The sequence below is a fragment of the Patella vulgata genome, chromosome 7, assembly GCF_932274485.2.
Source record: "Patella vulgata chromosome 7, xgPatVulg1.2, whole genome shotgun sequence".
Taxonomy (NCBI): domain Eukaryota; kingdom Metazoa; phylum Mollusca; class Gastropoda; family Patellidae; genus Patella; species Patella vulgata.
The window spans coordinates 30,960,821-31,028,343 of NC_065885.2; the positions used below are offsets into that span (position 1 = coordinate 30,960,821).

General features: G+C 33.7%; 3 protein-coding genes across 5 annotated transcripts; all 3 read right to left on the reverse strand.

Moving 5' to 3' along the window:
- Window positions 1-5,380: 5,380 nt before the first annotated feature.
- LOC130010428 (sialin-like) lies at window positions 5,381-14,830 on the reverse strand. Its single transcript, XM_050556641.2, has 10 exons — window positions 14,705-14,830; window positions 14,175-14,405; window positions 13,818-13,905; window positions 12,436-12,531; window positions 11,070-11,200; window positions 10,364-10,513; window positions 8,368-8,500; window positions 7,888-8,038; window positions 6,277-6,367; window positions 5,381-5,993 (listed from the first exon to the last, which is right to left on the reverse strand). Exons 1-10 carry the CDS (start codon window positions 14,804-14,806, stop codon window positions 5,778-5,780), a joined length of 1,389 nt encoding a protein of 462 aa, XP_050412598.2. The 5' UTR covers window positions 14,807-14,830; the 3' UTR covers window positions 5,381-5,777.
- A 1,474-nt stretch (window positions 14,831-16,304) lies between these two features.
- Window positions 16,305-26,113, reverse strand: LOC126827348 (sialin). The gene is made up of 11 exons (XM_050556629.2): window positions 26,012-26,113; window positions 25,623-25,828; window positions 25,093-25,323; window positions 24,737-24,824; window positions 23,351-23,446; window positions 22,123-22,253; window positions 21,420-21,569; window positions 19,448-19,580; window positions 18,982-19,132; window positions 17,302-17,392; window positions 16,305-17,018 (listed from the first exon to the last, which is right to left on the reverse strand). Exons 1-11 carry the CDS (start codon window positions 26,034-26,036, stop codon window positions 16,803-16,805), a joined length of 1,518 nt encoding a protein of 505 aa, XP_050412586.1. The 5' UTR covers window positions 26,037-26,113; the 3' UTR covers window positions 16,305-16,802.
- A 7,519-nt stretch (window positions 26,114-33,632) lies between these two features.
- LOC126827219 (lysine-specific demethylase 5A) lies at window positions 33,633-55,486 on the reverse strand. 3 transcript variants are annotated; one of them, XM_056102364.1, is made up of 31 exons: window positions 55,207-55,486; window positions 54,068-54,145; window positions 53,588-53,647; window positions 53,055-53,117; window positions 52,441-52,617; window positions 51,757-51,870; window positions 51,332-51,425; window positions 50,214-50,308; window positions 49,564-49,722; window positions 49,190-49,309; window positions 48,581-48,736; window positions 48,353-48,445; window positions 47,930-48,018; window positions 47,495-47,657; window positions 47,042-47,161; window positions 46,692-46,886; window positions 46,313-46,427; window positions 45,920-46,111; window positions 45,404-45,554; window positions 45,155-45,272; window positions 44,475-44,621; window positions 43,996-44,204; window positions 43,674-43,812; window positions 43,326-43,505; window positions 42,352-42,495; window positions 42,078-42,249; window positions 41,047-41,682; window positions 40,336-40,550; window positions 38,617-38,860; window positions 37,875-38,072; window positions 33,633-36,206 (listed from the first exon to the last, which is right to left on the reverse strand). In XM_056102364.1, exons 1-31 carry the CDS (start codon window positions 55,354-55,356, stop codon window positions 35,623-35,625), a joined length of 5,370 nt encoding a protein of 1,789 aa, XP_055958339.1. In that variant the 5' UTR covers window positions 55,357-55,486; the 3' UTR covers window positions 33,633-35,622. The 3 variants fall into 3 exon arrangements, with proteins under 3 accessions (XP_055958339.1, XP_050412417.1, XP_050412416.1); XM_050556460.2 differs by having other exon boundaries at window positions 51,341-51,425; window positions 51,757-51,873; XM_050556459.2 differs by having other exon boundaries at window positions 51,757-51,873.
- Between the last annotated feature and the right edge of the window lie 12,037 nt (window positions 55,487-67,523).

Sequence of the window (67,523 nt, forward strand, 5' to 3'; positions counted from 1 at the left end):
GGGTCATCAAGTAGTAAAGATAATGCTCAAATTCACCCATCAAATGAGTTACCTCCCATTGATATGCCTGAGGTAAATTAAGCTTGCAGTTATACAGTTTTAAACTATGTTAGAGTATCCCATGATTCCAACTTTCTGATATAGTGAGCTGAAGCTTGAGATTATGTACAACCAATGTAAAGTCTGTCGATGTGTATAACTCAAAATTATGCCACAGAGGAGATTACTCTGGTTGATTCTTAATTTTTAGTAATGACATATCAAGGTCTTTTATGGACTGAATGATCAAGACTAGTAACATGTAAGTCTGTTAAGTAGTTTTGAACTGTCATTCATGTTAAATTCAGATTTCTGTCCTGATTTTTGATAGAAGGCTTTCACATTGGTCTAGTCATTCATTGTAAAGGAATATCTTCAGCTTAAATAAGCTGCCCCAAGTTATATCATTTAAGACAGATTTTAAAACTATGTCAAATCTCAATAAATGGTACTAGAAAGGACTTAAGTGACTTGTTAATACATCCATAAAATTATTGAATGTCATTTATTTTAGTTTGGTTTATTTTGTGTACTTAGATTAGATTATAGACTGTCAGATACTGTTATATATTTTGTGTACTTATTAGGTTAGATTCGATGAGAATGATAGACGTTAAAAAATTATGCAAATTATTTATTCAAATTTTTAAAACAAGAATTACATGTAATTGTAGCATTTTATTCTGTGACAGCCGTTCATATAGTTAATATGACCTAACAGAAATTGAAGCATACATGACCCTAAACTGCAAACTAATGTTGTTAGTATTATTAGCATTAATTATGAAATGAACCATTAATTATTAAGAATTAAATTGGAATTCGTATTAATTTTTTTTGATTTTGTTAAAATATATTTAGTGCTTAATTTATATTACACAATAGATATTGGGATAATAACAATGAAATTATACCCAAGTTAAACTTGATTGCCGTCAGTAATATCTGTAATAAGAGTCTGAGTTAATGTACTATAGTATATTATATTTTGTATGTTATGAATTAATTTGATTAATTTTGTTTGTACATACACAAGATAAACTGTTATTTATTTGTATATTTAAACTACTGAGTTGTTTATGTTAAATAATGAAAAGTTACATTACACATTACACACTCTCACAAAATTCTTTGTTAACTGAACTGCAGTACATGCTATAGAAACTTAAAATAATTATACACTTTACTTACATGTGAAGAATATATTTGTATCATTTCAAATTTATGGTGAAACTAAGATTTTTAAATCAGCAAATGGTCCCTAAGTCTACTCACCTTGTTCTTGAGGGTGACGCTCTTCGAATAAAGCCCAAGACATTACCCATCAAGCATGATCCATATGAAACTTGGCATGTTTGTTCCTTTGACAATTGTGTATTGATATGATGTCACAATTCCAAGTCATGCTTTGTTCCTGGTCCATATACAACTATAATTAAGACAGTAAGGTGTGTAATACATCGCAAATGGAATGGTTAATAATGATGGATTCTTTCACCTGGTGTTAGAACTACAGAATAAGTAAATAGCTCAATGTATTTAAAAAAATTATAAAAGCTTCATTCAGGTGAAACAGGTTAGGGGTAATAAAATCTTATATATTTTAAATTCACCATAAAACTTACAATATGACTATAATGTAATATTATAATAAGCTACATATAGTCAGTCTCAAAATTTTAAAAACAAGCCCCCAAAAGACTTGTAAATAAGGATTACTAAAAGACTTAGATGTATTTGTTCATTAGTATTAATGCAGAAAGTAGATATTGTCTCCTAGGTTTTGACATAAAAGTTAATATGTCAAAAAGTGCTCGCGAGTAAAAATTTATGTAACAAATTTGTATTTATGAAAGATTTCTTAAATATATTAATTGTATGAGAATATGAGTGTTGATGAAAAGTGGTGTATCATCTTTGTGTGCTACCAAATTTCTATATTGAAGAGATATTAAATACTCACTACAAATGGGGTTTATTATGAGATGTAAGGAAGTAGCTTGTTATAATACTAGCTATGCATGTACATGTGGTTTATACACCAGATTGTCACAATGATATAGAATACAATTACTGTTTAATACTGAGAGAAGTTTCAACTAGACTTCTCTATTATTAATTGTATTCCATAGAATTCCAGTTCAATGACTAAATAACATTGAAACAATTTGATATGCTCTCAGTTTATTTGGATGTATAAAGTCATTATTATCATTCAACTGACCGGTTCCTATCTGATTGTCTTCATTTTTCCAGTTCAATTCATTGGATTATAAAGAAGAATATAGAAATTCATAATCTTTCCACACTAAATCGCTGAGTAACTCCCAATTTACCACTTATCTCATAAAATTGTGTGATCTGACTGTCATGCTAGCTAGTAGATGTACAAGGTAGGTTATAACAAGCCCCTGTATATATGTTTTGCAATTCAATTCCTTCAGTCCCAAAAATACTGCTCAAAATCCTTATAATATTTATAAGATTCAACTTAAATTACAATTTATTTCCAAGGACAAGGAACTGTTTTATGTTTTATTTAGAAGTTAATTATGTATTTAACTTTAATTCCTCTACACATGTGGGAGATATTAATTTGTCTAGTCCTATGATTGTTAAGTTATCTAGTTTGACATTCGGACAGAATCACTGTTCGCAATCTTAATATCCGGTAAAATATAAAAATTTGATTTATTTTACAAATAGATTAATCAATTGTAATAGTTCTATTTTAGTCATCTACTAAACTCTACTATTTGCCATTCTTGTTTACATTGGTTCCCTGTTATCCTGTGAAACACAGAATAGTTAGACATCAGACTTTGTGGATATGACTGTTGACATACAGTACTTAAATTAACAATATTTTTAGAGTTGAAGAAAAATAAATTTAATTATTCAGTCAGTCTACCTGATGGACAAGTTATTCTTTTGTATATGAAGATTCTATGATTAAAATTTAATTTATTTTCCTACTTTTGGCTTTAACTTAATATAAGAAAACCTGAGTTATAATAATTGTTCCATTTTTAGATAAATTTTGTAACTTGAAAACTTATATAACATATAAATATGACAGAAATATTCCATACTTAGATTCAAAGTGAAATGCCTAAAAGTTCTGTAAAGGCTCATCATTGAAGACTATGCATCATATAATGAATTGTACTATAATAATTGAATCATCATCGAATTAAGTCTGAGCAAATGTATTTATTAGGATAGATTTGAAACTATAAGTTACTTTGAAAGGTAGAGTTAAAGGGATTTGGTATGGTAAACTGCTGTATCATATGATATATGATTATGCTTACTTATTTTTAATTTCAATTAAATTCTTTGTGACATGTTTTATTAAAAACCTTTCCTTAGTTTTGATTTGGCCTCTACTTTGAATGCAGATAATGTTAAGTGCTGGTCCTATCCCCCAATAAGCTAGAATAAGTGGGGTTTTTTTTTATAAATTGAATTCCATGCGACCAGGTACAACAACAAAACTTTAAATCAGTATAAAGTTTCTTGGGATGGAATGGCCAAATACTGAACCAGAATTTAGTTCAGTAGATAATTAGATGTTATACTCTATTAATATACAATTCAAGAAAACAACAGAAATAGTTGCAAACCTAAATCACGGTTATTTATTTACGTATACATTTTTTAGTTTTAATTAAAAAATATGGTTAAAGTAGCACTGAATCTGTGTGGTTATTCATCAACCTTTTTACCATGCTTATACTGGAATATACATATTAATATAAAAATTCTAACTAAGTCCTAGTACTTGCTATATTCTACATTAATGCTCATTGTTTATATCTGGAGAACATTGCTTACAAAAGTTATTTTGGTTGCTAACTAATTTATAAATTGAGTTTTTAAGCGTTGTATTTGAGAAATGTGGAGGTTTGTAACATTCAGTATGTTTCATGACTGGCCATACTCTACCAGGTTGTAACTCAATGCAAAGACAGGAACTGCTTTATATAAATTAATAACAAATTGTTACTTTAATTGGCAAACTGAATGCATTATTGTTAAAAGTTTGATTAGGCTTCAAAGTTGACAGGATGATATATCTTATAATTTTGTGCATTGAATTTTGGAAATTTGCTACATTTCATTAAACAATTATTTTGGCAACCTATAGAATATGTAAGTGGTGGCTGTGAAGATCTAGTTATGTGTGTTTGTATAGTATTGAATATAAAGAGTTGTGTTTGAGAACCACTCTTAATGTTTGGTGATATTTTGTTTGTTCTTTCTCTCCTATTTTGTGTTTAATATCAGGGAATTTATTGTAAATATAGAAGTAAGATATGCATTATCTCCATATCCTGTTGAAGATATCAGTTTGTTTATTATAATATATAATTATAAAGAATGTGCTTTTTCTACTTGGAACCATTTTGTACATAATAAGCTGTAATATATTATTATAATTATTATTATACATAAGTGAAGATTCCTCAAGTATATATATAAAATAACTAATGTAATAAAAGAATTACATGAATAGAATTTATTGATTTGATTTGATTTTTATATGACTAAATTAAAAAGTGGGCATATATGCTGTCACTCCTGTTTGTCAGATCATGCATTATTCCTGGAGTTATTGCCCTTAGTGTAGAATTAGCCTGTCTTGGTTTTTGATTATTACCACATTCAATTTCTGATAATTCTATGAAGTAGAATCTTGTCTCTCCTCCAATGATGTATGTCATGTTAAAGATTCTTTTTTTAACAAAATAATCACAATGCCTAATCTGTATGGTCTGCTTGGAATATACTGTGGTAGTATTTTCATTAATATAATTGTCAACCTATATTATTTTCTGTTGTAAGACATTAGCTTGCTAAACGGGAGGTCCTGTGTTCGATCCCGGTGTTGGCCGAGAAAATTCATCAGGATTTTTCCATGTGGTTCTCCCTTGTCAGTGGTGTAGGAAAAAGGACCTGGTAAGGGACAACATACAGTCGTTCAGATGACACGAAAAACCCAGGTTCATTCATTTTACACGCTAGCATGCAGGTAAAATAACCCTTGACAGTTGGAATTTAAAATAAGGGTAGGCCATACCACATTGTTCAGGCAAAATGTTCTTCATAACACCTACAGAACTTTCAATGACATTTTTTTTTCCAAAAATGGACGTAATTTGTATTGATGTTGGGTCTTTGGATCTTTTGTTTGCAGATTTTGCTCTTCCAAAACAGTCTATTTATTTTAGTAAAGTAAGTGTATTCAAAAATTTGGTTACTGAGAATGCACTTTGGCTGGAAACAAGGTTTATTTTTTTAACACTATCTACAATCTGAACAAAATCCGATTTAAATTGTGTTTTATTTATTTTTGATCATATACTACATTGACATTGGATAGTTGTATAATAGGAACATACTGGCCAACCCAATTGCCTTTATTGAAGTACACAGCTGCCTTTTATTGTGAATGCAAGTTATTCCGAATACAATATTTTAAGCATATAGACTCATTCTCTTTCTTGGCAAATAAATTAAAATGGGGTTAACATCCTACTTTTCGGCGCCGACTGGGCTAATGAAGACGGGATTCTTGACAAACATAACCAATATACACTGGCTAGGATTTTTACTTTCAGAATTAGGCTATTAGTTTTAACAACGATTATTTTCTACCAATTTATAAAGTAGATCTGCATATTATAAACCATAACGAATCCTAAAATCTAATTTTAAAAACGGTTAGGTAATATTCAGTTTTTAAATTTCTTTCGGTAAATATTCGATTCTTCATCGGTATTGTCATCTGGGTTTTTTAAAGGCTGCATGACGTCTATTTCATGTTCTAATTCTGGATCACGTGCCCAGTCCTGTACTTCACCCTTTCCAAATACTGCGAAAAATATAGCTCCAAAAATACCAATTCCAGCACAAACGTAAAACACCACTCTCCATTCTGCTACAGTTCTCTACAATACGAATAATGTCTTGCTGAGATAAAAGAAAACTTTGCATTCCTGTACAATTTACTTCCATAACTCAAATTCCGTAATACTTTTAACTTGAATACATCTTTCAATAATATAGTTTGATTTTTCTCCGTAATTCATTCTTAATCAAGGCACAGAACCAATAACGTGTAGTTTACTGGGTACTATACTTCAGTCTTGGGGACTACCACTGTCAATTAGATCGAACTGAAATCTCTGATACCCTCGTAGGATCATAAAAAAGAAGTATGTATGTTCTTACGTTTGGAGTAAGCACGCCAGCAACAATAGGCGCCACCATACCAGGGACAGTAGCGAATGTATTAGTTATTCCAAATAATGTACCTGCAAATCTGAAAATGAAGAAAACAATAGAACCAATGACAAATTAAAGATGCTTTATGTAAGCTCCAAATCTGCCTATTACAGATCTTTCTTTGGGCCTTCAATGTTATATAAATTATTCACAGGACAAGCCCATAATCAACTCTGTAGACCATTGGACGGTTCTAATTTTGAACGGATTGAAACTTTATCCCCATTTAATAATTTAATTTAAAAAATTTATAATCGAGACTTAGTTCATTATCGTAAGAGCCGTACAATGAAAATCGAGACTACGCCATTCTTCGAGCTGTCATAACTTCGCTCATCCCGATCGATTTTAACACAGTCTCAGAAATGAAAGTCCGTGTACGTATGACATTTAAGAGCCAAAATATAGAGGAATGACGTATTTACCGTGTCTCAAAATTTTAGCTCAAAATATTGAATCGTTTGGACATGGACGTCAAAACCGCTTATCCGGACACGTAACCCTGTTAAGATTTCTGGTCAATTTTTAACGTTGGGTGACCTGGTAGTCTATTGCCGTTCCTTTAGAGGTCTATACAGAACGCGACCCACGGGCTGTACTTGATAACGTGTTTTATAAAATAAAAATCTGGTATTATCCAGACACGGTGTAATACAGCTTGGGACACCGGTCTTCATTGCCAGATCAGGGCTGGCGGTTTTTAGTTGTTTGAAAACGTTTCACATATATTGAGTTAGCTGCTCGACCCCAAGGTAGAGGATTTTAGGGCTTTTAACATAAAATTAAACAGTTATATTCTCCAAAATATATTCGAGATTGGCCCTTTAAACTATTTTTGTATAAACGACCAACTGATCCTTATCTATAAATCTTATATCATGCACCTTTAATATCTACATATCCTAGGTTTAGAAGATTGGTATCCTGTGTTTAGAACATCGGTATGTTTAAAACATCGGTATCATATCCTATATTTAAAACATCGGTATCTCATGAGTCATGTATAGAATATCGATAGGCTATCATATGTTAAGAATAATATCAGAATACTTTTTTTAGAATATTGTTATCCTATTGGTATGTTTAGAATACCGTTTATCCTATATCAATATCATAATAGAATATCGGTATATCCTATGTTTAGAATATCGGTGTCATATTATGTTGAGACTATCGGATCGGTATAAAATAATAATATTATTTTGATATAGCGCTAGTTCACTACGAGACGAGATTTTCTACTAATTCATATTTTTTTATTAAATATTTTGTATAGCTTACCCGATAATTGTATCAGAATGTTTAAAATATCTGTATCCGATGTGTGGAACATATAGGTATGATTAAAATATTGACATCCTATATAAAATAAGTATTGGTATGTTTATAATATGAGTATCCTATATTTATAATAACAGATCGCATTATTTAAATAAAATTGAACCATGTGTTAGTCCCGAAATGACCTAGTTTGTGTCCAGTGGACGTTAAACTCCATTTATCGCTCCCCCTTTCAGTGGGCATATTTCAATTTGAATTTATTAAAAGAAAACTTACCTAGGTGCGAAATCTACATGATTGATGAGGTATCCACCTTTATTTAATCCAGTAAAAGCCATGGATAAAGAGAGGAAAACAACGGCAATATGCCTCTGTTCTTTTCCCATAAATCCCACAGCAACCAAACAGGCTGACTGGCCCACAAAAGCTGAATTTCAAAATGACAAAGGTATAATGTGCATCTTATAATTCACGGCTTTAAAACTGGCTCTGTTGAACTAAATTATAAAAATGTTGAATAGTCATATTGAAAAGGGAAAAAGGTCCGGTCTGAAAATGAAAGCATGCAGTCCGAAATTATAGGCCAACTGCCAATAGAAGCAACTTGACCCTATAAACCCAAACGTTTCTTAAATATTCTCAATAACATTTCCGCTAAAGACACTCTGGGGCTGCAGTCTTCTCAATGGGTAAATCACATTATGTAAAAGAACATAATATATATTATGTAGTAACTTTATATATACAGAAACTTACAAATGGTTTGTACTGATCTTCTTGCCACTCCTGTACTACAGTAGCCTTTACTTCTTATATAATCTATAATATGACCGCTAGTATTAGCTGATATAATATTACAAAGATACGGTACTGCTGATAAAAATCCATTCTGAAAGAAGAAAAAGAGAACCGTTCAAATACTTCGGTACAGGAACTGTTTAAAAACTAAACCGATTTGAAAAACCGAGGCCCAGTGTATAACATTGACATCACGTTAAAGATCTCTTGGCAAATGGAAATCGAATAAGAGTAGGCCGCTGTCCGGAAAATGTCCCCAATGCACACGCATGCGCATATGTATTCTCCTGGTTGGTGTCATAAAAAAAAAATAGGACGTTAAGCTCAATTCCATTTCAGTAGTCTTTTGCTGAGATCCATATTATAATGATTATTTAACTTTTCATTGAACTTTCTGAACGTCATTTACGGGATGGACAACCCTTTACAAATGGATTGACGATATAAATGGGATTTAGTGAAGACTATAGATGGCGTTGGACGCCTGGTCCCACATGGTCAGTAGCCATTGTCGCGCAGCGAGCCATTTCAAATTCCGGGCACTACTTTTCAGCGACAGCCCAAAGGTTAGGAAATGACGATATTTTTCACCCCTCCAAAACGCCTGCGTACTGAGGACAGTAAGTTACTGATTATGAAAGAGGAGCTAAACCTTTGACTAGAAGAGTAGAATTACGCGGATCAATCTGTCCACGATTTTCGTAGTAGAATTCGAGTTACTCCGCTGCGCACTGATCACGTCATTCGGCGTTTTACACGATCGATCCCATTGCTGGAACCAACCCTACGCATTTGTTGAAGAGAACATCGAAGTTTGTTCTAGTTATCGTAGTCATAGGCCATAAGCTGGGCCAGATTTTTATGACTTTTTGTTCCATCCATCGGTCTAAAAATATTTTTTAAAATTCAACAATTTATCCAAGTTGCCGAAACGAGCTTATACGCGCGAAAGACCTGCTAACCAGATATCCAAATTATTTTCTTACTTTAGGATTTTATTTTGTCGTGGATTTAGCGATGACAATTGGCAAATAACTGCTGACCAATGAAATCGCTACAATTTGCTGTGATCTTTGAAGGTAAACAAAACGTCTCCATTTGATTATTGTTCTCGCCTATATTGGATTCGCCTATTTAATTGTAAATACACGTCAACCACAACGTTCGTATGCAGGACATACTATAAATATTCGAAATCGATTAACTCAGCATAATGGATCTGTACACTCGAGACCCCTTCTTGCGCCCGTAGGCAATATACGTCCTGATTACAGGCTTTCCTGGCAACGATGACGACTAGGATAATAAAGATGCACGACGCCAAATGGAAATACAATGGCATAACAGAAATAATACTATTCTTCCTATTCCGCCAGATACGCGTCAGATGTATGATATTGGCAGAACAGTATTTTACAACATGCTCAGACAATATCGTTATCTAATGACCATAACCCGTTTATATCACCTGCAGAGGAGGCTGAATGTTGTCAAATTCAAAGGACGTTTAGAGACATTACTTTTTAAAGTTACAATTTCATATTTTCTAAGAAAGTCAAAACATAATCACTTCTATGTCTTTTGCTCAATAGGTTGTCAACTCACCATCATACGATCATAGGTTATCTTTCTCACACTTAAAAATCTTCACACCGGAAATAATAACACAATTACCTCCCTTGTTTTTTATTCCCCCCCATGGAATAGCTATCTTCAAACGTTTGAATTTGAAGTTGAAAATGATATTTTTGCCAATTTCTCAACTGGCAATAGTGAATTATCGGATTTATAGGATTATTCTTTAACAAGGTAGGGCTGTTTATAGATACCATATATTTTAAGGCTTTATTTTAATACATTTTAAAAATATAACTTAAAAATGTTAAATTGTAACTTTAATCATGACAAAAATAACTAATTATTATTTATACCTCTTTGATATCATTATTTATACCTCTTTGATATCAAATTCTAGTACTTCTCTCATAAATAACGGTAAACTGGTCTGTAATGTATAGTTAGTCCAGTTATTGCACACGTGTGATACCAGACACGCCCATAGAGCTGACGATGTGAACATCTTTACCCAAGGAGTTTTAAGAACCTATAGATATAATGAAAAAGAACTTCTAATCGATGAACGATTACCGGTATATATATAGTGTGTAAACTGGGAATTGTCTTTGATTTCAACACACAAAAAGTTTGTAATCATCATAGATAAATGCTATTTTTTTTTTAGTCTGTGTGCAACAAATCCTACTGGACCCAGTGTAAACTTTTGATAAGGTTTGGAAACTGCTTTTAAATATAGTAGTCAAATATGGCTCTTTGTGAAACAGAACCCCCCAGTCCTTCAAAAGTTCATAAGGGCGGCCACTTCACTTTGCAAAATATGATTTCTCACGAAAAATAATGCCACGGCTTGACTTGGTTGTAATATTGCTAACTGCCGCGGCTAAATGCTGGGGTTTAGGCTACAGATTTAGCAAATTACAGAAAGATCATTTGGAAACGTCAATAGATTTTCTCAGTAGAAAAGGGGGTTAATAAATATGATGATTTTAAAACTGAATAATTTGCCTTGAACATAACCAGGTTTTGCCATGAAAATGTACGAGTTTGTTTGCCCTGCACACCTATGCAGGATCGTTGCAAACCTTAAGTTGTGGTCGACTGCCAATAGAATTTTCTATATATCTTCTTTCTGCGGGCGTTATTCTGGTATGCTCTTGTGGTGTATCGTGTATCATAAAATACCATGTAATAGACCATAATATGCCAACAATACCTACAAATACGTGATACAGTCCATAATATACCAGCAATACCTACAAAGTCAATACTGTGATACAGTCAATAATATACCAACAATACCTACAATTTCCAATCTGATTAAAACACAGATCCTATTTCGTTTCGATCTTTATAGTTCACAATTTCATTTTACCTGTCTTTACTACACTAGGATCTGGAAGAGTTGTTATATTATCAGCGTTTTGGTTGAAGTGAAGGATAAGTCAATGAAATAGTCTGTTACGTTACTTATTGGCTTGCCATGCACGGAACTGTAGGTAAACCACTAGAAACACCAACGCCGATTGATTAATCAAAGTCTGACGCCATAGGGTTAAAAAGCCGCTCGTACGACCCCTGACACGACCTTATAGTACAACTTGTCAGATCTTCATGTAGTGTAGGCCATCGGAAGTATAAAAAAAAACGAAACGAAATATAGATCTGTATTTTAATCAGATTGTAAAAATTTAATACTGTGATACAGTCCATTATAATATCAACAATGCCTACAAATTTAATATTGTGATACAGTTCATAATTTTACCAACAATACCTACAAATTTAATACTGTGAAACAGTCCATAATATACCAACAGTACCTACAAATTTAGTACTGTGATACAGTCCATAATATACCAACGGTACCTACAAATTTAATACCGTGAAACAGTCCATAATATACCAACAGTACCTACATTCCTACAAATTTAATACTGTGAAACAGTCCATTAAATTACCAACAGTACCTACAAATTTAATACCGTGAAACAGTCCATAATATACCAACAGTACCTACAAATTTAATACTGTGAAACAGTCCATAATTTACCAACAATTCCTACAAATTTAATACTGTGATACAATCCATAATATACCAACAGTACCTACAAATTTAATACCGTGAAACAGTCCATAATTTACCAACAATACTTACAGATGTAATATTGTGATACAGTCCATAATACACCACCATTCACCGAAAGCATAGTTTTTTCAGGTTTTTGAAATTATTTTTGCAACCCCATCTTTGGACAGTATGAATTACAAGTTTTGTTCAGATGTCGACCACCCAACTGTCCTATTCATTATAAACATTTTAAAGTGAAAATATGGTAACCAACAGTTATTTTATTGTATTTAGTAGACATGGGACAGGCTTACTCAGTGCTTTAGTTAAAACACCATTTTGATTATTTACTTGTGCTCAGAAAGTTAGGGTTTACTTACCAGTAACATAGAATATAGATCCCCAACCATTGTCAAAACCATAAACACATAATAAACCTGATACAGCATACGTTAATATAACACCAATAGTTGGACCTAAAGTATATAATTCATAAAAGTCTATCTTCGAGATATTTATAATAGCAATATTGTTATCAATTCGTATAGCTCAGATCCAACCATTTCGTTGTGTAAAATCAAAACTTATTAACCTCATCTACAAACCTATTAAATCTCACAAAGCTCCACATTTTCTCAATTAGGCCTTATGGCTCTATTTTTTGGAACATTAAAATAGACGAAAAGGGGTTCTAAATGTTCATATTCATTTTATATGAGTGTATATAAAGTGATTTATGTTCTATTGGTGAAAAACAATATTGTAATTTCTAATCTATTATGTTCGGTGAAATACGTGAACAGTTTAAACTGAAAGGCAATCGTTTACACCATTCTGCACACAGAGATCCATCTACTGCATACTTCGAGAATAAATGTCTGCCCTGAATGGCCGCCATATCCAAAAATGAATATATTATTTTGTAATGCGGTTCTACTCCGTTTCACATGTGGCATACACACATAGACTAAATAAACCTATTCAATTCCATTAGATAGAAGCAGAATAAATAGTTCTCAAAATTCTCTAAGTACACTTAGTGATTTCGACTAAAATCGTCGATTTAGGACTTAAAATGTCAGTCAACCAGCTTAGTATCAAGCGGAGCTAACTGTAGACAGGCAGTCTAAGTTTAGTATGTCTTTTACGCCTGCTTAGTCCATTTTACACGTTTTTTTTAGTAATATTTTGACTATAAGAATCAGCCATTTCTAATTACTTCCACATTGTCTTGTAGTATATTGATGTATGTGTATGTTTTGTAAACTCTTCTTAATGGACGTAATATGCAAATAAAAAAGTTGATAGTTCAAAGTTGTAGAATATGTTTTTATTTGTTCATTACAAAATGGCACCCGAAACCATAGAATATAAAATGTTAATTGTGTCTTAAATACTGGATATTATAGGATCCTATAATTTCATGGTAAGATAACAACATCAATATTTATTGAAATTGATCAATATTGAATTCTAATTTAGAATATTATATGAGTTAGAGATTTAGCTCCTAGTTGACAACATAGATAGAGCGTGTTTGCACTAAACGACGTTATCGAGACGTACACAATGATTGCTATCGGATTCTGATAGTGTTTGATGTAATTGAGCTTAAACTACTAAATTTAATATAGCCTATATTTAGATTTTCTTAAATTATTTGACAAAATGGATTGGGAATCGGCGTCTCAAATTGTAAGACGCGATTGAAGTTAAAATTGGATATTCAAAAGAGATTCGGATTTAGACCATTTCCACTTACCTGAATACGAAAGACCCATTAGTTTTGATCTTTCTAGAGGAGGTGCCCATCTGCCCCACATGGAATGCATGGCTGGGAAGGAAACACCCTGTAATATTTCCATATTTATACATTTATTCAAAATTTGCGCTACATGGCGTTTCCTTATATTGTTCAAGAATAGAAGATGTGCGGAGAATAAAATATGCAAGATATAGCCATTTAACGATCCGATAAAAAAAATAAGCCTCTTTTCAAACCATTTAAAACAAACATGTTCTGTTATTTGTTACTTCAAAATGAAAGGAAATTATGCATACATTGGTTAAGTCAATTGACGTCTTTGGTTTTGTATTATGATTTAATGTTTACACTTACTGCACAGAATCCTATCATAAATCGTATAGCATATAGAGCATTAACATGAAGTCTGGCACACACAGGTGTTAAAAGGGTAAGTATAGATGTTATAAATGTCATCAAACCCAGAACTCTCTTGCCACCAAATCGTGTCGCTACCCAGCCACCGGGAATTTGAAGTAGGATATAACCATAGTAATACATGGCTAATAAACTTGATCGCACTGACTTGGGCCAATCAAATTCACCCTGAAAATAAAGAACTGGGTATTTACTGATACAGATTTTATTAATTATCTCTTTAGCTATACGTGGAGAAATAAAACACTATGTAAAAACTGTAGAATTAATTTGCTCGTGTGGGACATACTATAGTAAAACAGGAATCAGTGATTGTTCAATCATGAACCGAATTCATTTGCAAAAGATGCAGAAAAGAGGTGGTTCAAGTGAGACTCCTTTGATACTACCACTATCAAACATTATACTTTAAATATACCGGTGATAAAGTTTCAGGTTTTTCGTTTGGCTATATGATAAAGTCTTACCTGGTTTTTATTAATAAGGACATTTGATTCTGTAGAGTTGGTATAATTCCCATTAAAACTGGTATCAAATGTACTATTAAAATTACTAGTTGGATCAACCATACATACAATGGCAACACTAAAATTAGTCCGTAGAGCATGTACCATAACAAAAGCCCAACAACTTATGTAAGATAAAATCCATCTTTGTGATAAACAGCATGGTACTGAAAAATAAAATTTTGGAGATAATAAATTAATAAAGGTTATGTACACCAATACGATGTCTAAGACACTGAATGGAAAACAATTTTATATAGATACATTAATTGCAGTTACACATCTTGTTTCTATAAGAAAAATTCTTACACTTCCTCACAAAAATGTAAAAACAAAAGCTAAGCAACCCACCGTCATTTTTTGAATCTATCGCCATTTTTGTTCCGCCGTTGTCGATGAAAATCGACCAAACTTACTGTATCCGCTGCTCATCAGAGCTTTGCATGTTTCTCTGATAATATCCTTAGATAACTGATATGAGTTATGAACGTGCTATATGACAATGGCCCATTTTAAAATTTCATGATGATGAATATTGTTCTGACTTATCTAGTTATGTGTGTTTGTATATGAATATAAAGAGTTGTGTTTGAGAACCACTCTTAATGTTTGGTGATATTTTGTTTGTTCTTTCTCTCCTATTTTGTGTTTAATATCAGGGAATTTATTGTAAATATAGAAGTAAGATATGCATTATCTCCATATCCTGTTGAAGATATCAGTTTGTTTATTATAATATATAATTATTTAGAATGTGCTTTTTCTACTTGGAACCATTTTGTACATAATAAGCTGTAATATATTATTATAATTATTATTATACATAAGTGAAGATTCCTCAAGTATATATATAAAATAACTAATGTAATAAAAGAATTACATGAATAGAATTTATTGATTTGATTTGATTTTTATATGACTAAATTAAAAAGTGGGCATATATGCTGTCACTCCTGTTTGTCAGATCATGCATTATTCCTGGAGTTATTGCCCTTAGTGTAGAATTAGCCTGTCTTGGTTTTTGATTATTACCACATTCAATTTCTGATAATTCTATGAAGTAGAATCTTGTCTCTCCTCCAATGATGTATGTCATGTTAAAGATTCTTTTTTTAACAAAATAATCACAATGCCTAATCTGTATGGTCTGCTTGGAATATACTGTAGTAGTATTTTCATTAATATAATTGTCAACCTATTTTATTTTCTGTTGTAAGACATTAGCTTGCTAAACGGGAGGTCCTGTGTTCGATCCCGGTGTTGGCCGAGAAAATTCATCAGGATTTTTCCATGTGGTTCTCCCTTGTCAGTGGTGTAGGAAAAAGGACCTGGTAAGGGACAACATACAGTCGTTCAGACGACACGAAAAACCCAGGTTCATTCATTTTACACGCTAGCATGCAGGTAAAATAACCCTTGACAGTTGGAATTTAAAATAAGGGTAGGCCATACCACATTGTTCAGGCAAAATGTTCCTCATAACACCTACAGAACTTTCAATGACATTTGTATTGATGTTGGGTCTTTGGATCTTTTGTTTGCAGATTTTGCTCTTCCAAAACAGTCTATTTATTTTAGTAAAGTAAGTGTATTCAAAAATTTGGTTACTGAGAATGCACTTTTTTTTAACACTATCTACAATCTGAACAAAATCCGATTTAAATTGTGTTTTATTTATTTTTGATCATATACATTGACATTGGATAGTTGTATAATAGGAACATAATGGCCAACCCAATTGCCTTTATTGAAGTACACAGCTGCCTTTTATTGTGAATGCAAGTTATTTCGAATACAATATTTTAAGCATATAGACTCATTCTCTTTCTTGGCAAATAAATTAAAATGGGGTTAACATCCTACTTTTCGGCGCCGACTGGGCTAATGAAGACGGGATTCTTGAAAAATATAACCAGTATACACTGGCTAGGATTTTTACTTTCAGAATTAGGCTATTAGTTTTAACAACGATTATTTTCTACCAATTTATAAAGTAGATCTGCATATTATAAACCATAACGAATCCTAAAATCTAATTTTAAAAACGGTTAGGTAATATTCAGTTTTTAAATTTCTTTCGGTAAATATTCGATTCTTCATCGGTATTGTCATCTGGGTTTTTTAAAGGCTGCATGACGTCTATTTCATGTTCTAATTCTGGATCACGTGCCCAGTCCTGTACTTCACCCTTTCCAAATACTGCGAAAAATATAGCTCCAAAAATGCCAATTCCAGCACAAACGTAAAACACCACTCTCCATTCTTCTACAGTTCTCTACAATACGAATAATGTCTTGCTGAGATAAAAGAAAACTTAGCATTCCTGTACAATTTACTTCCATAACTCAAATTCCGTAATACTTTTAACTTGAATACATCTTTCAATAATATAGTTTGATTTTTCTCCGTAATTCATTCTTAATCAAGGCACAGAACCAGTAACGTGTAGTTTACTGGGTACTATACTTCAGTCTTGGGGCCTACCACTGTCAATTAGATCGAACTGAAATCTCTGATACCCTTGTAGGATCATAAAAAAGAAGTATGTATGTTCTTACGTTTGGAGTAAGCACGCCAGCAACAATAGGCGCCACCATACCAGGGACAGTAGCGAATGTATTAGTTATTCCAAATAATGTACCTGCAAATCTGAAAACGAAGAAAACAATACAACCAATGACAAATTAAAGATGCTTTATGTAAGCTCCAAATCTGCCTATTACAGATCTTTCTTTGGGCCTTCAATGTTATATAAATTATTCACAGGACAAGCCCATAATCAACTCTGTAGACCATTGGACGGTTCTAATTTTGAACGGATTGAAACTTTATCGCCATTTAATAATTTAATTAAAAAAATTTATAATCGAGACTTAGTTCATTATCGTAAGAGCCGTACAATGAAAATCGAGACTACGCCATTCTTCGAGCTGTCATAACTTCGCTCAGAATAAAGTAATTTGACTGAAATTTTCAATATTCCTTTTTCATTATCTATTTTTAAAGGGACCATCCCGATCGATTTTAACACAGTCTCAGAAATGAAAGTCCGTGTACGTATGACATTTAAGAGCCAAAATATAGAGGAATGACGTATTTACCATGTCTCAAAATTTTAGCTCAAAATATTGAATCGTTTGGACATGGACGTCAAAACCGCTTATCCGGACACGTAACCCTGTTAAGATTTCTGGTCAATTTTTATCGTTGGGTGACCTGGTAGTCTATTGCCGTTCCTTTAGAGGTCTATACAGAACGCGACCCACGGGCTGTACTTGATAACGTGTTTTATAAAATAAAAATCTGGTATTATCCAGACACGGTGTAATACAGCTTGGGACACTGGTCTTCATTGCCAGATCAGGGCTGGCGGTTTTTAGTTGTTTGAAAACGTTTCACATATATTGAGTTAGCTGCTCGACCCCAAGGTAGAGGATTTTAGGGCTTTTAACATAAAATTAAACAGTTATATTCTCCAAAATATATTCGAGATTGGCCCTTTAAACTATTCTTGTATAAACGACCAACTGATCCTTATCTATAAATCTTATACCATGCACCTTTAATATCTACATATCCTAGGTTTAGAAGATTGGTATACTGTGTTTAGAACATCGGTATGTTTAAAACATCGGTATCATATCCTATATTTAAAACATCGGTATCTCATGAGTCATGTATAGAATATCGATAGGCTATCATATGTTAAGAATAATATCAGAATACTTTTTTTAGAATATTGTTATCCTATTGGTATGTTTAGAATACCGTTTATCCTATATCAATATCATAATAGAATATCGGTATATCCTATGTTTAGAATATCGGTGTCATATTATGTTGAGACTATCGGATCGGTATAAAATAATAATATTATTTTGATATAGCGCTAGTTCACTACGAGACGAGATTTTCTACTAATTCATATTTTTTTTATTAAATATTTTGTATAGCTTACCCGATAATTGTATCAGAATGTTTAAAATATCTGTATCCGATGTGTGGAACATATAGGTATGATTAAAATATTGACATCCTATATAAAATAAGTATCGGTATGTTTATAATATGAGTATCCTATATTTATAATAACAGTATCATCGCATTATTTAAATAAAATTGAACCATGTGTTAGTCCCGAAATGACCTAGTTTGTGTCCAGTGGACGTTAAACTCCATTTATCGCTCTCCCTTTCAGTGGGCATATTTCAATTTGAATTTATTAAAAGAAAACTTACCTAGGTGCGAAATCTACATGATTGATGACGTATCCACCTTTATTTAATCCAGTAAAAGCCATGGATAAAGAGAGGAAAACAACGGCAATATGCCTCTGTTCTTTTCCCATAAATCCCACAGCAACCAAACAGGCTGACTGGCCCACAAAAGCTGAATTTCAAAATGACAAAGGTATAATGTGCATCTTATAATTCACGGCTTTAAAACTGGCTCTGTTGAACTAAATTATAAAAAAGTTGAATAGTCATATTGAAAAGGGAAAAAGGTCCGGTCTGAAAATGAAAGCATGCAGTCCGAAATTATAGGCCAACTGCCAATAGAAGCAACTTGACCCTATAAACCCAAACGTTTCTTAAATATTCTCAATAACATTTCCGCTAAAGACACTCTGGGGCTGGGTAAATCACATTATGTAAAAGAACATAATATATATTATGTAGTAACTTTATATATACAGAAACTTACAAATGGTTTGTACTGATCTTCTTGCCACTCCTGTACTACAGTAGCCTTTACTTCTTATATAATCTATAATATGACCGCTAGTATTAGCTGATATAATATTACATAGATACGGTACTGCTGATAAAAATCCATTCTGAAAGAAGAAAAAGAGAACCGTTCAAATACTTCGGTCCAGGAACTGTTTAAATACTAAACCAATTTGAAAAACCGAGGCCCAGTGTATAACATTGACATCACGTTAAAGATCTCTTGGCAAATGGAAATCGAATAAGAGTAGGCCGCTGTCCGGACAAATGCCCCCAATGCACACGTATGCGCATATGTATTCTCCTGGTTGGTGTCATAAAAAAAAATAGGACGTTAAGCTCAATTCCATTTCAGTAGTCTTTTGCTGAGATCCATATTATAATGATTATTTAACTTTTCATTGAACTTTCTGAACGTCATTTACGGGATGGACAACCCTTTACAAATGGATTGACGATATAAATGGGATTTAGTGAAGACTATAGATGGCGTTGGACGCCTGGTCCCACATGGTCAGTAGCCATTGTCGCGCAGCGAGCCATTTCAAATTCCGGGCACTACTTTTCAGCGACAGCCCAAAGGTTAGGAAATGACGATATTTTTCACCCCTCCAAAACGCCTGCGTACTGAGGACAGTAAGTTACTGATTATGAAAGAGGAGCTAAACCTTTGACTAGAAGAGTAGAATTACGCGGATCAATCTGTCCTCGATTTTCGTAGTAGAATTCGAGTTACTCCGCTGCGCACTGATGGCGTCATTCGGCGTTTTACACGATCGATCCCATTGCTGGAACCACCCCTACGCATTTGTTGAAGAGAACATCGAAGTTTGTTCTAGTTCTCGTAGTCATAGGCCATAAGCTGGGCCAGATTTTTATGACTTTTTGTTCCATCCATCGGTCTAAAAATATTTTTGAAAATTCAACAATTTATCCAAGTTGCCGAAACGAGCTCATACGCGCGAAAGACCTGCTAACCAGATATCCAAATTATTTTCTTACTTTAGGATTTTATTTTGTCGTGGATTTAGCGATGACAATTGGCAAAGAACTGCTGACCTATGAAATCGCTACAATTTGCTGTGATCTTTGAAGGTAAACAAAACGTCTCCATTTGATTATTGTTCTCGCCTATATTGGATTCGCCTATTTAATTGTAAATACACGTCAACCACAACGTTCGTATGCAGGACATACTATAAATATTCGAAATCGATTAACTCAGCATAATGGATCTGTACACTCGAGACCCCTTCTTGCGCCCGTAGGCAATATACGTCCCGATTACAGGCTTTCCTGGCAACGATGACGACTAGGATAATAAAGATGCACGACGCCAAATGGAAATACAATGGCATAACAGAAATAATACTATTCTCCCTATTCCGCCAGATACGCGTCAGATGTATGATATTGGCAGAACAGTATTTTATAACATGCTCAGACAATATCGTTATCTAATGACCATAACCCGTTTATATCACCTGCAGAGGAGGCCGAATGTTGTCAAATTCAAAGGACGTTTAGAGACATTACTTTTTAAAGTTACAATTTCATATTTTCTAAGAAAGTCAAAACATAATCATTTCTATGTCTTTTGCTCAATAGGTTGTCAACTCACTATCATACGATCATAGGTTATCTTTCTCACACTTAAAAATCTTCACACCGGAAATAATAACACAATTACGTCCCTTGTTTTTTATTCCCCCCATGGAATAGCTATCTTCAAACGTTTGAATTTGAAGTTGAAAATGATATTTTTGCCAATTTCTCAACTGGCAATAGTGAATTATCGGATTTATAGGATTATTCTTTAACAAGGTAGGGCTGTTTATAGATACCATATATTTTAAGGCTTTATTTTAATACATTTTAAAAATATAACTTAAAAATGTGAAATTGTAACTTTAATCATGACAAAAATAACTAATTATTATTTATACCTGTTTGATATCAAATTCTAGTACTTCTCTCATAAATAACGGTAAACTAGTCTGTAATGTATAGTTAGTCCAGTTATTGCACACGTGTGATACCAGACACGCCCATAGAGCTGACGATGTGAACATCTTTACCCAAGGAGTTTTAAGAACCTATAGATATAATGAAAAAGGACTTCTAATCGATGAACGATTACCGGTATATATATAGTGTGTAAACTGGGAATTGTCTTTGATTTCAACACACAAAAAGTTTGTAATCATCATAGATAAATGCTATTTTTTGTAGTCTGTGTGCAACAAATCCTACTGGACCCAGTGTAAACTTTTGATAAGGTTTGGAAACTGCTTTTAAATATAGTAGTCAAATATGGCTCTTTGTGAAACAGAACCCCCAGTCCTTCAAAAGTTCATAAGGGCGTCCACTTCACTTTGCAAAATATGATTTCTCACGAAAAATAATGCCACGGCTTGACTTGGTTGTAATATTGCTAACTGCGGCGGCTAAATGCTGGGGTTTAGGCTACAGATTTAGCAAATTACAGAAAGATCATTTGGAAACGTCAATAGATTTTCTCAGTAGAAAAGGGGGTTAATAAATTTGATGATTTTAAAACTGAATAATTTGCCTTGAACATAACCAGGTTTTGCCATGAAAATGTACGAGTTTGTTTGCCCTGCACACCTATGCAGGATCGTTGCAAACCTTAAGTTGTGGTCGACTGCCAATAGAATTTTCTATATATCTTCTTTCTGCGGGCGTTATTCTGGTATGCTCTTGTGGTGTATCGTGTATCATAAAATACCATGTAATAGACCATAATATGCCAACAATACCTACAAATACGTGATACAGTCCATAATATACCAGCAATACCTACAAAGTCAATACTGTGATACAGTCAATAATATACCAACAATACCTACAATTTTCAATCTGATTTAAACACAGATCCTATTTCGTTTCGTTTTTTTTATAGTTCACAATTTCGTTTTACTCGTCTTTACTACACTGGTTGAAGTGAGGGGCAGGCCAATGAAACAGTCTGTTACGGCGACTTCTTGGCGTGCCATGCACGGAATTGTGGGTAAATCACTAGAAACGCCAACGCTGATTGATTAATCAATGTCTGACGTCATAGGGTCAAAAGCCGCTGGTACGACCCCTGACACGACCTTATAGTACAACTTGTCAGATCTTCATGTAGTGTAGACCATCGAAAGTATAAAAAACGAAACGAAATATAGATCTGTATTTTAATCAGATTGTACAACTTTAACACTGAGATACAGTCCATTATATTTATATCAACAATACGTACAAGTATGGTGATACAGTCCATTATAATTATATCAACAATACCTACAAATTAAATATTGTGATACAGTTCATAATATACCAACAACACCTACAAATTTAATACTGTGATACAGTCCATTATATACCAACAATACCTACAAATTTAATACTGTGATACAGTCCATAATATACCAACAATACCTACAAATTTAATACTGTGATACAGTCCATAATATACCAACAATACCTACAAATTTAATACTGTGATACAGTCCATAATATACCAACAATACCTACAAATTTAATACTGTGATACAGTCCATAATATACCAACAATACCTACAAATTTAATACTGTGATACAGTCCATAATATACCAACATTCACCGAAATCATAGTTTTCAGGTTTTTAAAATTATTTTTGCAACCCCATCTTTGGACAATATGAATTTCAAGTTTTGTTCAGATGTCGACCATCCAACTGTCCTATTCATTATAAACCTTTTAAAGTGAAAATGTGGTAACCATTGTCAAAACAGTTATTTAATTAATTAGTAGACAAGGGACAGGCTTACTCAGTGCTGTAGTTAAAAGACCATTTTGATTATTTACTTGTGCTCAGAAAGTTTACTTACCAGTAACATAGAATATAGATCCCCAACCATTGTCAAAACCATAAACACATAATAAACCTGATACAGCATACGTTAATATAACACCAATAGTTGGACCTAAAGTATATAATTCATAAAAGTCTATCTTTGAGATATTTATAGTAGAAATATTGTTATCAATTCGTATCGCCCAAATCCAACCTTTTCGTTGTGTAAAATCAAAACTTATTAACCTCATCTACAAACCTATTAAATCTCACAAAGCTCCACATTTTCTCAATTAGGCCTTATGGCTCTATTTTTTGGAACATTAAAATAGACGAAAAGGGGTTCTAAATGTTCGTATTCATTTTATATGAGTGTATATAAAGTGATTTATGTTCTATTGGTGAAAAAAAATATTGTAATTTCTAATCTATTATGTTCGGTGAAATACGTGAACAGTTTAAACTGAAGTGAAAGGCAATCGTTTACACCATTCTGCACACATAGATCCATCTACTGCATACATCGAGAATAAATCTCTGTCCTGAATGGCCGCCATATCCAAAAATGAATATATTATTTTGTAATGCGGTTCTACTCCGTTTCACATGTGGCATACACACATAGACTAAATAAACCTATTCAATTCCATTAGATAGAAGCAGAATAAATAGTTCTCAAAATTCTCTAAGTACACTTAGTGATTTCGACTAAAATCGTCGATTTAGGACTTAAAATGTCAGTCAACCAGCTTAGTATCAAGCGGAGCTAACTGTAGACAGGCAGTCTAAGTTTAGTATGTCTTTTACGCCTGCTTAGTCCATTCTACACGTTTTTTTAGTAATATTTTGACTATAAGAATCAGCCATTTCTAATTACTTCCACATTGTCTTGTAGTATATTGATGTATGTGTATGTTTTGTAAACTCTTCTTAATGGACGTAATATGCAAATAAAAAAGTTGATAGTTCAAAGTTGTAGAATATGTTTTTATTTGTTCATTACAAAATGGCACCCGAAACCATAGAATATAAAATGTTAATTGTGTCTTAAATACTGGATATTATAGGATCCTATAATTTCATGGTAAGATAACAACATCAATATTTATTGAAATTGATCAATATTGAATTCTAATTTAGAATATTATATGAGTTAGAGATTTAGCTCCTAGTTGACAACATAGATAGAGCGTGTTTGCACTAAACGACGTTATCGAGACGTACACAATGATTGCTATCGGATTCTGATAGTGTTTGATGTAATTGAGCTTAAACTACTAAATTTAATATAGCCTATATTTAGATTTTCTTAAATTATTTGACAAAATGGATTGGGAATCGGCGTCTCAAATTGTAAGACGCGATTGAAGTTAAAATTGGATATTCAAAAGAGATTCGGATTTAGACCATTTCCACTTACCTGAATACGAAAGACCCATTAGTTTTGATCTTTCTAGAGGAGGTGCCCATCTGCCCCACATGGAATGCATGGCTGGGAAGGAAACACCCTGAAATATTTCCATATTTATACATTTATTCAAAATTTGCGCTACATGGCGTTTCCTTATATTGTTCAAGAATAGAAGATGTGCGGAGAACAAAATATGCAAGATATAGCTATTTAACGATCCGATAAAAAAATAAGCCTCTTTTCAAACCATTTAAAACAAGTATGTTTTGTTATTTGTTACTTCAAAATGAAAGGAAATTATGCATACATTGGTTAAGTCAGTTGACGTCTTTGGTTTTGTATTATGATTTAATGTTTACACTTACTGCACAGAATCCTATCATAAATCGTATAGCATATAGAGCATTAACATGAAGTCTGGCACACACAGGTGTTAAAAGGGTAAGTATAGATGTTATAAATGTCATCAAACCCAGAACTCTCTTGCCACCAAATCGTGTCGCTACCCAGCCACCGGGAATTTGAAGTAGGATATAACCATAGTAATACATGGCTAATAAACTTGATCGCACTGACTTGGGCCAATCAAATTCACCCTGAAAATAAAGAACTGGGTATTTACTGATACAGATTTTATTAATTATCTCTTTAGCTATACATGGAGAAATAAAACACTATGTAAAAACTGTAGAATTAATATGCTCGTGTGGGACATACTAGAGTAAAACAGGCATCAGTGATTGTTCAATCATGAACCGAATTCATTCGCAAAAGATGCAGAAAAGAGGTGGTTCAAGTGAGACTCCTTTGATACTACCACTATCAAACATTATACTTTAAATATACCGGTGATAAAGTTTCAGTTTTTTCGTTTGGCTATATGATAAAGTCTTACCTGGTTTTTATTAATAAGGACATTTGATTCTGTAGAGTTGGTATAATTTCCATTAAAACTGGTATCAAATGTACTATTAAAATTACTAGTTGGATCAACCATACATACAATGGCAACACTAAAATTAATCCGTATAGCGTATACCATAACAAAAGCCCAACAACTTATGTAAGATAAAATCCATCTTTGTGATAAACAGCATGGTACTGAAAATAAAATTTTGGAGATAATAAATTAATAAAGGTTATGTACACCAATACGATGTCTAAGACACTGAATGGAAAACAATTTTATATAGATACATTAATTGCAGTTACACATCTTGTTTCTATAAGAAAAATTCTTACACTTCCTCACAAAAATGTAAAAACAAAAGCTAAGCAACCCACCGTCATTTTTTGAATCTATCGCCATTTTTGTTCCGCCGTTGTCGATGAAAATCGACCAAACTTACTGTATCCGCTGCTCAACAGAGCTTTGCATGTTTCTCTGATAATATCCTTAGATAACTGATATGAGTTATGAACGTGCTATATGACAATGGCCCATTTTAAAATTTCATGATGATGAATATTGTTCTGACTTATCTTTATAAACATACTAATCAGTTGAAGTAGACAAAAGGACTGCCCAACGTCCGACACCTGCACGATGAACGGAGTGGAAAATGCAGTCATTGTTCAAAGGGTTATTCATATATCAGTAGAATCACTTACATCAACATGCATATATCAACATTTTTCGTTACAATACCAATCAAATCTCATCTTCTTAGGGTGTTGTGATTATTAAAACCTGATCAAATCATTGTAAATATTCCCAGAGGCGCCGGAACGGCGCGTGGGCCAGGCCCCTCCCCCCGGTCTCTAGAAAATTTTGAATTTTATCAGTTCCGAGAACGCTGTTTAGAGCGCCTCTAGCATTCCAAATTCCAACATGAAAACGATATGACCAAATTTGAATTACAAGACATTTGACGTCACTTGACATTTAAAACCTAATAATTATTGTATATACTCCATAACAACTTATCCATTAATTAATTAATCAATTTGTGTTAATTTTCAGGTAAATTGGTCTTACTGAATGTTGTTATTAGCGTTAAACTTTATAATCCTTAATTAAATTAGATTCTCTATAGGTACACGTAATTAAGGGGTATCTCTGGTTGGTCAGCATTAACTAAGTATTGTTGTGTACATGTATATATTGTCCTGTTATATTTTCATATTTTATCATTGCTTGATAATGACTAGAGAAGCCTGGTCGAAACGTCGCTCAGTAACATAGGCGTACGAGCCAGGGGGGCAGGGGGGGGGGGGCAGCTGCCCCCCTAACTTTCGGGCAAGCTGACTTTTCAGGCAGACGGGTAAAGTGAAAAAAAAATTATTTCATCTACTTGGCAAAATAAAGTGCCCGAAATCTAATAAAACACTAATTTTACGGGCTGGAATAGCAGTAAAACGCGTTTGCGACCGTCAAATATTCCCAAAATTTTCTTGGGGGGTCCTTACAAGGTCAGCTCCGCTTCTTCGCCTCACGAAGAAAACGGCGCCGCTGTCTGTAAACCTGAAATTTTTTCGGGCATTTCTAGTTTTGCTTTCCTGTCACCGAGCCCTAATAAAACACTAATTTTACTTATCTTTTAATTGAATACCACGAATTTGTACTGAGTTGACTATGGATTAAAACATTTTGTCTGGAGCCACTCTACTTTGTGCGACATTTTTCGGTCATCGATTATTATTTGTGAATGCAGCTGGAACAGTCTGATTGAATGGTTGGAATTCAAAATGGGAATTAGGTTACAAAACCATTGGATACTGTTGGAGTTTCTTAACACGAGCTAGAATATCAGAAAACGCATATGCCGTGGTTCAATTTTCAAAAAATTTTCCAGGGGGGGGGGGGGGGGGGGGGTGAGGCCTCCATACTCCGCGACGATTGATTGGTTGTTTGGAATTCGGGTCAGTCAGGTGGGCTATATTGGACCAAATTGAAGTTGCTGTATTCACAGGCTGGAATAGCAGGAAAACGCGTTTGCGGCAGTGAAATTTTCAAAATTTTCTGCTAACGGTCCCGTCTTCGTGGACTGTAAACGATTGATCTTTTGATTGGAATTCGAGTCAGCCATCTTAATTAGGCTATAATAGACCACTTTGTTCAAGGACTGAAATAGCAGGAAAACGTGTTTACAGCCGTCAAATATTCCAAAATTTTCTTGGGGGGGGGGGGGGCAATGCAAGGTAAGCTCTGTTTCTTCGCCTCTCGAGGAAGACCGACGCCGCTGTCTGTAAACCCGAAATTTTTTCGGGCATTTCGGGTTCTGCCGCCCCCCCCCCTTAACTGTCATCGAGCCCGTACGCCTATGCTCAGTAATAAGCAGTAATTGTATTTCATAGAATTGTGACATGTATATCTTCTTATAAGCGTTCTCCACTTAACATCTTCCGTGGTCTCTAAATGGTAAATGTTTATCACCAAAATAATTGATTGACATTTTTAGAATAAAAGAGCAATTTGACAGTAAATATCAAACGTTTTGCTATAAAAATCCACAATGTTTTTCTTCATATCCAATATTTTATTGAAATTGTATTATTTGTTGATACCACCTATATGTGATGGTTTGTTAGAATAGGGTGTGCTATAGAAAATGTTGGATTTGATTCGTTCAATATAAATGCGTTATAACATTACATACTATGAGGTGCACTAATCATTTCTGTGTTTATTCAAATAAAACAATAACTATGGTTTATTACACTTACACTTCGACGTTTCATCAAGATTTCACAAGTCGTACAATAGTCTTGCTAAAAATGTATTGGTAAACATTTTTTTAATAAAATCGATCAATCCTAATGTAAGTTAGGACCACCTATACATTTACTTCTATATAGTTTACGTCACTATAATAAGTTATGTTCCTGTTAACGACTGAAGAATCACATCTACCAGGTTATTTTATTTGTTTGTCTATTCGTAGTAATAATTATTTACAAAAACCTTTTTGGTTCTTATTTTTGTTAAATTTAAGTAATGTATTGTTTATAATGAATATAAAAACCATCCGTAGGATTACCCCATCAATGCCTATTACACCGCCCGTCTTCATTAGCCCATGCATCCGGAGCAGAACAGTGGAACTTTAAACCACATTTCATTTTATTTCTTCGGATGGGACGATTAACTGAGGTCCGATGTACACATTGGTGTGCACGTAAAAGAACCATTGATAGTTGGAATTCGAAATAAGAGTAGGCCGTAGCTCAGCTGCACTGGCAAAATGTCCCCCATACACTGCATGGCGCAGTTATTTGCGGATGACGCTTTTTGTCTAAAACAACGATCAATAACGTTGACCATAATGTGTCTTTCAAGTATATGATACTAATATATATTATATATATATATACTTTTCTTAGTATATTGATAATCAGTACTGAAATAATTATGATCTCCGCGAAGCGCTGTAACGTAGGTATATCGTACGTTATAGTGTTAGATAACGTTCAAGATTTCATAACCACCTGGCAATACTACACAGGGGTTTTAGTTGTACGGTATAATAAGCCAGACAAAATAAAGTACCTGGATTTAGAATAAGTAGACATTTTGGGAGAATTGTCAATCCCTACAACTACAGCTAAACCGCTTAGGTGCTTCACAAAAACGGTCGCGCGCGACAGAAATCGTGAATGAACGTTTTGAAGTGAATTGATAACGTCCGATTGATTTTTCGTAGTGAAGGTATATAAGCAGGAGCGGTTAAGAGATTACCTCAGTTAGTTTTAGGTATGCATAGGAGTGTCTGGTCGACTGTTATAAATACTAGAAGTTTTATAGGATACATATATAGGATTAATATACTATTGCTGTTTCATCATACATTTATATATGTATAACACCATATAGACTATCACACACGCTTTTGTGATTAGATGGATTTGAAACTTTGCAAAATCTGTCAACTTTATTGCTGTTAAATTAGTGATAGCATCAAAAGACAGTTGTAGAAAACTGCTTTTGCAGAATCCGAAATATGCCTGGGTTAGTTGTGAGGAGAAATACGGAAAACGAAGAAATGTCTAAAGTATTATTTGAAGAAAGGAAAATGAATTATTTCAATGATTTTCAGAACATTATGGTGGATAATTGTTTGTGTTCAGCGTGTAAATATTTACGAAGAAAACCAGCTTCTGGCAGATCGAAATTAATAAATGACATGGACATTGAATCAAAAACGATTTCGAAACCTGATTATTCCACACACGAACAGGTGAAACATCGCAAGATCTTCAGAAGTAAAAGTCTTGATTTATCATTAGACCCGGATGCCTTGTCAACGGAGAAACCTTTTGGTTCGATAAGTTTTGATTTGCTGAAAAAAATGATTCATTGTTTTAAACTAAATCTGTTATTGACAAACACGCATTTTGGTCTCGAAAATTGTCCACATAAATATACTTTAAAATCACTAGCACAAGCAAAACTTTTAGAATTAGAAAGAAAATGTTCAAATTCATTCGAAGATAACTCGTGTTCTTATAGTGGCACTTTCCAATCGGAGAAAAACTGTGTAGACGAACCGTTTAAAGATTATAAGATTGGTTTCGTTGATGAAATCAGGGAAGACGATTCTGATGGGTTTCAAGATGATACAAAGAACTGTCTCGGAAACAAAGATTCGTCAAGTGATTCTGATAATTCTTGGAACATTTGGAATGGTAACACTATTCAACTTAAAATTCCAGGATCTTCTGAAGAGAATAGCAAAAGAAAATTACCAAGAATGAGTTATCAATATCTTTTATTTTCCCGGGGAAATTATTCTGCAAGATCAAAATTCTTTAAGTATTTCACGGAAACAAAAGGTTTTCTTGGGCATACAGGTAACTCGTGTTTATGTTGCAGTGAAGGCAGAAAGAAGCCACTTTATCAGAGATAAAAAGCGGGGAAAATTTCAGTTAAATCTGTTTGAGATTTTTCATTTTCATTATTACACATAATTAGGTATAAATTGCCTTATGCATTTGTAATTATTTTCATATTACATAATATTATGTTATTTATTTATTTTGTTGTTGTATTTTAATTGATGTTCCATTGATTAATATATACCTGCAGTTGGTATCACTTTATTAAGATTATCACACCTATAAATGTCCTAATACATTTAATTTTATAATATTTTCATAAAATGCATACTTGGAATTAAGACAATTGTGTTTATTTTAATGTGTTCAATTACTAAATGGTTTTTAAGACAATTGTGATATTCTTAAATTGTGTCATTCAGATAATATGTGTTTTAAATATAAAAATAAATATATTTTTAAAAACTGTATTTATTTATATCCTTAATATATGTGTTTTTTAAATTGTATTTTTTGTTATTATTACTATTTATATTTTAATAGATTTTCTGAATAATAAATAACAGAATAATTTTTTAAAAAATATGGTTAATTTGTAATATTTTCATAAGAAGTATTTCCTTCAATTAATACCCAGTTTTAATATTCAGATAATTTGTTTTAAATATTTAAAGAAAATACTTTTTTTTTACAAACTATGTACTTGATAAAATATGTATTTTATTAAAGATTATCTCACACAATTTATAGGTATTAATTTCCTAATGTGTTTGTAATATCTTCATACAAACTGAACTTATAAATAACCAATTGTAATTTAGATTGTGCTATTCAAATTTTTTATTTTTGAAAAAACTAAGTTTATTAAACTGTATTTATTTAATTAACTTATGTTTGTTTAAATTGTATATATTTATTAATTTGTATTTTAATAGATTTTCTATTGAATAATAAATTACAGAATGAATTTAAAAAGCAGAGATCATTTTCTAATGTAATGGTAATATTCTCGGATTGTGTTATTGTATTGAATCAATCTAATTAAAATATAGATCTATATTTCGTTTCGTTTTTTATACTTTCGATGGCCTACACTGCATGTAGTAAAGACAAGTAAAATCGAAATTTTAAACTATAAAAACGAAACGAAATTGGATCTGTGTTTTAATCAGATTGTGTATTGAATGAAAAACCATAGAATGAATGGAATATAGGATACTAATCTACTACTGTATTCTTATGCAATTTTAAAATGAACCTAGTATGTAACATAGATAGGGTATCTATCTTCAAAGATGTGTGTATGTATGGGTGTACAGGGGCGGATGCAGGAATTTTTGCAGGAGGGGGTTTGCCAGGTTCCTGAGACAATGTATCTCTCCCCCCCCCCCTCCTCCCGCATGGTCTCTATCGTCATTTTGGCGTATATGCATATTACACATTGAGCTTTTTAAACAGAAAAATTCAACACCTCGTTTGACGTCAATTTTTATTATGAATTAATACAATGACATTGTGATTCAATTTCATGGATGCAAAGCATTTATTGTGATATCACATAATGTCTATATCATTATCTCGTGCTTTGAGTGCCCATCCTGTCCCACATCTGACGATAAAGGATAAACCACACGGCCGAGAAACTTTTCTCATAAAAAGTGTTGATCACAAAAAAATTTATGTAGCCCCCCGACCCCCTCTGGATCCGCCCCTGGTGTATGTTTGCCCATCACGCTTCGTTGCCGTGATCCACCCCCACATGTGGTATAAAATTGACCAGCATGACCCCGTGAATGTTTTAGGCCATGATTTATGAAGGTCAACATCATTTATTAGTTTAACACAGCTAAAAATCAATGTTGGACTATTAACGGTTAACGTGGATAACGCTGTTTATTATGCATGGTAATTAAGTTTAATAATAGTAACGTATGATGTAAGCTAGTCGGAAAGCGCGCAAGGAAGGGAGATGGTGAGTAAGCAGATCTTGCTTGGGTCCCAGGCGATGCCTGGTATCGATGATTAGATCTATATGATAAGGCCAAGTTTGGTCAAAGGTCACAAAATGTAAACATGGGTAGAGCTAATCCCAACCCTAACCCTGCACCTAGCCCTTACCCTAATCCTAACCTACAATCTCGCAACCTTGGCGAAAATCAAGCTGATCTTAAATAGATTTAGCCGGATATGGAGCTAGTCAGTAATAATATATAAATGGTATTAAAGTGTCAATGCTTGCTTACCTGTTATGATTATTGTAATAATAAAAATATTCTAACTTCATTGTGTTCATTTTTTATCGGTATTATTTTTTAAGATTATTAGAAGTACTTACATGTATTTTCATCATATTCAGGGTATTTTACCAGATAATCATCATAATGATTCAAAACCTTATTTACTAATTTCAAAGGATTCTAAATGTATGATTCTGAAATGGTATGGTTGTTTCAGCACCTGGTTCAATGGAATTGGTTAGAATGGGGTTTAAGTTCCAGCCAGAATTTATATTGTGTTGTATTCTATTATATGTGCAATGCTAGGAAGGAAAATGTTCAGCATTGCCTCTGGAGAGAGATAGGATTTAACCTCCACAAACTAGGTTAATTCGGGACTAAAAAATGGTAAAATGTCGATGGGATAAAAAGAATTTAACTGCCACTTAACAGAAACTAGGTTAATTTGGGACTAACAAATAATAAAATGTCAATAGGATAAGGATTTAACCGCCACTCAATTTAAACTAGGTTAATTTGGGACTAACAAATGGTAAAATGTCAATAATTCCGCATAGACATAGTGGTCTTTAGAAGTGGGTAGGATGGAGAAAACCCAGGGGGTTAAGCAGAACCTTGTCACTTTACTCCGCAATCTAAAGCACATTGCCTGCGACTTATCTTACAACTGCTAGCAGATCTTTTACATACACATGCATCTGTAGATGGGATATCAGTTTCCCCTTCTATACAAATAACTGTAAACACGTTCAATGTCATCCCCCACAAACGTTATATTTTGGTTTGAAACATTTCGTCTCCATCTCCACGGTTCAGGACTTTCATTTTATACATGTATTCCCCACAATCTTATCTAATCCAAATCAATGATTTTATTTTATATATATATATTTTACGGTATGTATCAATATCTTTTCATTGTAATTTGTCTTTATTCAGGTTTTTTTTTTTTAAATATTATTATTTAAAGACAATAGCACAATTATAGACACAAAATAATAATATCAGCAATGTATCTTAGCATTGACAAGGCATCATTATGTTAGCATTAATATAGTGATAATTAAAACACTATTCTTTTGAAATATATCTATGAAATTAACTTATGTACATCCTTACTATTAGGCTAGAAAACTAAAAATCATGTAAGCTATGTTCTATTTTCATTTATGGGTATACATCTAGAATGAAATACATGCATTAACATTTTGGGCCGTTCTTTCAAGCTTGTATTGACCTACAATATGTTCAGAAGAGTACAGGCATATTTAATTTACACACCATAACTCTGAGTTAGATAAAGTTTCATGAAAAATGTTTCATACTGAGTTAAAGATGACTTTAGAATATTCTTATTTGTATTAATAAACTGTATGCACTGTAAAACACAAATTATATACATATAACGTTTATATAATGATATATATATATATATTTTGAAATGTGTACATTTATATTTGCATTTATATCATACACTCGCTGACTCAGACAAACCTTTATTACTAATATATTTGTAGACACAACATTCATCTAAAGTTGTTATATTCTGACAATAACTTCCTATTTTAAAAAATTTAATAAAAATAGTCACCCTGTTTGCTCTTAATTTATTAGTCATAACTGAAATAAATGCATAAGTACACATTAAAAAAAATATAAATATTTTTTTTAAATTTCATGTCAATAATTATTTGTATAAAAAAAAAAACACAAAAAAACAAACTAAGTGTTAATTAACCATATTAAAGTAAACTGAATTACAGACTTTCACCATCTCGGAAAGTTCGTTGAATACTTTAAAATAACATATAAAGTAACAAATAACACAGAGAAATGATGACAAAATAATAAATAACAAAACACTAGTGACACATAACAAATTTGGTTTTCAATTCAAAGAAACACAATTTGAGATGAATTAGGATCTCTGCTTGAGATTTAACATTGATTTAATTACAATGTTTGAAAATAACTCCCTGAATTAGATTTTCAACAAAAACACCAAAGGGTGGATAGATGTTGGCCAAGATTGCTTTAGAAAAAAAAAAATTAGCATCATTCCAGATCACCACAACACATTCTCAGATATAATTTCTTTTATTTTAATACAGATTCCAACAGCTAAACAAAATGGTTTTCTACCATTTATGAACATGAAAGCATTTCATAATTTAGAACAATTCAATGAAATATTCAATTTTTTACCAAGACTTGTAAAAACATCAGTTTCACAAAGTTAATTCACAGAGCTAAAACAGAATTGTATGTAAAGCACTAAATAGTAATGAAATATATAAGCGTATGTAAGATGTAATGCAATGTATGATATATAATTAGAAATATGAATATGCAGAGAAAATAGGATAATATACGTCAAAATACAAGAAACAAATAGATGTATGAAAGATTATAAATAAATAATAAATGACTTCATCTTTAATATTTACATTATATAATATTGCCATAACTTTACAACAAAAAATATCATTAACAACATGAAAATAAAACAATCTCACTATCTTCATCCCTTCACTCATTCTCTGTGTAGTAATCCAAAATATAGACTGGTTTATATTTCACACCTAGTTTTATTCAACATTAATCGATTTTTAATTAAAACTTCACAACACAATTCGCCACTGATTCTTGTAACCTGAATCACAAGACACCCCCACACCAACCCCATCTCATCATTAGTGTGACCGAAAAAATAATGAGACTATTCCAATCCTTAATAAAAGGATAAATCTTGTATACTCTCGGAAATTGATCTTTTTATTTTGTGTAGACTTCCTATGCTTTTTTTCAATTAACATCCATTCTAGAATCTCTATGTGACATTTGTAAATAGGAGGAAATGAGACAGGACAAATTCAGACAGGGCTACGATGGAATCTCAAACGAAGCTAAAGGTTCAACATTTTCTTCATTTTCTGAATCTATATCATTGTCCGTTTGCAATAATACCGTTTGAGGTTCCACACTAACAACACTAGATATTGGCTGTGATTGATCCTCGACAGTAGATAATGTGTCAGGGGCAATTAACTCTTCACTAACGTCAGCATTGTCACAGGTTTCAGGTTCTAATGTTTCTTCACACAGCAAGTTATCTGCGGTTTCTACATTGTTATCGGTTTGAACACTATCAACAGAGTTATCCTCCATTAGAGTTTCTACATTTTCCTCCCCAGGTGCGGCACTATCCATTTCCTCCTCAAAATCTTCCGCTTCTTCTTTGATTGACAGATCTTGCGAATTATCCACCATTGAATTATCTCTGGATAACATGTAATCGTCTTCTTGTTTAATATGCTGGAAAGGGGGAATAACTCCACGAGTTATCTGCACACATTGGAAACACACATAATCCTCTTCTTCTGTTACTTCATCTGATGCAAGACCAATACACAGAAGGTGAAACCATAATTCACACTTGTCGCACTGTACCCAGTTTACTTCATCACCTACAATGATAATAACATGGAAGAAATATAGTACAAATAGTGATTCTTGTTTTATACATCTTTTAATCACACAAGTAAAAAAATATCACCTAATAATGCAATTGTCGAAGAAATCACTTCGGTTTAAGCGGACATTAAAGTAGCTAAGTCTGTAACTCAATATCATCCAAAGTCTTACAGGTTGAAAACACGAATTATTTGTCAATTCAAATCAACATTGATGTTGCGTTCTTACCGGGAAAAGGTAAGCTTCTGATATCCAATATTTAAGACAAAATAAACATTTCACCATTGGTACACAAATCGTGTACCATAGTGCGTTTCAGAGTCATTTGTAACAAGTGACCTGAAAGAACGAGGCTAGACATATTCCACAACTCATGTTAAATGGTGACGCAATATCTTATCTGGAGAGAATGCGCAATAGACTGGAATAACCAGACGCTAGAAATTGGCATTCAGTTGAAACTCATGCCGTATTTCGCTGGACATAGCTGATTTGAAATTAGAGTCAAAACGGAAACAATTGAATATAAATCAGCTTATATACAACCAGATTACATTATTATATGTGTTGCGATCCATTTGTGTCAATTTCTAGGTCTCAAATATTAGCGATTTAGATCCTTTAAATAAAGCTCACACACACTTGCATTAAAGATATATTATTTAAAAGCTAAATTTGCCTATTGCAGGTCTTTCTTTAGGCCTTAAATGTTACATAAATTAATAATTAGACGTTTAACATGGCAAGACCATAATCAACTATCCATGCCATCAGATGCTCGAGATTTTAACTAGATTAGAATGGTTCGGTCATTTAATGATTTTTTTTTAACATGGAGAAGCAATGCTTATTCTCGAATATACCAGTACCATGGTAGCAATAATAAACAATCAAAGCACACATCTTGTCAAAACTACAAACAACGATAACTTGGCTCAGTAATTTGAATGAAATTTTCCATATATTCATTTTGCATTATCTATTTCTGAACTAATATAGCAAGAACAGTCAGCTCTTTATCTAAATCTTACATAATGTATCTTTTAAGGCTCTTAAAGATAGCTTCCTGCATACAAACTGTTTTATTGTATGATATATTTGGACTAAAAACTAATTATTTTATCAGAAATTTGCTTCAAATCCCTCTCAAAAATTTGTAGTCGCGAGAAGTTACCCCAAATTCTATTTTTAGAAGCCATGTTTGTCACCTAACTTGATTGAGGGAGTGCCCATTTTTCAGAATGTATTTGTCATTACTTACTGTCCATTTACTATACATATTGAGGCCTAAGTAAATTCTTGGATTTTTTTCTGCCAACTTCTTTTTTTGCAATTTAATTGCAGAGTCTGTTATACGTTTACACTCCTCGATGTTCCCCTAACTGCGTAACCATTCCATCAAGAAATAACAACCAGTCTCTAAGTCAAGCTGGCAGACAATAAGCCAGTTATTGATACACTGACATTTTTGTCTAGTGTGTTTTTCGGGTAATCCAGTATTTTTCTAGTAAGATTGGGCGTTTATACTTTCCATATATACCAAATTTGCCATACAACCACCCGATAAATACTTTTGTGAAAATGTATCCTTAACAGTGGAAGCTTAGGCAGCCGATTATATTTATTTATAAGTTGTGAATCTCAGGATTCAAATTCTTTACCTGATGGACGAAGGCACTTGATAGCAGAACAATCATCATCAGCTGCTTCTTCATCATCATCATCATCACCTAATAATTTCTTCTCTTTTTTAATCCGTTTCTTTCTTTCTATAGGTGTACCATCAGGATTTAACTTGCCTTTTCTCTTCTTTTTAATTTTCTCTTTCTTCTTTTCCGGACTTTTATCTTTTCCTTTACCTGAAATAAATCACCATTATTTAAATATCAACAATAATAACCAGCTTCAAAATACTTCAGTTGGTGGGAATTCAATATTTTTGCTTGGTGTGTATGACTATTTTCCAGTTTAGTTTTCCCCTGTTACGTTAGCGGTACAGGACAGAGCATCTAGCTATGAAACTTGTCTATTCGTTCAGATGGGATTAAAAACATTGACGACATGTTCAAGACCCCCTGATGGATCAATACAAGAGTATACCAGTGTCTGGGCAAACTTCCCTTGTATGACAGTGCATGGTGTAAGTTGTCTTCAATATCCTTGTTGGTGCAGAAAGTACAAGCCCAATTTCATATCATTTTCAACCTTTTGCAAATACACCCCCACACATAATATTTTATGTATTTGTCAATAGAATTACATGAAAAGGTTGCTTTTAAAGAACCCCTCCAACAGAATCCATTTTACTTTCAACTTTTTCACATATTTTTTAATTAAAACTGTGCTATGGCAAAGATGGATTAAGAAAAAAGTTTCTTCTAAAAATCGTTTGTGTGTGTGTACCTGTGTTTTCCTTTTCTACTGCCTCTAATGTAATACTAGAATCTTTAGTTTTTATCTTTATTTTTCTTTTCTTAGGTTTATCTGGATCTTGGTTGGTTTTGTTTTTCTTGGGAGAAATAATCTCCACACCATCTGGACCGATTATCTTCTTTCGTTTCAATTTCTTCTCTTTGTCTTCCTTCTTTATTTTGACTTTTGTTTTATCAACTTTTTCTCGAGGTATTAACTCTGTCCCTTCAGCATCCTGTTGCAAAATATAAAACACTAATTTTAGACACAACTTATGCATTAATATAGCAGTGTTGAGAATATATTTATCAAATATGAATTTTTATGTATAACTAATCTGATTTACACTATGTTTCAATAAATACTGCAATTATTGGGGAAATGCCGATAATCTTGAAGTATTGTGATATTTTTCCTTTTAAATTATTGTCAATAAAATTTACATTTTGTTATTAAATGATTTATTAATATTAATATAGAATGCAGTTGTTTATTAATTATCTGATTTACACTATATTTCAATAAATATTGCAATTATTAGGGAAATGGCGATAATCTTGAAGTATTGTGATATTTTTCATTTTAAATTATCATCAATAAAATTTACATATTGTTATTAAATGATTTATTAATATATAGTTGTTTATTAATTATCTGATGAAATGAAACTTAAGCTATTAAAATTACATAAATGTTTGTACTTCTCATTTTCTAATGCATGCTAAGATATCATTTTACACAGAATAATAATCAATAGTATAATATATCCATGTAATAACACTCTATTTATTATTTATATTGTACATGATACTTCTGGGAATCGTATGGGTAATAATGATGCAATAATCACTGTACATGTACAATATACCCGTTTACACCTTTCTTGCATTTAATGCGAATATTTATCCAATGGTGAACCAAATTGGGGAGGGGGGGTTTCCAGACATTGTTTTTGGAGTATATCTCATAAACCATTCAAGACCATAAAACTCTGTAAGCACATCAATCTATAATAATACTTGTGCATATTGCCAATTAGAAATTAAATAGTGTTTGTGTTTTCATGGAAACAAATTTGATTTAGTTTTCTTTTACACAAAGAAAGGCATTAGCTTGAAACATTTTTTGATTAGACTACATCAATATTATTACATTTTTATTTTCATGGTTCCCATTTATTGCTTATATTAAATCAGCACACTATCAAAAGCTTTTTAGAGATCTTGTTTGATGCTAACAAAAACTTTTTAAGAGATCTTGTATGATGCCATCTTATAATAATGAATGGTGAACCTGCTCATCATCTGTCAGCTTAACACGATAAACACAATCTGATTAAAACACAGATCGTATTTTCTACACTTGTCTTTACTATACTAGGATCTGGAAGAGTTGTTATATAACCCGGGCTCTGGATGATGTGAAGGATTAGTCAATGAAATGGTCAGGTACAGTGCGTTTTTGGCGTAAGGTGTACGGAACTGTGGGCATCCCAGTAGAAACATCAACGTTGGTAGGTTAATAAAAGGTCTGATGTCATAGGGTCTAAAGCCGTATGACCTCCCACTACAACTGGTCGGATCTTCATGTAGTGGAGGCCATATAAAGTATAAAAAAATGAAACGAAATATAATCAGATTGCAATAAACATTAATACAACACAATAACAATCAACTGAACACAAATGTTCACTAAACATGATGAACCTACCTCAAATTCTAAGAATTTATCATCAGTTCTGGGTTGACAGGCTTGTAATATTCTCCAGATGTGTTGTGTTTCATCCAGAGAAACCTCTAACAAGTCTCCCTCCATCATTAAATCTTCTAATTGTTGTCGAGCAGTTATTGATAACTCTAGTGCTGGTGTCTCTAACTGACGGGGAATAAGAGGTGTCTTACGTTGATGTTTTCTAGGTGATGATGCTACAAATAAAACAACAAGATCATTTACTTCAAAAATTGTTTGATTGCATGAGATAAACCTTTCCCACAAATTAAAAGTCAAAATTGAAAATTTAAATATGAAATACTGTGTCAAATGTTGGTTTAGACCGGTTTGTAAGCTTATTTTAGAATGTATAGTATATTATGATTGTAAATCCTAATTGTTTTGATTCTGTTCTTTAATTAACTTGAATTAATCAAGGTTTTTATTCAATTTATGATCTTTATAAGTGTTAATAAATACAGTATTTTTATTGGGATTATAATCAATATTTTTACAAGGGTTATATGTATTCTTATCAGAATTATATATTCACTACTTTTATACGAGATACAGTGTATTCATTGATATTTCTATCAGGGTTATTTTCCGCATTTTGATAAGTAATATATTACATTTTTCTTCCAGGGTAATATTTGGGATTTCTACAAGGCATATTTTCAGAACTTTTATCTGAAATGAAATACAACTTACTGGTAGTAGCTTTAGAGACTGAAGAATAAGCATGTTCTGACGTCATTCCGGATGGAATTGTTGCCTCCACTTCTCCCGGTAAATCGTCAGACATTTGTGAGGATTGAGGTGACATCTGTATTGATGATTGTGAACTGTCTGTATCCACGGTAACACCATACACAGACGACATGGTACCTTCTCGTGACATGGTAGCAACGGTATTCATACCACTAAACGCACTTTGTGTAACACTAGCCAAGTGATCCTGTAAATCAGGATTACTTGCAGCTTTCATCAGTTCAGCATTGATTATTTTTTCGGTTTTTTCCCGGGCTGCTTGTTCAACCATTTTCTGACTCAAAACACTGAGTTTGGCTAAAGCCGAAGCTAGTTCTGTGGTTGTTAATGATTGTCTGGCTCTATCTTGCCAAGCCATGGCACGTTCCGTTAAACACTGTAATGCTTCACCCTCTAGCAGACGTACTGGCAATTTTTGTAGTGACACTAACAGAGACAAAATGGCTTCCAATCGCGGACGACGTGAGCGTAAACATAATGGACATAAAAATTTCATGTCTTTAGCTGCTTGCATGACTGCAGCTTGAGAGGTTTTATTTTTCAAATTAGATGATTTTGGTAGGGGAACACAAGTGCCTAAAATAGAATAAAAAAATATACAATTACATTTTACATGAACACCAACTGTATTGAAAAAATATAATTCAATATTTTCTTGTATTACATACCAAAGATAGTAAATGCCTCTTTTTATATTGGTTACAAAAGGTTTTTAACCCTTATGTGGTAAGTTTTTATCACTATTGTACCAGGGGATAAATACAATTATGTGGTCAACAGGTAAAAAATAAGACAAGAGCTATATAATTGTAATATCAATTAAATCTAATAGCTATTAATAACAATAACGTTCAATTCAAGTACAAAAAACATATTATAGCATCAAAACATGGCTGACACAAGATAAATGATTATCCATGTTTGAGTGTCTAATATTGATGGTTGTTTAATCTAGAAAGTAAATATATTACCATGAAACCAGTCTTTACATAGTTCACATTGTAACATCATACCAGATGCACCTTTTCTACATACACAGAACTTGGCATCACTAGATTGGGACAATATTTTCTCACAGTTTCTATGTCGTAATTCTTTCATTAATTCATATTCATGATTCTCAGCTGCTTTAAATGATGCTACCTGTTAAAAAAAAGGATGACAAGATTGTCTTAGATATATTAGCCAAGAAATGACAACTAAATTTTCTTTATTACTTGAATTGTATTATTCATTTGTACTTACAATAGCTGCCGGATCTCGTGTTTCTTCTATCTTAAAATCACCATTATTATTATTCTCTCCATCTTTACGTTCTCCTTCTCTTATCTTTTTCTTCTTATTCTTACCACTACTATATATACCAATATCAATACGTGGAGACAAAACCTAGATATATATAATATTATTATCATTAAACATACATTATGCAAGAGCTAAATCTGTCTATTGCAGGTCTTTCTTTAGGCCTGAAATGTTTTCTAAAGTATTAATTAGACATTAATTAACTGATCCAGGCCTTAATCAACTCTCGATGGCATCAGATTTCTCCGATATTAAATAGATTAGAATAGTTCAGCGATACTTTGATTTGATCAAATATGGAGGACCGAGACTTAGCTTCAATCAACCAGTACGGTGGTTGAAATTATTGCACACGTCTGTCAAACCTTCAAAGGCTAATATCTTCGCTTGCAATAGAGTAATTTGAGTGAAATTTTCAAATTATTCATTTTACATGATCTACTTTCGAACTATTATAGCAAGAATGGCTAAAGCAAGAATGGCTAGTTCTTTATCTAAATCTTACATAATGTATCTTTAATGTATTTATTAAAAATAAAGACACATCAAGCCAGATCATACACAGTTATCTCAAAGTCAAAAATATGAGGGTTTTCAACGTAAAGACTGTTGCCATCATTTAATTACAAACATCTCGGTACGAAAAGACCCACATGAATAATGAACTGGCTTGTGTGAAAAGATAACACAATTATTTTTACTATGTTTGTCTAAGAGATGAATATGGATGACTGAAATCAAGAGAACTTAGACTAGCCATGAATTGAGTGAGAATTGATCGCTTTGACTAATTTTTGGAGCAACAACTACAATTTGTACAAATTTCTTTTGTTTTTATGAAAAAATATTAAGTACAATAACACAATATAGTTATTTCGGTTACATTTTTTTTATAATAAAAAAGTGAAATATACCTCTAGTAATGTATAAGTTGAGTTTTTCTTGAGGAATGTTCTGGCTGTTCTTTCTTTCCATGATTTAGCCGTAGTAACCTGAGCTTCTATCTGGGGTAAAACATCTAATCTCACAGGTATAGGCCGGCCTTTATTGACTAAACTCTCTAATACATCAACATATGGGTGTGAATCACCATTCTGAAGAAATAACAAGAATAATTTAATTTCAACAATATAGTAATAAATTAAACACAATTTCTACATCTAAATACATTCTTTTAACATTTCATTTAAATAATATTTTGTTCATTGCCTAAATATTGTATTAATTCTGTAAAAGGGAAATATCAAAATCCTGAATCCTACCTGTATAGAATCAACTTTATTAGACCATTCTCTGGCTTTCCTCACAGCTTCTTTTAAAGCACTAACATTAGGTAAATAAGCTGGTATTACTTTTGATTCGTTTATAATACCTTCTAGTGTGGCCATAACATGTCTTGGTCTAAAACGAGTAAGTAATAAGTCAAAAGGAATAATAATAAATCATTTTACTAAAAACATGACTGTGCAATAAATTGTATTTGAATTGTAAAGACCTTAAAGAGATAACACAAGCAATCATTTGAAATCTTACAAATAATACTGAAACCTCTCAAGTATTTCAAAACCAAGTTTGTTTTATTACCTAGCTTGTAGACATATTCTGGCCTTTTCTTCCCACCTTTCACTTATAGTTAATAATTCTTGTAATTCTCCCATAGCTTTCTCTACAGCTGGGTGGGGTGTTAAACCTACACCCGCTTCAATCATTTTACGCATTATATCTAATGTAACACTCTGTGGATCTTGTAAGGTAACTCGTACATCATCTAACCATTTAGCTTGTAATAAAACCTGAAAATACATACATCAGATATTCTAAAACATCACAGTATAGAGCAACTGTACGGTATAATTTCAATACCCAATTACCTGCATAATAATAGAAATAATTATGATCCCCTCTAGCGTTTTGTCATCCTCAACAATAATACTTTGATCTACTGTTATGGACCTCATATTTTGATAATCTCCTAAAACACCAACATAAAAAGTAGATAGATAGCTGAACAGAAGTGACAATGATAAATAACCACAAATCAAACCGTGTAAGAGTTTACCCACCTGTCGCAGCTTTGGTATTTCCTGTAAATCAACATCTAAAGTTAATCCCAGATCAATAAGTTTTTCTAACTTCTCAGAATCAGGAGTTTCAGCTTCCAGGGCTTGTTGAGCTTCATCCTGAAACTCATTTACTTTGTTCAATAACTCCTGTAAACAACAAAATACTGTATTATTATACTTAAATAATAATTTTCAAATATTATACTTTCCCCAACTACCAATTCCTTATATGGCAACACACAATTTCTATTTCAAACCAATAAGAGAATATCTGAACTCATTACTAAAATATAACCACACATATAACTATTTTTGTACAGGTGTTATAAACATACTCTCCTTGCACATTATGTAAATATTTTCATTTTTGTTATGTACATTAATGTTCATTTATTTACCCGATGGGACTTTCACCTAACTTGAACCTGATGATTGAATTACCTCTCCCATTAGTAATAAAGAGGAATGTCTTGTGCATGCCATGAAACAGGGTTCGCTTCCCCTTTCTAAAAACACCTGACATTACTTCTCATTTGAGTTCACATAACTGACAATATTTTGGAGAGGATTAAGTTGATCATCAACAGATTAAACATTGAAAATATTCAGCAGTCACTTTACACAGAGGAAATCAAATCTTTATAATTTTTTCTATTAAATGTCAATTCGTTCCCTCTTACCTTAATTAATTTAGTTTCTTTTATTTTACATGGCAGTCCAACAACCTGTTCATAGAAACCACTCAGTTCTTCATGAGTTAATTTAACTATATACTTTCCTTCTATTGATTGCCGGTTCCTGAAATAAGTCATCATGAGTATCATAAATCATTCAAAACATCTGTTTATTTATTTCAAAACACAGGACAAAGCAGATATTCTGTAAAGTAATTTGACAAAATGTAACAAAACCATATACTGCTTCTTTACCTGGTTCTGACTTTTTTACTGACAAGCTGATTGGCTACGTCTGCACATTTCTCTGCTTCTGTAACGGACATGACTAACGTCTGATATAACTCTGTTTCTGGAAATCTCTTCTCCTCAAATTCAGTTATTAACTCTCTTAGCTCAGATAATTCTATAAAATAAAAAAAAGTATTGATTTTAATGGCCATACTTGTTCACTAAAACAAACCCCATAGTGCTAGTATAGCAGATAGGGTGAGTAAAATTGATTACATATCAACCTGTTAATTCTATTTTCTAATATCTTGGAAAGTGGCTGAAAGTGTTATCTCTAACAAATGGGAAAGGGACTAGAGAATTTCTGACCAAAAAAAAAGTTGGGATTTATCATTCAGTTGACTAAATATGCAACTAATGTTGATTGAATTGTTCAACGTCCATGCTGAAAGATTTTTTATTAATATGATATATAATCTAGACTGCTTGCTATATTTAGATTGAAAATATTCTCCGGTAATAAAAAAAAAAAAAACTCACCAAGTTTATCATCATCTTTAGCTTCAAGAGCTGTTTTAACTGATAAATTCCAGTTATCAAATGATTCTGCTCTAATTTTTAACCTGTCCAACATGGCAGGTAGTTCATCTAGACTATATCTATATCTTAAACATAGATTACTGGAGGGACATGAACATAACTTAGATACATGATGTAAACAAACAACCTTATCTGAAAGGAAAAAAATGGTTGATTTCTAAATATATTCAAAACACTAGCTACAGGGTAAGCTCCATGGTTTACAAAGATTGACTTGACAGCATATGGAAATATGCCAAATACTGTATTAAACCATATCGATACATATCAAATTTTTGTTTTGTTTGACAGCCCTAGCAAATTGAAATATGTGAATGTGTAAATACAACTTACTAGGTCTACAGTCACATGTTACAGCTGATAGAAAACATGTTGTTTTACAATAATCACACTGTCTTTCATCATCTGGTAATAGTTCAAATGCTTCTCTTTCAGCATGTACCATACCCTATAAAATATTTATGTAACAATAATTTATCATTCCATGTACCACACACTATATACTATTTATGTAACAATAAATTATATCATCCAATGTCCAACAAGCACTTCAAACATTATATAAATGTAAAATCCTGTGGTAGAAAAATAACCCATAAATCACTGATTTGAGTTTGTTAAAATCAAGACCTGTTAAACAATGGCCAATCACAATAATTCAAAGACCGAAGTTTTGTAATTCAAATTTAAATCTTGTTTGTAGAAAGCCCACCTTTTTTGAGAGATTTTTGCGTAATTTCCTTTCTTCATCCACAATGGTAAGAAGATTTCGGTGCGTTTCTGCTGCAAGATTCAAGTCTAGGCTGTTTGGCTCTGCAGCCATTTTACACACCAATTCTTCATGAGAGAAAACACACTGGCGTCCTAGTTGTCTATAATGTTCTATACAGGCTTTACCAGTATTCAACTACAAAAAAAGTACACCATATTATTATTTTACTATTTCCCTCAGTTATACCAATTTATGTCAAGAAATGGAGCAAAATATAGAATACATTTTTTTACAACTTAAAGAGGCAAAAAAGAAATGTAATTATTTTAAAAATTTATAATATATCTCACCCAATCAGCAGGACAGAAATTGACAGCTTCAGCAAAGTTATAGCCTTGATTAAAACCTGCATGATAAGCTCTAGGAAATGTTACAATAAATTCACCAGCATGTTGATTTGTTCGACAGATCTGTAAAAACAAAGAACAGAATTAACATCTACGTCACAATTGATAAACAGCCAAAACTGATTTCAAATATTTTGAATATATACTATATAGGAGTTGATGGAATGGGATACAAATTTCTTGTCAATCCAATACATGTAGCTTTAATCCAGATGCTGAGTTACCTCTGCGTAATAATTATCAACTAATTGTTAACTGATACATATTCAGAAAATGACAAAGACAGTGTCAAAAACCCAATCCCTATGCAAACTGTCCTGTAATTTAATTCCATTTTCTTCTATATTCATATTATTAATAATTAAATGAGATGTATTAAATGAGATGTATACTAACAGGCACTCCCTGTTCTGTTAATATATTAGGGTTCATAATAGTTGTAAGTTGATGTAGTAAATCTGGTGCCGTCTCAAATAATTCTGGTGCTGTATGTTTCATTGCCAGTTCAAATTCTTCTGCTTTAGATCCTGGTACGCCATACCACGTCTTTGGTTCACCCCTGATAATGTACAGAAAATATGATATTAAGCAGATTTAAAACAATGCTTTATTTGATTTTAGTCACCAACGAATAACCTTTTGCCATTTAGGTTTTTTAAGAATCAGACAAATGCACTGTCAGGGCTGATAAAATGATATAAGCGATTGGTCAATTTTACACAGAATTGTTCTAAGGCTAATGTGTTTCACTCGTGAAATGTTACAGTAGTCAATTTGTTTATAAACATAAACCTGGTTATGTTAAACTGTTAATAGAAATCTTAATCTTACCAATGAAGATAATTGATAGAATAGCTCCAATGATCTTCATTATGCCAACAAAAACTGGAAAAACACATTCCAACATAACACCAGGGTATCTGAAACATATGATTATATTATTAACATTTCTAGAACATCTGATATCACCAAGACAGAAGACATAGCAAGAGAATGTCTTCATATTTTTGTAGTTTTGTCATTGTATTTTATTAATCTGCATACCTTGTCAAATAGGAGTTTCTCTTTATACTTTCGTAATCTGCATACCGGTACCATATTTCACTAGTTATTCCTTTGAAATTCTGCATTTGCCACCAAATGGTTTATTTGACTTAATTAAGAAAAATTACTGAGATTTATGAGTTGTAATCAAATAACAAACCTGCTAGAACTGCTTTGCTAAACAAAGAAACATGTTAATACTGTTCTTACCTTCATACCAGATATATCTGCATTAATATGACACAATACAGATTGTTCCAACACAGCTAAATTATTCAAATTCCAGCCTGAGTTCACATACTCCTGCAAATAATAATAAACAATAAATTATTACAACGATAAACCGAACAGACAATTCCAAAACCAATAACATATTTACATATAATATATATATATATCTTTTGGTTACTCTGCATTGATAAAATGTTTATTCCATACCTCATCCTCAGGACACAGATGTTTTGTACTTGCAGTTGGAAATCCACTTCCCATTTCTGAGGCATGAATATCCGCTCCATACTGTACACAAACATCCTCTTCTAGACAACTCACTAATCTCCAAAATTCTTTCTCTACGGACTCCGTTGGTACCATCTGTAAGAAACAATCAAAACATGTAACTTTTTAATTAAAAGTAAATTGGATAGAATATGATAAATTTGTGAAGCCTGATCAATTTTGTGCCTTGGCCTTATCTACTTCATCAGCATTTAACAGGGGCTCAGTTAGTAACCATTAACCAGGTAGTCTCTAGGTTTCCTGGTGTTGGCAGAGACAGTTCATCACATCAGGATTTTCAGGTGTGGCATCCCCACGACATTGCCATGCATATAAAAGAATTCTTGACAGTTGGAAATTAAAATAAGAGTAGGCTGTTGTGCCATTGTTCTGGGAAAACACTGCAACAGCCCAGTTGGTGTTGAAAAGTAGGACCTTTAACCCCCATTTCATTTCATTTTAACTTGTGTTTCTCATCGTCTACAGTATTTACTTTCGATTATAGTCAAATATTTGAACACTATATAATAATTCATTTGGTGTACTTACATGAACTGGCATATTAAAATAAGTAGATTTAAAATGGTCAGCCATTTCTCCAAATGACTGTAAACTGTATTCTCTCTTTGACTGTTCAAATCCATATGGATCTTGAGGTTTGCTACAAGCCTATACAAAAAAACAAAAAAAATTTTTTAGTGAAAATTGAAATTCCTACACGTTTCAGTATGCATGAATTACATCCTAAATTTTTATTTTTTAAATTCTGCTTATAGTATTTAAAAAAGATATGATATACAAGCAGTGTAAGACTCTAGATACATTTTACAAACAGGAGGAGACCATAAAATGATGAAAGGGTTCTCAATCCACGAAATATAACTGCTAATGAACTGATATTGCATTTTTTTGTATATACGTACCTGTTTAACACAGTAAGGACATCTCCAATCACCTTTAGGTACTTCAGCTAATGGTGGTATTAAACAATATGTATGGAAGGCATCGTCACACCCATCACATAATAACATATACTCATCTCCATCACCTCTACCGCATGTACGACAATGATATTTATCAAACTGTAATAATATACCATACAATCAAACATAAGACAATATTCTACAATATACCAGTAGTCTAGTTGACACTTAACCCTGTTTGTGGGAGGATCTTTGACTGAATCTTCTTTGAATACAATTGTCAAGAGGTCTTTTTAACATGCTTGCAAATGTGTACATGTCGTTTGTTCGTTTGTGGGGTTTTATGTCCGTTTCCACCTTGGGTGACATCGCAGACAAAGTGTACATGTGTAACCCTTGACTTTTTATACCATCTGAACAACTAGGTACAATTTCTTTGCCAACCCCTATGGGGAACTTGGGTCTCATTAACAAAATAGATTAAGAATGCATCCTATTCACTGGACAAGATTTAAATAAATTAAGCTAAGGCCCCAAGGTTTTAAAAATCTTTGCAGGAATATAAATAAATTGAGAATTCACTATATTAGCCAACCCCAAACATAAACACATTTTATTTTTTTTGCAAATGGCCTTTAAACATGACTTACCACAGCAGAGAATACACCTTCATCAAATATATTATCATGATGACTTTTGGACTTAGATTTACCAGTTTTTGAATCTTTTACATCGTTTTTCTCATCTACAATACGATAAACATTATTATAATACAAAGTTTTACTGTCATTGAAAAATTGAACTCTCTACAAATCTTTATGTAACTTTAATTTTCAAAAGCTTGCAAATAACAAGTAGATAATGAAAACTATGTACTTTTTAACAGCAGTACAAATAAGAGTTCAAATTTTCAGAATAACTTGTTAAAAAAGTAGACATTTAAATAGATTTTATTAAAGATGGGCAAAAATATTACACTTTTATACTTTACAATAATGCTCATATTGACAGCCATCATTACACAGTATCATTCACAAAAATGTTAGTTTAACAAAATAAAGATAAAGAAAAGCGATAAATAAATAAATGCACTTTGTCCATAAACACAATAGTTCTTCATTGTGCAAAATGGCACTTTTTAATAGTCAAACCATGATACTTTCATTTTATATTTAACTATATTAACTGATTGGTAACTTTTAAATAATATTACCACTACAATTATTCCTCCATTCTTAAAACTCAAATATGAATGCAATACCACTTAAATTTGAAACTCAAATATAAATATCTTGTTATTTCCAATCATATCGTGACCATATTGCTTAAATTTTCCAAATTGTAATATACGAGAGACTTATTCTAAAAAATCAACCTTGTGATCGGTATATGTGTAAATTAAAGGTATATATTCTAAATATCAGTTATCTTCTAACTTATTCTAACTTATTCTAAGTCATATATACTACATTTCATGCTGCATGTCAAGCAAAGATATGGGAAAATTGAGTTAACTACCATATATCCAAAAGGTAATTTAAAGAGTTCTACTACAAAATTATGTATTAACCAAGCTCCAACAAAATTAAACTACATGCACGCAGTTATTAAAGAGGTATTCCAAACAAAAGTACCAGAAATAAAAAATTTGAAAGCAAATTAATATGGCACTGTGGCCAGAATTTAAACAATGAAAAATTGAACAAGAACTATGAGAAATTGAACTATTGTGTCACCAAGAAGCAGTAGCTTTTATCTATTTGATCACCTGAAGGACCTGATGGGACAGCAGCCTTGGGACCAGCACCAAAAAACTGTAACTTCTTCAACTCTGAATTAGCACTGTAGTTAATAACTGGTTCCTGAAATACAATAAATTCACATGATGCAGATAGTAATATCAGGAAGTTTTGTTTGCACTGTCAGTTTTATAATTGATTGTTTCTAAGTCCTGAATACAGCAGGACGGTGACAGATCAATGTTTAAATTTATATTTTGTCAAAGTGGGATGCAATGTTACATGGCTACCATGTAATATAATATGATGGAAATTGAAACTGAAAACTCTTTGTAATTTAAAAATTTCCCTTCAACTGTCGAAATAAAGACCTATTGCAAAGCAATCCCCATTGGTAATTGAGATTTGAACAGACTTGCGTCTCATTTTAAAACAATAAATGAATAATACATACTTCTTTATTTGATCTTGTAGCTTTACGTCCATGACCACTTGTAGAATCAGCTTCTACTTTACGTGGTTTATATTCACCATCTGTTTTATCTTCTTCCTCATTACTTTTCTTCAACTTCTGTCATAAAACAAATCAAATTATATTACAATATCTTTCAGGAACTTAATGAGCAACATGGCAGCTAGGCTTTAGTACCGTAATGAAATGGGATTTAACATCCTACTGTTCTGCACTGACTGGGCTATTGAAGATGGACATATGGCATACAGTGTACTATTAAGGAAATTTTGCTCGGACAACAACCTACTCTTATAGTGAATTCCAACTGTCAAGGGTTCTTTTAGGTGTACGGGTCCTCAGTATTTCATCCCATCCGAACGCCTATAAAGTGTCCCTTGCCAGGGCTAGGATTTAGATGACCCATGTAAGGTGTGCAGCAAACAACTGGGTCAGATATCCGGTAAAAACATGTAGTGTTAGAATAACATAGTAGTTTGATTCTCTAATTGCTGCTAAGCCTAGGTACATGAAACAATGGCAGGCAACCCTATATTTCTCGAAACTAAATAACCAAATTCCATAGACAACCAAAATGAGACTGTTCTATACACAGTAATAAATGTTATTTATACTATCTATAGCATACATATCATGGGTGATTTGAAAATGAATAAAACTACTTACATCAAATTTCAATGTCTCTCCTTTTTTAAACAGAAGATATGGATAAAGAATTCTTTCATAATGAGATCTAATTATACTGCCTATACCCTTGCCGGTGGGAAATCCTAATTTAGTAGAAACTTTTGACCATTTTCTTTCATTATTTACACATTCATATCCTCCTTCTGCATCAACATTCTAAAATTATTATAAATATTTTAAATTCTAAAAATAAATACAAACTAAGAGGCTATATAATGACCATATAAATAATCCTAGCCTACAACTAATTTTACTACATTATACAGCATTAATAATACAGTGCACTGTACATGTATAGGCACTACTGATCAACTTATACATACATTAAATATAGTTGTTTACAGTGTTTGGCCTAGTCATATTGATGTGACAACTGACAGTGTATTTTAGGTGATTGCATGTATTCTTGGCCTTAAACCACAGATTTTCAAATAGATTTATGAACTTATCTCAAATAAATTGGAAACACAGCTTTTTAAATTATTATTAAAAAAAATATTTTAAGGCTCTTGAGCTGCTCTGCTACTACACAGCTTGACCTCATACTTGGCTAGTTGGTAAATTACAGAATTCAAGATGGCTGACAAACTTACCTTGTACAAGTCATTTAGATCCAAGAGTTTCCTTTCCACAGTAGGAATTCTCAAAGAACAACCCTTCAACAATAATGCAAAAAATATTAATGATTATTGGTCCATTTTGATACTTTTGATCCAAAATATAGTTTAATACAATATCAATTAATAAATAAAACAAATCAGCCATGTACATTGATTTTTCTTTTTATAAGCTTATAAAAAAAAGTCAATTGTTCTGAGTAATCAGGGTTTTGAAATTGCCTCTGAAATATCATTTTGTTCTCTTTTTGGTTTCATTTGTTTTAAACCTGTTGAAATGAGCTATTTTATCACTGTTTTAACAATCCACAATGAGACATATGCATGTATGCTTACATCACAATCTCTGCCAACCATATTGTTGTTTTTCATACAAATAATCTTATCTTTTAGTACTTTTAAATTACTTTTTATTAAAAAAAATATCAATATTCATTGGGTAGGACTACCATAAGTGAAATAAAATGATAGAATGGAAATTAATGAAAAGAAAAACATCCAGAACTTACCTGAAGCTCCCAGAATCGAGCAAGCTGATCCAAAAAATTCAATTTAATCCTAGATTTTGCCTAAAAAGAAAAATATGTTTGTGTTGATCATATTATATATAATAAAGCATCAATTTTTCAATTATAAAGTCAATGAAGACAATGAAAGGACTTTGCACAATGTATGGACTTGAATTGATTTGTTTCTTACCCTGACAAATTGATAATTTTTTTTCGTATGAACATTTTTTTTCGATGCTCCAAAAATTAATTTACATACAAGAAATGAAATAAGATTGTGCCTTACAATTAGAAACATATATTTGGAAGGAACAGCAAAATATAAATTCAATATGGCTGCCATGAAGAATTTCAGGGTTACATTCAGCAATGGCTATGCAAATCACTTACATGTAGTGAAATATAAAACATGAACAAGTATTTTCTGCAATGCAAATGATTATTTAATTATGAAAAAAAAATCCAAAAAAGATGGTTTACCTCCAGTTCGTTAAGTTTCTGTATCCTCGGAGTAAATTTAAATGTTTCCACATCAACTGCGAAGGGTGGTTGCCAATCCTAAAAGTTAATAATAACATATTAATCTCTTCCAATAACTGTTACAAACAACTACAGTCTCAATTTCCACAAAAATATATAGTCAGCCTAGCCAATACATATAATTTAATGGAAAAAAATATAAAAATATAAAAGGCCTATCTAGAAATGACCTACAAATTCAAAAACTAAATCTGGTAATGTTTCTTTTGTTTTTGAAATATTACATTAAAATGAATAGAATTGAAAAAGCTAATCATATGTCAACGATTTTCATTAATTAATTAATGACCAATCACAGCTGAAATCCCCAACACCTTGTTTGATGTAACATGAAAAAAAAGCAACCTGAATTTTCAAATTATATACTAGGCCTTGTTGGCCATTATTTATTTTCCTATCTTGTTATATAACAAAAATATATTTCAAAAACTGCTATTTTATCCCCCAACCCCCTGCATACTAAAATAAATTCATTACATATTAGACTAAAAATATATTGTCCATCAAAATAATTTAAATATTTTCTTCAATTTTCCAGTTTTTAACAAAATATTAGTGTCTTAATTCTCATTACAAAATTGTTTTTTTTTAAAAAAATAAACAAAAAATCATGTTACAAAAATCCCAAAATTATTTCTCAGAAATTAGGTTACTTCGTCTACTCCTACGTCTGCGCGATGGTTCGTCTATGCAATCAACATTTACAATGAGAGAAGGGCCTCCACTCTTTACCGACAAGTCTATTTTTATCGAAAATTATTTTCAATATAATAGATATCACGGAAATGTTTAAAAACTGTTATTTGGAATTTAATATAAAAGTAATTTAGAATGCATTACAATGCATCTTTCCAGATTTTATTCAGAAAGGTTGTCATCTTTAAAGAGTTGAAAGTGACAGCCATAGCCTTCCCACTGTTGCATTGCAAACAAAGCTCAACCATAGTAATAGTCGCCATGTTCCTGGTTCCACTTATCACGTACGATACTCAGACCAATATTACACCCCAAAGCTACTAACATCTGAATCATAACTAACGTTTTCCCTAGATTTGACATTTATAGCATCTGAAACTAACCGGTGGTGGCTTTATTTTACAAATTCCTGATTTTTCAGCCACTGGACGAATTTTGGCTATGTAGCCCAGTGGATCAGCAAATTCCTCTTCTGTTGGAGTGAACACCGGTGCCTCCGGAGGTGGTTTAAAGCACACGTACGGATCACTCATATCTCCAATTAGTGGGGAATCCTTCCAAATACTTTATTCTTTCAAAATCAATTACAAATACATATTTCCAGAAAAATTCATTTCATATCCATAAGAATACACAGACAAATCCACACTTCAATTTGAACCGAACAACATCGGTACTAATAATATTACGCTCTTTCGAAGATACAAAGTAGTCCTCACTGAAATGCAATAAATTTGATTTATGGTTAAGTGACACGTTATGAATTTAAATGTCGTTTATTGAAAACACTTCTTGCAGCTACAATGGTAAATAAATGTTAATAGTTGTTATCAAATAAAGAGTTAGTGATACGCGTCGCCCCATAATACAAACTCTATGTGAGAGGCCCATCCGGTCAAACTTTTAATGAAATAAACACTAGATGGCAGTGTACGACGGTTTTTTTCGTGGTCAAAGGGAAACTACTGCATTTAATATGATGGAATCAGACTAGTAATTCTCTTTTTATTGGTTTAAACAGTATTTATTTTGAGAATATTATACAAGAGAGAGAGAGAGATTGAGAGAGATGGGGTTTAACGTCCACTCGACACAAACTAGGTCATTTCGGGACTAACACATGGTTCAATTTTATTTCAATAATTCGCTTGCGCGTAGGGGTCTTTAGCTGTGGGAGGAAACCGGAGGACCCGGAGAAAACCCACGAGGTTGGACAGGCGACCCAACTCCTTGTCACGTACAACCGGGGAATCGAAACCACGCCTGTTGACTCAATGACAGACCGTATGATAGAACGCGCGCGTGCTACCCCCCCCCCCCCGGAGAATATTATACAATGTAAAAAGCATAAATAATAGGATACAAAAACAAGCCAAGTAGGCTTATATTAATTTGCTTCCTTCTGGTTTGGGTGTATAATATAATATGTACAATGTCGAATTATATATGATACAGACAAAAACTAATTATATTATTTTAGTTATGGTCCAAATAAGCAGATAAATGATGTTGAATAAATACATAAATAAATACATAGAAAAAAAAATAGAAAAAAATTAAACAAAATAAATAAATAGACCTAAATAAAGATAAAAAAGAAATAAAAAGAAAAAAATATATATTTAAAAAAAAAAAAATAAATAAATAAATAAGTTCCTCACCCCAATCAGTAAAACGTTTTGTATCTTTAATATATTTGTTTACACTTTTAAAAATATCGCTGTTGACGTCTGGAGATAATTCGGCATTACCATAGAGTAGGCAAATAATATTTCTAAAATACATTGGTAAAATATCAATGGTATTATTTCGCTGAAGTGTTTAGTATGGACAGTAGAGTAAAAAGTGTTCGGTGGTTTCAAGGTCGAGATCACAGTCACATCGGGGATTGTCATTTACAATGGATAATTTGGAATTGTCGTTCGCCATAGAAAAACAGTTTGTTAACTTTTGGAAATAAGGTTGGATACAGCTTAGTTTTAAAATCAGAGACAGATGAGGCCCCTTTTATTTCAAAATCTAAACTATTCCACGCTTTTATAGTAGACGGCAAAAAGTAGTTTTTATAAATATTAGTTTTAAATTTAATTTTTGTAATGTGGTCGGAGTTACGTAGGTTGTAAGGGTTGTTGGAAGAGGTAATTGGCGGAATAAGACAACAAAGATAATTGGGAGCTGTTTTATTTACCATTTGTAAAACATTATTAATTTATGAGCTTGACGTCGCACTGATAAAGATGACAATCCGGATTCAGTATAAAGTGTATTATGGGAGGTTCCACGAGGCAGGCCAGTTATCGTTCGTAACGCATCTAAGTGTAGCTTTTCTAATTTTTGTGAATTTATTTCAGTAGTACTATTCCAGACTATATTATCAATCAGCGTAATCAAAAATAGAAAGAATAAAAGAATTACATGTATACAAAATACTCAATGATTTACGCGATAGTCTAAATTTCAAACTTCTCAGACAGTCGACCATGATTGAGGTTTTACGAATTAAAAAATCGACGCGATTGTCTCATTTGCAATGTTTGTTAAAAATAAAACCTAAATGTTTATGGGTATTTTCATCATATAAAGGGATATCATTAAAATAAGCCACATGCAAAGTTGGGTTGTTTTTTTCTACTAAATGTAAGACTGATAGTTTTGTCTGGGTTGAATTCGACCTTCCATCTTTCTGACCAATCATGAATTTTCTTTAGATCATTATTCAAAGTATTAAGGGTGTCGGGGGGATTATCTATTACTCAAAAAAACAAAGTATCATCTGCGAATAATCCTAATCGGGAGATAATTTCATTTGTAATATCGTTAATGAAAATTAGAAAAAGGAGGGGTCCCAGTACGGACCCCTGAGGTACGCCGGAATATATATTTTTAAAAGCTGAGGAATCATTATTAATAATAACTGATTGCTTTCTATTGGATAAATAATTTTTGATAGATCTAAAACACCATACCCTATCAAATGTGCTTTTTATATTAAAAAATATAGCTTTTACGTCACGTCCTTTGTCTTAACAGGAAGAAACATGGTTATACATATTAGTGTTGTATGACATGTCATCAAAACAGCTCCCGTAGGATTTGTATGCTAAAATTGATTTTTTTGTTGTTTTGGGTTAATTTGGGACCAAGCTATACAAAAATGTTGGGGTTCAAATTTTCTGACCCCAGCATAATACTCAGCTTTGAGTGAGTCTGGGTATTAATACAGATACAGATACAGAAGCGAAGGGAAGTATTTTTATTGACTTCCGGTTACAAATATCGATTTCAGTTTAGAGAAATCTATCACGCAGTACCACTTTTTTTGGCTTCTAAGTCGATTCGCGTGGTGAATGCCACTTGTAGGCCAGGGCGTTTCTACATGTTTTATTCATACTCTGACGTACAGCCATAGCATAAATGATAAGAACTTTGGGTGGTGTAGCCTGTGCTGTATCAACCAGGCTAGCATATGACACTGGTTGAGCCTTTGCTCCTTCAACAGCATATCCTGGCCTGTTTGATACAGGAGGCTACATTACACAGGGTTCTTATCATTGAGAAACTCTTAGATCTTGAATCTGTAGCTGAGAGTCACTGGCGGGAAGCATGTGTTTGGTCACGTGAAGCCGATGCCCTCACAATTCTCATAGACCTTGTCTCCCGGGTCGTCTCGGTATTTGCAGTCATCTCAAGTTTGTAACCGAGAAGGCCACAAAACACAGAGATCTAGAGATAGATGTGATCGAGCGAGTGGGTGTCATTGGAAATCATAAGTCTCAAGGTCTAATTGGACTTCGCGGCTTCTCTGGTGCTTACTGGATAGGTGAACTTGTGGGCATGACAAAGAAAACAAGGGCTGGTGCATACATGAAGCCTGATTTGGAGAAGGGTGACTTGCCTTCGCAGGTCAAGGAATTGGAGAGATTTGCCTGCCAAGTCTACTCTTAATCTGTTCTATTAAACCTACCGGCACCTAGATGGAAATTGTTCAGTTCAGGAAACTTGGTTGAGAGAGAGATGCTTCCACTGACTCGTGCTGCATTGTCGCCCCATATCCCAGGAACAATGTACACCGCGATACGCGACAAGTCGTACCTAACCCGATCCCTGAACCTTCCTGCCATTTAACGAAAGCGTATCTGGCAGTTGGACAAGGGCATTTATGTTCCTGTGCCGAATCTTAATCTGCCTGCCAATCGCGCTGTAATTGAACTCACAAAATGTGGTTGTAAAACAGGCTGCACAGGGCAATGCAGTCTGCTTTATACATCTTTCTGCGCGTGTTTTGGTAGGGACCGTACCAATATGATTAGGGGTGTGCAAGAGGACGAGGATGATGAATAATTGATATATTTATTTCTAAGATAGGATCTTTTTGTTTCGTTTCTGGCGACTTCTGGCTTGTTAAGATTCTTTTTGTTTTTGATATTAAACTTGTTTAGGCTACTTGTTACAAATGTCAAAGTGTCTTGAATCTCATGACATAACATCCCAGTCACCCAAAAGTGACCATATTAATCATTTTACCATGCTTCAAAATCCACAAAAAGTGATAGGCTGAGACACCGTAAATTGGTATTCCCCACCGGAATTCAATGAAAACTCCTCCCATTTGCTTTAAACATACACTATGCAAGAGCTAAATCTGCCTATTGCAGGTCTTTCTTTAGGCCTGAAATGTTATATAAACTATTAATTAGACATTTATTAACAAACAAGTCCCGATTATACCAGTGTCTTTGTTACCACTGTGCACACATCTTGTCAAAACTACAAACAATGATAACTTGGCTGAGAATGAAGTAATTTGAATGAAATTTTCAATATTTTTTTTATCATCTATTTTTGAATTATTATAGCAAGAATGACCAACTCTTTATTAAACTCTTAACTAATGTATTTTTAAGTGTATCATAGATGGCAAAACCCCAGAATAAACTTCAGATTATGAAAATCCAACCATTGTTGGCAGAAATTGCCATGGACTCGGTCAGAGGGGTCCGGATTTCACAACGGCCCCTCCCAGAGGGGTCAAGGGTCGAAAAATTGGAACTCTAGAATGGGGTCAGCATGATGAAAAACCCCCAGAATGAACTTCAGATTATGAAAATCCAAAGATTATTGGCTGAAATCAGCCTCAGTTTGACACCGGAAATTGGCATTTCCCACCGGAAGTCAATGGAAACTACTTCCATTCGCTTTAAAGTAGCTAAGTCTCGACCTCAATATCACCCAAAATCTTCAACATTGAAAACACGAATTATTTGTCAATTTAAAACAACATTGATGCTGTGATCTTACCGGAAAAAGATGGGCTTCTGATATCCAATATTTAAGACAAAATAAGTATTTTACCATTGGTACACGAATCGTGTACCATAATGCGTTTCAGCCCAAGTTCTAGCAAGAGACTCGAGGAACGAGGCTAGACATATTGCACCAAACCAAACGGCGTATGTAGACTGGAATAACCAGACGCTAGGAATTTGCATTCAATTGAGACTGCTGGCTTATTTCACGGAACATAACTGATTTGAAATTAGAGTAAAAACGGAAACGATTGAATGTAAATCAGTTTATATACATTGATATTACAGTATTATATGAGTTGCGACCCACTTGTGTCAATTTCTAGGTCCCAAATGTTAGCGATTTAGCTCCTTTAATTTAAGTGTATCATAGATGGGGTCGGCCTGATGAAAAAAAACAAAACAGAATAAACTTCAGATCATGAAAATCTACAAATTGTTGGCTGAAATCAACCCGAATTTGACACCGTAAATTGGTTTTCCCACCGGAAGTCAATGAAAACTACTTCCAATCGCTTTAAGTGTATCATAGATGGGGTCGGCATGATGAAAAAACACGAGAATGAACTTCAGATCAGAATAATCCAACCATTATTGGCGGAGGTAGCCATGTCCTCATTCATTGGGGTCCCGATTTCAAAAATGCCTCTCTCAGAGGCGCCAAGGGGTCGGAAAATTTGAACCCCAACATTTTTGGATAGCTTGGTCCAACACAGGGGCGGATTGGGGCCGGGAACCGGCCTGGGCTCCCGTGTCGGAGCGGCCCCTTTTACTGACCGCGGAGCCCGGACGGGGGGTCCGGGTGCTCTCCCCCGGGAAAATTTTGAAAAATGAACCCCAAATATGCGATTTGGTGGAATATCTGATTATAATCTCTGTCAAATTCAGCCAGCAAACCAGCTATCACCAAAATTTGCCAAGGCCTTAAAATTGAATATTTTTTTTTGATATACGAACCATTGGCAGACGTTTCTGGCGTATCACCACAAACAGGGTGCAGGCGATTTAATTATTAGTAAATTAACGGGCGACAGTGTCGGGTGAATCCGATGAAATTTTCGGATGAAATTCGGAATCCCCATTGCAGGATTCCGAACTCCGGCCCACACCCAGCACACCCGGCCCAGAAAGTGTATTATACCAGCCCATTCCAAACTCCTGTGATGGCGTGGCGGCCCGTTAAAGCCACCGGCCACATACAACATGATCATCATCGCTCCATGGCCGGTCCAATACCCCCGCCCCCCATATAATGTTCAGCAAAAAAACGTTTTTTTTCCATTTTTTGTCCGACCGGCCCTTCGGGGGATCGCCCGATCGCCCGATGGCCCAATCCGCCCCTGGTCCAACACCAACCTAAAACAACAAAAAAAAAAAATCAATTTTAGCGTACAAATCCGACGGGATGACATGTTCTACCACACTATATCGGTGAGTTGGTAAACAGCACAATCATTTTGTCGAAACCCAGACGGGTACATATATATAATTTTATTATTTTTTCAAAAACTTTACCGAAGGTACTTAGTAATGATATTGGTATAACGTGTGCCAATTTCCAACAATCGGGGAAGTTGGATTTCGATATAAGCAGATTGAATAATCTTAACAGTGGGAAAGCAAGAGACTTTGACACATTTTTTAAAATAACATTATTAATTTTGTCTGGTCCTGAGGCCCTTTTACCCTGTAAACAGTGAAGAATGTCGACGACATCCTGATATTCAATAGAAAGAGGTTCAATGTCAGTATCGAGTAATGTTAGTTCTGGAAGTCGGTAGTCCGTTTCATTAGGTAGTAGTGATTGGTCTACTAATTAGTTATTGACTTCAATGTTAAATCCATGACATTTCCTAACATATTATGTTTTAACGTCACGGCCAATCCCCAAAGAGCCCAATCTCTGATAAAAAATACTGAAGGGGGTTTACGAAATAAACAAAACATTTCAATTTTAAAACAAAATAGCACGCTTATTAAAGGGGCATTATGGAAGATTAGATAAAGAGCTGGCAGTTATCACTATAATATACTATTCAAAAAAAGTAGGGGATATTTGATTTTGGGGGCATAATACTAAAATATGCAAATGACTACGAAAAAAGTCACTATAGAACCTAACAGAAGAAACATTTCCAGTTACATGTGACGCCCAAACGCACCAATAGCTACCGCATGGAATGCAGGTGATGCTTGGGATCATCATGGGGGTCCAACCCAAGATTTGCACGACTCTGACTTTGAATGTTACAGTCATTGTGGCATTGAATTCCACGGTGGAAACATCAGTTTAATTGTTTTAGTGACCAGAAAACAAATTTGGATATGCGTCGGCTTACCCAAAATGAAAGGTTACGTGCCCTTGGCATGCTACAGATCGGCACAACACAGGCGGTTGTGGCGCGGACGATGAATGTTTCTCAGTCTGTCATAAGCAGGCTATGGTCCAGATACCGTGATACACAATCTGTACAGGACAGACCACGCTCAGGTCGACCAAGGGCGACAACTCAAGCCCAGGATCGATTTATCCGTACCTTGGCCTTGAGAAATCGTGTCATCACAGCAAATCAGACCAGCGCTCGTCTTCAAACAGACACTGGTGTGAGAGTGAGTGGCCAGACGATTCGGAATCGACTGCATAGGGGTCACCTTCGCGCCCGACGTCCTCGCGTGATCCCTTGTTTGAGAGATCATCACATTCAGGCAAGACGTCGTTGGTGTAGGGATCGTCAACACTGGGATAATCGACGCTGGAGCAATGTGATGTTTTCAGATGAGTCAAGGTTCACTGTTGATTTTTTGGACAGACGTAGGAGGGTGTGGCGTCGTCGAAACGAGCGCTTCCAAGACGTTAACGTCATCAGACATGATCGATTTGGGGGTGGTTCTGTTATGGTGTGGGGAGGCATCACTGTTGCTGGAAGAACGGCTTTACATGTTGTTGCAGGGCGTGTTACAGGCCAGTACTACCGGGACAACATCTTGGCAGTCCATGTTGTGCCGTTCGCACGACGTCATGGCCGCCGTTTCATCTTCCAGGATGACAACGCAAGATGTCACAGGGCCAGGATCGTTACAGGTTACCTCCAACAACAGAACATCACCACATTACCTTGGTCAGCACTGAGTCCCGACCTCTCCCCCATCGAGCATGTCTGGGACATGCTTGGACAGAGGTTACGTCAACGTCAACAACGTCCTGCCAATGTCCAAGAACTTGCTGCTGCGTTGCAACAGGAATGGGACAATCTGGACCAAAATGACCTTAGACGTCTCATTAGGAGTATGCCACGTCGGATCAATGCTTGTTTGGCAAACAGAGGAGGATTTACCCGTTACTGACTTGGTTGTGATGCTGTGGTAACTTTGCTGTTTGACCCCGGGTATCATTTTACCCTTATAATGGTCAGTCTGTGCCTTACTTAGTCTAACGATCATTTGGAATAAATCGATGAATGTGAACTTCATTTCATTTTGTCATTTGTTTCTTCGTCAGTTTCATTAGGTGACTTTAATAACACTTAAAAATCAAATATCCCCTACTTTTTTTGAATAGTATAGTTGAAAACGAGATAATGTAAAGGGGATGTGCTGAAAGTTTCAAATTGCTCCACTCTAAACCTAGATATTAACGATTGAATTTTTGGCCCAGCCTCGATCATTATTACTTAAGTCGGTACGATCAAAAAAAACTATGCCTCGATTATCCATTTTTGGATTTAATCACCAATGAGCGTTGAGCAGAAGATCGAATTCAAATCCAGTGAAAATTCGACACATAAGATGGCATCGAGAGTTGATTATGGTCTTTCCATATTAATAAATGTCTAATAAATTATATAACATTTCAGGCCTAAAAAAAGGCCTTCAATAGACAGATTGAGCTCTTGCATAATGTATGTTTAATATTATAATTTTTTTTTTATATTAAACTTACAGGTGCGGATTTAATGCCCCCCCCCCCCACGCACGAGGCCAAGTAAGCGCCCCCGTGAAACAAAGCCCCCGTTACGAATGGGGGAGGGACACCACCAAGACAGCCCCCCCCCCCTCAGTCCCAAAACATTAAAACCTCAGTTTTTATCTGAATTTTTCTTTTCGCGAGTACGGCGCTTGATTCTGTTATGTCATCATTCTTCCACTCTTCTATGATCTATAATATATGGTGGCTGATTGGTATCATGTCGTAATGTCGTGATGTCGCCTTTCATAACGCGACAACCCGACAACCCGACATCACGACATTTCTACCCGACATCACGACAACCCGACACCACGACATTTTTACCCGACATCACGACATTTTTACCCGACATTACGACACTAAAAATGTCGTGATGTCGGGTAAAAATGTCGTGGTGTCGGGTTGTCGTGATGTCGGGTTGTCGCTTTGTCAACTTTCATGATGACCCAAGATGATCCATTCAAAACTGCCGCCGGTAGACGAGACACAAAAATAGGTGCTGTCCTCAGTTTAGAGGCAATAAGTGTGCCAAGTTTCAAGGCGATCGTTTAAGAATTGCGGCCACAAAATATTAACAAAAAAATGGGCGTGTCACTGCCCCTGTGGTTTGGGCATGGACCAATATAAATAGGTACAATCCTGTTGTTGAAATGATTTATCTTGCCGAATTTGAACCAAATCTGTTAATAATTGTGACCTGTAGAGAATTTATAGACACAAATATATTAACAAAGATATAGGCGTGACACCGCCTCTGGTGGTCGGGCTCGGGCATGCACCAAAATCAATAGGTGCCGTAATTAGGTATAAGGAATAAGTATGCCAAGTTCCAAGATGATCCATTTAGAATTGCGGTCTGCAGGCGATACACACAACAATAGGGATCATCCTTAGGGTAAAAGGAATAAGTGCGCAAAGTTTCAAGACGATCCGTTAGAATTGTGGCCTGTAGGCGATGCACAGACTCACAGAGAGAGAGAGAGAGAGAGAGAGAGAGAGAGAGGGGTTTAACGTCCACTCGACACAAACTAGGTCCTTTCGGGACTAACATATGGTTCAATTTTATTTCAATAATTCGCTTGCGCGTATAGGGGTCTTCAGCAGTGGGGGGAAACCGGAGGACCCGGAGAAAACCCACGAGGTTAGACAGACGACCCTACTCTTTGTCATGTACAAGCTTGGGCTGGAATCCAGACCACTTGACTCAATGACAAACACACAGACAAGGGCGGCTTCATAATATGTTCACATTATGATATGAAATGAAATGGGGTTTAACGTCCTACTGTTCTGCTCCAACTGAGCTAATGAAGACGGTTCACATTATGAATGTGGACGTATACAAATGGATACGAATGCAACTCAAACTGCACTGTGAGTGTGAATCTGCTTCCACTTGATCAACCATTTTCTTAATTGCCAGTTTTTTGTTCTGAATATCATCGTGGCCGCTTATAACATTGATCATGAAAGTCGACAACCCGACATCACGACATTTTTACCCGACATCACATTTTTAGTGTCGTAATGTCGGGTAAAAATGTCGTGATGTCGGGTAGAAATGTCGTTATGTCGGGTTGTCGCGTTATGAAAGGCGACATCACGACATTACGACATGATACCAATCAGCCATCATAATAATAGTAAATCATTACTATCATTTATTCACGGTTATAATATTATGTGAAGCGCCCAGTTAGTAGTACCATTTCTGATGCTCTCGTTTACAAGAATTTGCTCTCGAAAGATTGCGGATGGTTGGAATCCTCAATTAATTTTCTACATACAAGTTTTCTGTGGAGTTTTGAATGTGAGATGGGTACATGGGTAAGATTAGAATTGGATGCTGTCAGTTCACGTTTTTGGGAAAAATATTGGTAAATTAAAAACTATAAGCTACCTGTTCGGGCCTTAGCGCCATGGAGCCCTGGTCCGTCCTCGTTCCGTTTGAGGCTATCGTCATCGTCAGGGTATCCGGGCCTAGTCCGGATCTGTAGAACGTTACAATGGTCGCTCTAGGTATCCGATCATTAAACACGAAACTGAAAGCGAAACTTTTACTTTCGTCTTCAATTCATAGGCGCTAAAAATCTCGATTTTCTGTTCGATATTTTGCTAATTGCGGACCTTTTTCCAAACGATGTGTTTTAGCAAAATAACCTCCAGTTACCCCAATACGCCAAATGACGCTAGGGAATGTGCCTTTCAAAACATTTCGAGTCCGTGGCCGGGAGACCCTCCATCGCTTGTTGCTTGTCCCAGGGCCCGGATGTCGCTCCCGCGGGCCCCGAGGACTGTGCTAGCATAACCAAGTTTTTCATACCGTTTTGGTTAGATTAAGCATAGCAGCCACCGTAATGTGTTTATTGAAAACTTTAATTGAATCGTTTTAGAATGGTGCTAGACAATTATTACGAATCTGGAGTCCATTCTCCATCCTTGATAGCATTACCAGATCGTCAACGAATTGTAAATGGAGATTTTGTATTATCTGAAGTGGGGGAGCCTATTGGAGTTGTTGAACATTTGAAATGGTTTTGCTTTTTAATAGAGAAGGATTATGGACACACACCCCGTAAAGATTATATTTTGTAAATATTTTGTTAGACAGGTATGGCTAGTTTCGTCTAAAGATACATTGAAGATATGCTCAAGAAGGTATGCTATTATTTATTACTGACAGGAAGCCTTTATTTAACTCGAACAAAGGCCAGTCCCCTGTGGTTGTTTATGACATCTTTTGACCATTTGTGTATGGGGAAATACAAGAATCCCACTATAATCTCTTTTTTAATCCGTACTAGAATTATTTGTACTTTCACGTAACCAGCCAGTTAGTTAGCCATTAAGATCAACACATGAGAAGCGCCTCTTGAATCACTCGAGCAGACAGGCTCCCTAGTTATTGACACCTTAATTTTCAACATTTTGGCGCCACGACGTATTTCAGGGATTCCAGTACTTCCATATTATATGTTGTCTGGCTGGCATCCCCATATAAAACCCAGCTAATTTAGCAACTTCTAAAAATCGATGCTCATTCGATTGCCAGTTAACACGATTATGCAATTGCTGATAATTGGCTAACAGGCTCTATAATAACACGTGAACCAACTGCTGAAGCCATATATGAGATTATAATACAATGTCACAGCAGCTGTGTATCCCTAATGAAGAGCCGCTACTACTAAACTAGTTATTCATATAAGAAACTATAGCTACGATAGATCAAATTTAATTTATGCCGAATATTCAAATATCGGAATTGTAATCTTACACAGGAGTTCTGCAATCGAATATTCGAATACTCGAGCCGAACAATATAATTTAGGATACAGACACTTATAATATTACTGCACAAGTGAATCAATTCTCTGTCCAAGAGGTTTAGCCTTTTAGCCTATTATTTCTAGACTTTAAAAAATTG

Coding starts and splice junctions, on each gene's coding strand:
- LOC126827348 (XM_050556629.2), bottom strand. CDS start 26,036: ATGGCGATAGATTCAAAAAATGACG. Junction 25,324..25,622: donor TCCTTATTAATAAAAACCAG/GTAAGACTTTAT, acceptor CTTTATTTTCAG/GGTGAATTTGATTGGCCCAA. Junction 21,570..22,122: donor GCAGTCGACCACAACTTAAG/GTTTGCAACGAT, acceptor TTATATCTATAG/GTTCTTAAAACTCCTTGGGT.
- LOC130010428 (XM_050556641.2), bottom strand. CDS start 14,806: ATGGTTGATCCAACTAGTAATTTTAATAGTACATTTGATACCAGTTTT. Junction 8,501..10,363: donor TAGAATTTGATATCAAAGAG/GTATAAATAATG, acceptor TTCTTCTTTCAG/AATGGATTTTTATCAGCAGT. Junction 8,039..8,367: donor AAGATCAGTACAAACCATTT/GTAAGTTTCTGT, acceptor TTTGAAATTCAG/CTTTTGTGGGCCAGTCAGCC.
- LOC126827219 (XM_050556459.2), bottom strand. CDS start 55,356: ATGAGTGATCCGTACGTGTGCTTTAAACCACCTCCGGAGGCACCGGTG. Junction 46,428..46,691: donor GCAAAAATCTCTCAAAAAAG/GTGGGCTTTCTA, acceptor AATATTTTATAG/GGTATGGTACATGCTGAAAG. Junction 41,683..42,077: donor ATGTAAAGACTGGTTTCATG/GTAATATATTTA, acceptor ATTCTATTTTAG/GCACTTGTGTTCCCCTACCA.